Genomic DNA, 72,089 nt, shown 5'->3' with positions numbered 1-72,089 from the left:
GACAATCCATCCATATCCTATCCTTTTCCATCCTATTCTATCCAATTCTATCCTTTCATATTCCACCCTATCTTTTCCTATATCAACCTATTCTTTCATATTTCAACCTATTCTTTTCTATTTAAACCTATTCTTTCATATTTAAACCTATCTTTTCCAACCCATCCTAACCTATCCTAACCTATCCAAACCGTTCCTTTCCTATCTCAGCTTATCCTTCCAACCTTAGATTTTCAACTGGATAAAAAAAAGAAAAAATCAAAATTAGAATGGGAGGGAGGAAGGAGTAGCGATGGAAAAGGAGGTGAGTGGGTAAGGTGAAGAAGAGGCTGGAGAAGATGGAAGTAGAGGGTAAAAAATTTCGTGGATTTTCAAAATTTTAAAAAATTTAATGAAGATCGAATTTTGATGGAGACAAATATTTAAAATTTCAATCATTCATAAACCTTCCCTGGGGTCCCTAGATGTCCCACAAAAAATTTGGGCCCGATCGGTTCAGCCGTTTTGACGTTTATTGGATACAACCAGACAGGCAGACAAGCCAAATTTATATATAGAAGTGGGGGTAGTGGTATGGTACTTGCTGAATGAGTTATTACCAAAAATTTAGTGCTTAGAAACTAAAATATAATAAACTTTATTTAGAACAAGAAAAAAATAAAAGTATTATTTAAAAATAAAATCACAAAACCTGTTTAAACTTTCTAATGGCAGAGGTTAATGTAAGTTTTATAAAAATAAAAATTAAATGTTTTAATTTTTATCAACTCATATTTTGTTTAATGTTTTTATTTTTATCATCTCATATTTTGTTTAATGTTTTCATTTTTATCATCTCATATTTTGTTTAATGTCTTCATTTTTATCATCTCATATTTTGTTTAATGTTTTCATTTTTATTATCTCATATTTTGTTTAATGTTTTCATTTTTATTATCTCATATTTTTTGCCCCCCCCCCTTATTAATAAAAATAAAATCACAAAACCTGTTTAAACTTTCTAATGGCAGAGGTTAATTTAAGTTTTATAAAAATAAAAATTAAATGTTTTCATTTTTACTATCTCATATTTTGTTTAATGTTTTTTTTTATTATCTCATATTTTGTTTAATGTTTTCATTTTTATTATCTCATATTTTGTTTAATGTTTTCATTTTTATTATCTCATATTTTGTTTAATGTTTTCATTTTTATCATCTCATATATTGTTTAATGTTTTCATTTTTATCATCTCATATATTGTTTAATGTTTTTATTTTTATTATCTCATATATAGTTTAATGTTTTCATTTTTATTATCTCATATTTTGTTTAATGTTTTCATTTTTATTATCTCATATTTTGTTTAAGGTTTTCATTTTTATTATCTTATATTTTGTTTAATGTTTTTATTTTTATTATCTCATATATAGTTTAATGTTTTCATTTTTATTATCTCATATTTTGTTTAATGTTTTCATTTTTATTATCATAATTTTTGCGCGCCGCGCGTCAGAGCGCAAAAAAAAAATTTTGCCCCCCCCCCCTTAAAAACATCTTTTTTGAAAAAATAGTGATACCTTTTTTAACTATGTAAAATATATATACACACTTCCATATAACAAGTGCTAAAAAAGTATTTATATAATTTTCTTAAGTGGACTTATCAGACAATACCTCTTAATACTGTGGTGTAAGCTTTTAAAGGTTAAAAAAAGAGATGGAAATGCTTCTTAAAAATATCTATATTTGCATAGAAACTATATATATTGTATAATTATAAATAATGATATAAGTATTTTTGTGGGTTTTATTTAAAAATTTATCTTTTCACGTGCTATTAACAACTTAGTTAGCACGTTTTAATAAAGTTTTTGACGTGCTTTTAACAAAACAGATTTAAGTAAAACCCAGGCGTACATGCTATTAAAAGGTTAGACGTCTCTAATAATAACTCTGATTCCATGAGTTCTATTAAGAAGTATAGAAAAGCACGTTTTAATTATGTCTGTTTTGGATGAAAAAATGCTTTACACTCTGAGGGTTTAAATACTTGTGGTGGAACCGAATTCCATACTCACATACTTACACCCTCAACATCCATAATCTTATACAGGGGGACCCATAAAACTGTGGCTAGACGACATTTTAGCAATTTTTGTGTATTTGATTGCTATGTTTTATGATTGTTGGCCAGAATATTTAAAATCATAATTTGAATCTAACCAAATAGATTACAAATTTTCAATTATTTGAGTCTAATTGTCGTCTTCTTTTTCCATAGTTTTCTGTAGTGTAAAACTTTTGTAACACGCAGACAGCATAAATAAATGTGAAGATGAGTGTCTGCTAAAACTCATTTAAAGTCTGACATGTATTTAAAATGTGCATTTTATAGCATAGTTAGACTAATCTTTCGGAAACCCTCACTCTTTAGTTCTAATTAGGGCTGGACACATTTGGTTTTTTTTCAAGTCCTTCGTAACCATTTGTTAATTAATTAACAACTTTTAGTATTTTCCTTTGTCAAAGAAATTAAAACATGCGTTTTTCCGTTCATTTACATTCGTCAGATTTAAACTAATATTTATTAAAGTAGCGAAGTCCAGGCATAGCCCCCCCCTCGTCCCCCGCATAGTCCTTCCGTCCCCCCCCCCGTCCTTCCGTCCCCCCCTGCCCCCCGCCTAGTGCTTCCGTTTTACCAAATTTTATCAAAGATTTACAAAAGTTGAGTTTCAGATTCATTTGACCTCCAGTTGGAGTAAGATAAAATATACTCATTTGAATTAAACCACATCCCCGGAACCTGGTCCGGAAATTTCAGAATACGAAGTAATCTCAAAGGTTATTTTGCACATAAAGTAATACAAAATTATGGAAAAAGAGCAAAGGGAAATAGGTCTATACTACAAAATCTAATTTTACATTCTCTATATCTTTTCAACCCAATGTCGAAGACCTTAGATATTTCATATTATGAATTCTGTTAGATCAAAAATCTATGTTTGAAATATCAAAGGTTTAAACCATTAAACTTCGAAAATATAGGGACAAAATATTTTTGTGACAAAGACTCAATTTCTTTGTGTAAAAATTCAACTCTAAAAGTAAATGAAAGGTAAAGGTCTGCAATAATGTTTAAAATATAACAATTTGCGAACATTTAAAGATTACTCATAGCTGTAAGAGATTTAGAGATATTAGTGTATTTTAGTATATTTAACAATTACAGAAATTTTAGTATTTTAACTTGTCTAATATATTGATACATAATTTATTACAAAGAATAAACTTTCTCTAACGTTTCAAAGTTATCGACAGTCTTTGTTATTAGTGACCTCTAACGTTTCAAAGTTATCGACAGTCTTTGTTTTGCCTTTATGCAGTCTTTAAATGATTCACTTAATAAAGAAACCAGTTTACAGTCCTGGATAGGGTTTTAACATTTTAAAACAGTTTTCTGTAAGGGTTTACTTTTTTAACTATATCCTTCTAGCAAATATATATAAAGGAAAAAAGAAATATTTTTGGTTCATTTCTCGCAAATATCTTTTTGATATTTGTAAACTTTCGTAGATTTATGAAGCCTTTGAAAAGTCCAAAAAAGGCAAAACGAACTAACCCTCACTAGTTGTAAGAACCAAAATTGTAGGAAAATACCTCTAAAGTCTCATCCTGTACGGTCAACCCTGTATATTTAATTCCCATGAATGGTAAGACCAGACTGATCAATGATCAGGTGCAGTTCAATGTTAATTGGTTTTTATTGAATCAAAGAATTTGCTAATGACAAAAAATGTCCTCCCAATTGGTCTAGACTTGTCAAAGATCGTTTTTTTTATTCATTTTTTCTTGTAAAATAAATTTCTTGTGTTTTCTGGTTTTTCTTCTTTCTTCATAAAAATGAAAATACTATTAAAGAAAAATAATGGACAATTAACTCTAATGTTGGATCTACAGAACTGAAACCATAAAAAAGAAATATATTGTTTTCATGAATATCTAGTTTTACTCCAGGTGTATCACTTGGGTCCAGATTGCCGTGAAAGCTGAACCAAATTTTAAGACCGAGCGACCTATGACTTTACCTCAGTAACTAACATAGTTTTTAGCCATAGACATGTTTATTTTATAACTTTAAAGCACCTAATTTTAGCTTTAGTTTTAAAGAAGTAATTGGCAATCAGAGATTTTCGTGTGAGAGCTTGCAACCTTTGGATGACTGTGTAGTGTATTAAAAACTGTGTACTGTGTTCAAGTATTCAGTTCACGTAGAATAGGATAATCTATCACAGAGAAATTGGTTTTCAAACTTACAAAACTCTTCAATCCTAGGTTTTGGACACGGTTTTAAGGGATAGTACGACCAGAGAGAAACCAGTTAATCTCTACGTCTGCTATACATTTTAGGGGTTTAAGCATAGAGAATAGAATATTATTAGAGGGGAATTTACTAGAAAAAAGTGTAAAACGGCCATTTTGTTGTACTGTTTCCATACTGCAGGTGTACTTCACATATTTATGCTATATAACCTTTTGGGCCCTGGAATATCATTTTATAGAAAATCTAAAATTAATGTTAAAAGAAAACCAAATTATGAAATAGGCTGGTCTCATAATTGACCAATGATCATTTCACACAGACTCTTTGCCTTTCACTTTACAAACGATGATTTTCCGTTATAATTATAAATCAAATGATGGTTTTTATTCACCTAATTCATTATAAATTTTACTTAACAGCTTTAAAAATTTCGAAATTGAAATGAATAGTCCAGGGAACATACTGTATTAATGTACTCTACTGCACATAATTTGTGAACATTTACATGATTTGTACACTTTGAACTCCCTTTCAGGCTGAAAGGGACTGAAAAAATTCATACCGAGAGATTCTTTAAATTCCCCTCTAATATATATTCTATTCTCTATGGGTTTAAGACAGGCGGTTTATATTCTATTTTCTCTCCAAAAACGTAGAGTAGAAAAAAACCATCAATTTAAATCAAAACTTTGTTTCATTTTTACCCTTTTTAATTTTTAGCAAACACTCCCTTAAAATCTTGCTCCTTTGATTTACCTTGAGCTAGAAGTTTGACCGTAATCTCTGTTGTCTGTTTGTCTGGAACTTGTTCTAGTATTTCCTTTTCCCGACAGAGGTCTCTGTAAACCAATAAATTTTTTTTTTAGATTTTAAATTAAGAGAGAGGTTGGAATTTTTGAATGAAACAATTTTTCGGAGTTGCAGGATTAATGTTTTCAATCACGAAAATTCATTTAAAACTATTTTTAACAATGTAAAAAACATAATCAGGCAAAAATGTATGCAGAATATTTTTCAATTGGATTAATTTGATATTTTAAAATGAAATAAGTTCCCTGGGTTCTAAGGGGTTCTTGTTTCAATTAGTTTTATCTCTGCTAGTGCTAACTATATATGCTAGGATAGTATTTCATGCTTTAAACTAAATCTAACTTTCAGAAAAATCCGTGAACTTTGCCAGGATTTTATTTAAAAGCGTGAAACTTAATAGAGTTTATTATGTCCGTGCCTTATTGAAAAAACAAGGAAGATTAGTCAAATTGTGATTGAAAGTCTCAGTTTGCTGAAACAAGGGCCAAACTGTTAAATCTCCGTGGCTACAAACATCACTTCGGGGAATCTTTGACGATAATAATTGCTTATTTTATCATTTGGAACCCAGCATTGTCTGAAATATAAGTTGACCATCTCAACCTGAAATATAAGTTGACCATCTCAACCTGAAATATAAGTTGACCATCTCAACCTGAAATATAAGTTGATTATCTCAACCTGAAATATAAGTTTACCATCTCAACCTGAAATATAAGTTGACCATCTCAACCTGAAATATAAGTTGACCATCTCAACCTGAAATATAAGTTGACCATCTCAACCTGAAATATAAGTTGACCATCTCAACCTGAAATTCTAGAACCAAACAAAGAACATTCCCGATATTCTACCGAGATCGGAGTTACCCGATCAATATTTGAGGCAAACCAGTCGAGGGTTTCAGGAGTTATGACCGGACATACATGCAAAACAAACCGACAAATAGAGATTACTACTTTATGCATATAGAATAGATTACTTGAATATTTCCTAATATATTCCTATATTCATCTAAATATTGTGTTTTTTACAAAAGCTGATCTAAATTAATAATGTAACTCCAGACATGAACCTGGTTTTCAAATCTTAGCTTTTCCTTTTTTCATTTTGCAACTTTTTAATGTACATTGTACATATCAAATAAATGGAAAAGTTCTGGCAAGAAATTTTGACTCTGCAATTGTTTAGAAGACTAGCTTTGCCCATAAAGGCCAACTTAGAATTGGTAAACTAAACCTGGAATAATTTTGTGGTTCTACCAAAATGTGAGGCAAATCGGTGAAGGGGTTCTTGAGTTATGATCCGACATACAACCAAACAAACACCCAAATTAGAATAATACCTTATTGTTATAGATAACTAGCTTTGCCTGGATTTCCCCTATAAAGTCAACTATCTCAGGTTAGAATGTTAAAATCAAGCTAAGAACATGCCCGTCAGTTTCCCGGGTTCCCCAATCAAAATTTGAGGCAAAACGGGGTTCAGGAGTTATGATCAGACATCCAAATAAACAAAAAGACAGACAAACAGAGATTAGAGTTTTATACTTTTCTGAAATAGAGAATAAATATCAATTTCTTATAAATATTTTCAGTCTATTCAGTATACATACATCATTCAAGAAACTTAATGAAAAACTTGAAATAAATAAAAATGCATTAAAAATAATCCCCCTCATACCTCAGAAATAAAAATATTAAAATTAACAACATTTCATAATTTTAAGTAAAAAATTTTAATTACGGTATTTTTTGTAATAAATATTTTCAACTTTTTTTTTAAATTTTACTGTTTTCAACAAAATATACCGAGGCTTAAAGTATTCATTTTCCTTATTTTTTTGCAAAATAATTTTGCGCTCCTCGAAGCATATTATTAGATTGTTTTCAGTATTTAAAATAAAATTTGCAAAATGCAAATAAATTTTGATGAAGGTTAATGCATGTCCTAAAAAATGAATCCTGTCAAGAATTTGAGTTGTTTATTTTGAGATACTTAAACGTAAAATAAATGTTTTGAATCTTCAATTCATTTGTCAGGATGTGATGCTATCCGTAGCTGCAGGGTTTGGGATCTTGAAATGTTTATGTTTTTACTTTCAAACCTGAGCTCTTTTATTCATCAGACCTGGGGCTCTGTAACTCATCAAACCTGCCGCTCTTTAACTCTTCAAACATAGAGCTCTTTCACTCATCAAACCTAGAGCTCTTTAACTCATCAAACCTGGCGCTCTTTCACTCATCAAACCTAGAGCTCTTTAACTCATCAAACCTAGAGCTCTTTAACTCATCAAACCTGGAGCCCTGTAACTCATTATACCTTGAATTCTTTAACTCATCAAACATGCAGCTCTAACTCATAAAACCTGGAGCTCTTTAACTCTTAAAACCTAGAGCTCTTTAACTCATCAAACGTGGAGTTCTTTAACTCATAAAACCTGGAGCTCTGTAACTCACAAACCTGGAACTCTTTAACTCATCAAACCTGGAGCTCTTTAGCTCATCAAACCAGGAACTCTGTAACTCATCAAATCTGGAGCTCTTAAACTCATCAAACATGGAACTCATTAACTCATAAATCGTGGAGCTCTTTAACTCATCAAACCTGGAGCTCTTTAACTCATAAAACCTAGAGCTCTTTAACTCATCAAACCTGGAGCTCTGTAACTCATTAAACCTTGAATTCTTTAACTCATCAAACATGGAGCTCGTTAACTCATAAAACCTGGAGCTCTTTAACTCTTAAAACCTAGAGCTCTTTATTTCATCAAACCTGGAGTTCTTTAACTCATAAAACCTGGAGCTCTGTAACTCACACACCTGGAACTCTTTAACTCATCAAACCCGGAGCTCTTTAGCTCATCAAACCAGGAGCTCTGTAACTCATCAAATCTGGAGCTCTTAAACTCATCAAACATGGAGCTTTTTAACTCATAAAACCTGGAGCTCTTTAACTCATCAAACCTAAAGCTCTTTAACTCATCAAACCTGGAGCTCTTTAACTCATAAAACCTGGAGCTCTTTAACTCATTAAACCCGGAGCTCTTTAACTCATCAAACCCTAAAGCTCTTTAGCTCATAAAACCTGGAGCTCTTTAACTCATCAAACCTAAAGCTCTTTAACTCATCAAACCTGGAGCTCTTTAACTCATAAAACCTGGAGCTCTTTAACTCATTAAACCCGGAGCTCTTTAACTCATCAAACCCTAAAGCTCTTTAGCTCATAAAACCTGGAGCTCTTTAACTCATCAAACCTGGAGCTCTTTCACTCATCAAACCAGGAGCACTTTAACTCATCAAACCCGGAGCTCTTTACCGCATCAAACCTGGAGATCATGAACTCATCAAACCCCGAGCTCTTTAACTTAAGCCCTTTTATTTGTGAAACGTATGTTCCTGAAATATAAAAAAAAACTTTTTAAAAATGGCGGAGTTTTTGCCTTTACAATTATAAAAGATACAGAATCTGTAAGTTTTAGCAACCTCACTTTACACCAATCTTTATGGATTGTAAAATTTCTTTTTTATGTGAAATCTTTTGAGAAAAGTATTCAAGAGCTTAAAATGTGTGTACATGAAACTAGATTCCATAATTTTTATATAAAACTTTAGATGTTCCACTAAGACGTTTTTAAAGTACATGTTTAGGATTACGGCCACGAAGGATGAAGAGAGTTTCCACTAAAAATGTATATTTAGAAACACACATTTGGGATAATTTTTTACATTATTCCAAAATTTAATTTAATTAAATTTAAACATACAAACGTTATCCTTTTTTTCTGCAATCATTTGAAAAATTAAGATCTTTTTTAAAAACATTTCTCTTTTATTTTATAAAACTAGTTTCACATACTAAACTAATTTCTAAGATGGTTGAGTAACAATTCTTTCTAGAATATTCCTTATTCTAAAAATTAATTAATGTGACGTGCACGATTTAAAAAATGTTATCTGAATTTTTGAAAAGATTTAGATTTGGTTTCCTGATATACTGAACACTCTCCTCCTCACACATTCTTATTCAGGTTCAGCACAGATTGGTTAGTTTCTCCAGGTGCTCCTTTATACTTAATTCTCCTTGTACTCTTCAGTACTGGCACTTGTGTTAGATCAGTTCTACTTCTGAATTAAATTGCTCCTCTCTACTGTGTAATAAGTATACTTCTCCAGGTGCTTCTCTATACTGAGGATAGAATGAAACTAAACTAATTATTCCCCGGCCTCCTCCTTCCTCCTACTCCCTGATATAACCCGGAGTAAGCCTCGTGAAACCCCGTATACACATTAGTTCTACTCCGCACCTAGATACCTGACTCTGGTACAACCAGATACAACGGAGTAACTCAACTAGAAGAAAGGAGAAAACTGAGAGGAGAGAGAAAAAGAAAAAAGAACCTTAAGGGACTGTAAAGGTAAGTCAAGTGACCCTCCATCGATATATTGGCCTGTCTGATTCCCGACGGTACCTATAAAAGCTTTGTCTGATCATGTGATCAAGTATGAGTTAGATACAGTTGTGAATCAGACATGCCCCTCTTTTTTTAAAAGGTGTGTCACTTAAAATTACAACGACATTTCCTTTAATAGAAGACGACTTTTACGTATATGATGTTTTATTGAGTTACTAAGCCCAGAACGAAAATAAAGGAAAACTTACAATTGCTCGAGTTTCTTGGCACTCAATTTTCAGAATGAATAAAAAAGGAATTCTCAGTCATGTATGACCAAATAAAAGTTAAAGAGGTACCGCTCTGGTGCAGTATCGTACAGGGTGTCCCACGAAACATGACAGTATGCAGGACGACTTGAATGTCGTCTTAATTTTTGATATAATTTGCTGCGTTTATTTGTCAATCTAATTTTAGAAGTAAATTTCTAGAGATAATAATCACAAAATTTCCCTTGTCCTTCCATTTCCAAAATGTGGTCTACCTTTTTTGTGCTTTCAATATTGCCCGAGATATGAAGAATTTCGTTCAGATTTCGACAATTTTGCTTTTATTTAAAAAAATTGAAATCTGAACCAAACTCTTTATATCTCCGGTAATATTGAAAGCACAAAAAACGCAGACCACTTTTTGGAAATGCCAGGGCTAGGAGAATTATGTGATAATTGTTTCAAGAATCATGCACGTTAAAGTAGATAGAAGACTAAATGTCACAAATAAATTCAAATACCAAAGACGACTTTCAAGTCGTCTTCCTATTGTCATGTTTCGTGGGACACCCTGTACATAATGAGCCACTAGGCTAAGGAAGAAGAACAATTATCTGATTTAAAGCACTGCTCTGCTAAAAATTGAAAATTTTGTAAGAGTACATAAGAATTTCAAGGGACTATCATAATTTTATAGAATATAAAATATTTATTTATTACAGTATAAATATATGTATATTATAACATTCTGGGTTATAGTTTAACATGATATGATAGTCAACCATGGGAACATTATGTTATATGTCTTTTAAAGGGAATACTAACTTAAAATCAATTTATCTCTTAAACTGTGCAGACCTGTTGGCTGTTACATTACACTCATGCAAAGAATGCTGCAAATCTGGACCGTGGTTTATGTGGACTAATGGTTCATCTGGACTATGGTTCATCTGGACTATGATTCATCTGGACTATGATTCATCTGGACTATCATTCATATGGGCTATGATTCGTAAAGACTAATGGGTTTTTCAGGACTATTGTTCATCTGGACTAATGGGTTTATCTGCAGACTATTATTAATTTAGACTGTGGTTTCTTCATCTGGACGTTATGGATCATCCCGACAGGTTCGTCCGGACAATGGGTTCATTTGGACTTTGGCTTAGTTGTACTTAGATGTAACTCTAATTGGATAATGAGATAGAAAGATAGATGTTACCGCCATACTATTTCTATTGGTTCAGAATAGACAAAAAACACATGGCTGAACCCTGATTCGATCAGACGCTAATGGAGTGCAGAGTGATTCAAAGGTTTCAAGCTCTCACGCAAACCCAATGAGAATTTTGCCAATTATTTCTTTAAAACTAAATCTAGCAACAAGTGCTTGAATCGTTCTAAAAGTAAAATGTTTAAAATGTGTAGCAAAACAAAAAAGTATGAATGCGTTATTGGCTTAAAACACGTCCCAACTCCCAGTCTTCAAAATTGATGCAATTTTTGCAGTCATCTGGATCTACGTGGAATGTAATGAATAATGAGTATAAGAAAGAAAAGACTGAAACTACAATGGATACATCGGATGAGACATTGAGACAAATTATATGACAAGTTTAATATATATTGTTTAGGGTGGAACAGAACAAGAACAAGGTTTGAATAAAAAATGCATTATAAATATTTTTTTAATTGAGTGGAAATTCGAGAACAAAAAAGAAAAAAGAATAAACGGATATTGGGGAAAATGAATCATAGAGAATAAATATGAAAAGTGGAAAAAGAACTAAATAAAAAATGAAAAAATAATTGAACTGATCCTTGTTAGAGAGATAAGGTGTGAATATGATATAATATGAGTGACCCTACTTTAACAGAGAGAGCAATCTCGATTAACAACTTCACAGCGATCTGAGCACAAATGATGAAGATTCCCTGACATTCGAATATTAATAATTTTCTATCATGGCTTCTTAATTAAGGTCACTTATGGATTTATACAGCAGAGATAAAAAAGGAAATTGTCAGAATTAATTCCTTTTCTAAATGGAAAAACGACGATATCTTCCTCATTGTTGCTCAGATAAAGGTTTTAAGTTGCCTAGCTACCCTTATCTAGCGAATCCTTAAATTTTAGCAACTTTTGATTAACCCTATACCTGCTGGGGAATGGGGTTAAATTGGGCCCCCCCCCTGTAGTTTAACATAACTCAAAAAGTATTGGTCTGACGTTGCTATGTCGTAGAACATTTTTTATAACCAATTCGTTTGGGATCCAGCAATGATCGCGATCTTATGCACACCTACGGATTAACTTAATTCCTCGTCGATTTCCCGTAGGGATAACTGTAATTGAGGGATCAAGCATGTATCCCCAAAAAATGTGGCCGCATTAGATATCGAGATCAAACGTTCAAGATAAACGAAACTTCACACAAATGTTTCGACCTCTGAAGATTTTATAATTGTATAATGTATTATTACAAATACTTACAAATTACATAATTATTGACGACATTTCTAATTAAAAGAAAGAATGAAGAAAACTATTATGCTACTGTAGGTGTGAATATATAAAGATTCAAAGCAAAACTAGATTTCTTATTTAGCTCAAAAAATCTGAAGAGCAACCATTTTTGTTGTAAATCAATTATTTAATTTCCACCTTCTAGAGCAAAAGCATGCTCCCCCCCCCCATTCCAAAACTGCTGGTTGCGCCGCCGGGTCGTAAAAATCTATTTCACAGATTATGGGTCTCACTGTAGGAAAACATTTAATTTAATTCCTTAGTTTAGTTGTCACATCGACTGCATTTACTCCTTGGAAACATGTTGCTAGTTTCTTGAATTGTCAAAGTTGTGAACTTACTTCTTTAATACACCACTTTTCACATTCTTTTATTGTCCTTTATGTTATCATCTAGAACTTTCATATTTATGATTCTAATTTTAGAAACTCTATTTTTTTCATCATTTAAATTTCGGGAATTCAGATATTAAAATAAAAATGAAATATTTTTATTTAAATAGATGTTCATAAAACTAAGTTTGGGACACCTGAATTCTCTCTCTACGATGCGCATTTGTGTTAATTATAATTTACAATTTAATAATCCTTATATCTTTGAATCCTGAGGTTATAGAATTCTGCCAGATCAAATATCAAAAGTTTAAAGATAAGAATTAGTCAATTAAATTTATATTTGAGTTATTAGTTTCTTTGTCTCACCTATCGCCATATTGTAAATGGCAAAAGTTTTGAGAAGATTTTAAACATTTTCTACTTTTACATGGTTTTCCCATGCTACCATGGTTATCCATATAGAAATTATACTTATCCATATAGAAATTATACTTATCCATATAGAAATTATACTTATCCATATAGAAAAAGGTAAAACTCTTGACAAATAAAGGTTTGTGAATAAAAGCAAGATAAATGTGTTTTTTTTCTCCAAATATCTGGTTCAAAGTCCAAATTGAAATGTTGCAATATTTGTTTTTCTAAAACCAATACTGGGCTGAAACTAGAAAAATTGGAAGAGTGTGCTAAAATAATGCTGCAGTAAGAGAGGGTGTAGCAGGATAGATAACGCAGTAAGAGAGGGTGTAGCAGAATAGATAACGCAGTAAGAGAGGGTGTAGCAGAATAGATAACGCAGTAAGAGAGGGTGTAGCAGGATAGATAACGAAGTAAGCGAGGGTGTAGCAGAATAGATAACGCAATAAGAGAGGGTGTAGCAGAATAGATAACGAAGTAAGCGAGGGTGTAGCAGAATAGATAACGCAGTAAGAGAGGGTGTAGCAGAATAGATAACGCAGTAAGAGAGGGTGTAGCAGAATAGATAACGCAGTAAGCGATGGTGTAGCAGGATAGATAATGCAGCAAGAGAGGGTGTAGCAGGATAGATAACGAAGTTAGCGAGGGCGTAGCAGAATAGATAACGCAGTAAGAGAGCACGTGGATTTAAAGGTTCTGTCAATATTCCAGAAAGCTGTGACTTTTGATCACAATTTGACCCATTAAACATCCTTTTTTCTTAAAATATGCATTTTGAATAAAAATGTATAAAATAAACAAATCCGTAAAGTAAATGATTATTGAATTAAAGACCAAAACACGTTTGATTTCAAATAGAAGAAACCGAATGCTGCTCACTCTGGTTAGTCCGGTGTGAGAGGGTGTATCAGGATAGATAACGCAGTAAGAGAGGGAGTAGCAGGATAGATAACGCAGTAAGCGAGGGTGTAGCAGAATAGATAACGCACTAAGAGAGGGTGTAGCAGAATAGATAACGCAGTAAGAGAGGGTGTAGCAGAATAGATAACGCAGTAAGAGAGGGTGTAGCAGAATAGATAACCCAGACAATACTTCAAATGCCTCCAAATCCGGCCGCTCAGCGAACATCTTACAGATCTTTATATGTTGAATTTTGTGTATAAAATTTTCTACTAAATATTTTAATAAAATTCTAATATGTTGCAGCAAAAATATATAAAACTGGCTTGGCCGCTTGGGAACCCAGCTTTGTCTGAAATATAAGTCAACCAACTCAACTTAAAATTTTCAAACTAGGTTTAGAACATTTGTATGTGGTTCAAACAAGTTTCCCATTCAAAAAATGGCTACTCCATACTCCTTACTTTAAAGAAAAATAATATTATATAAAAATCAGAATTTCATAATAAATCTGACATAATATATAGATATATTTTTATTGAATGATTTAGCAAAATCTCGTTCCTCTTAAAAAAATGTGATGTCGAGATAGAACTGAGAATTATTGTAATTTTGTGCCAAAACTCTAATCCCATGGGATTGCCTGTATTCCCATGTAATCATACTATCTATACTTTCAGAAATATATTCCGGGGTGTTTAATGCATAATCTCAGACCTCACACATGATCAGAAAACCCAATTCAATCTCTCAACTATAGTCCTCATCTTCCAAACTCAAGTGGGGGGGGGGGGGTCAATTTAAAGGGATTGTTAACCTATTTTAAGATATAATACCCCAATATTCGATCTTATACGTAGTTCTACGTGACCCTCTATGCAAAGATGACAATGTCCGATTCACAACGTTACCCTTGAAACCTTTATCTGATCAATAATGTGGAAGATATTGTCGTTTTTATAGGTTTAAAAGTGTTCCAATTCCAATATTCTGTCCCGCAATAGAAATGTGTAGGTCACTTTGGGCGAGAAATCACAATTGAAAATATTTAGTTTTCAAAATTATAAATATTAACATACTTGATATATTTGAGAATCAGGAATTGCCATCTTTCCATGGAGGTTCACTTGAAATTACGCTTACAGTCCCTTTAACATCATAACTAAGACTATTTTACAACTGAAACATGTTCTTAGGGGTTAATTCTAGATGTTTGCAGCTTATCTCTTTAAAACTTGTTAAGTTAATGAATTCTACAGATTTTTTTTGTTTTTTACATTTATATATTACATTTTATGCATTTTACAAACATACTTACATTTCAACATGTACGGAAATGTGTCTTCAATTAGTCTATTTTCTAATTCTGAGCTTTTATGCAAAATGAATTAAGTAAATATGAAACTGAGACAATTGTAGAGAAAGGGAAAAAGAAAATTGAATTCTAAATTTTTGAATTTTCTTGAGTTTTTAATTTTCATAAACAAAGAAACAAAACGTTCAAGGCATTGTTTATTCCTCTTGCTGCTTAATGTTTATATTTACTTTCTCACAGTATAAAAACCTAAGTTTTGAGAGGGCTTTGCGCCTTTTTTCATAGCAACAATTTAGGCGTTTAAATGTTGCTTTACAAGCGGCCTCTCGCTTGTCGTAATTGGAACACAAAATTTTACTTATTTTTCTGTTAACGTTTATTAATTTCTAAAATAAAATAAATATCGACTTTTTTAAGCCAAATCTTTCACCTTTAGCCATCCATAAACCTTCCCTGGAATCTTCTGAGTTGCCACAACAAATGACTTGATCGGTTTAGCTGTTTTGACGTTTTTTTGCATAAAAACAAACTTTGAGTCTTTGCCACAATATCAAATATTCTATATCTTTGAAACCTGATGGCGTAAGCCTTTGATGCTTCAAACGTATGTTATTTGATCTATATGTGTCAGAAAAGTTCAAATATCTAAGGTTTACTTCAATAGGTACTTTATTAGGTTCCAAAGCTAAAGGGAGTAGAAAATCAGAGTTTTTTTTATGGCAAAGACTCAATTCATTAAATAGATATATGATAATGTAGGACAAGTAAAATAACGGACTTAAACAAATTTTAACAACAAAAATGTATTTTTGTTCACAGATTCTCTATATTTCAATTTTTTTTTTAATAAAATGTCTCATTTTGTCGTCTTTTTAAGATTTGGTCAAGATTTGAACTGCTCAATGTTATATAAAACATTTCAAATTTTTTCTATCTAAGATAGGAACACAGCAAAACAAAAATCCAATATTTTGTGATTGACAAGTTCTGAGTAATTTTTTTATTGAGTTTCTCCAAATATTGTATTGGAGGGCCAGGACAAATTGATGTTTATAAAACTTTTTTATAAGTATATTTATTTTTACTTCACAAATACTGGTTTGTAACCCTGTGCATGTAAATAGAACTTAAGATTTATTTATTAAAGAGAGAGAGAGAATATTAATATAAATATTTATTAATTATTATTATAATTAATCAACCCTTTCAGTATTTGTCTTTATATACATATATTTAATTAACTACCTTAATATACATAAAGAAAAAAAGAAAATGGAAAAGTTAGTTGAATCTATGTATTGCATGTACAATGAACAAATTGAAATGAGATTGACGAATGAAAAAGAAAAAAGACAAGATTTCGATGATTTAATATTCTTTAAATCTATATATGAAATACATGTAAACATTTCTCCAAAGGAATTAAGTTTTTTTTCCCGCAAACTCTGATTTTCTAATTCCTAAATATGTCGTAGACCTTAGCTCTTTCAACCTTTGAATTTTGTAATTTTGTTGGATCGAATAAACTAAGTTCAAAATATAAAATGTTTACACCATTAGCTTGGTTGAAATGAATTTGAACATTTAAATTTGTGACAAATTCTCAATTTCTTTAGATAATTTGACCTACCAGATTTCATAGTTCAAAGTCAAAGATCTACTACATCATGTTGCAAAGATATTAGAAAATCTGAGTTTGACAATTATATCACTGTAAAGCCCTCATGCCTCTCCAGTCCAGCACCTTCTCATGCCACCTTTAATTATCGGAATATACATTTAGCTAAACGTTTATAATCTTTGTTTCATTAAACAAATTAGCTTAGTAGGGAAAATTCAATAGGTTCCTCCCGAGTTCCCTGAGCTCCCAAGGCCACATTTTTCCAACAAATAAATCATACATATCTTAAATTAAAATTAAAGTTTCAACTATTTTCAGTTAGTGTATTTTTTTCCAACTTTAGGTCTTAAGAAATCGTTGTTCAATTCACGTTCAATTTCAGCGATTCAAAGCGCAGAATGATAATGAAAATTATCGCCGAAATTAATAAAATTTATAATTGTTTGATTATTGTATGTTAAACCATAAAACTTTCTGGAAAAGACAAAAAACTAATCAAATTCAAATATTTTAAAGAATGTTCTATACTGATTACAGCTTTATTAAAAGCCCTTGTGTTAAATAAAATACAGATTAAATTGTCTAAATCATATCAACATTAAGCGACCTTAAAACATATTGTTTTAATTTACATTACAAAGAATATACAAATGTTGTACGAACAAAAGGTGCATTCAAGGGGTACGGGCCTTCCCTCCCCCCGCCCTGAAATAGTAAGGGGTACAGTACGCGCCTTCCCTCCCCCCGTCCTGAAATAGTAAGGGGTACAGTACGCTTTTTGAGATTTAAAACCCCTGAATTTTAAGATCTTCAAAATGTGGGTTTTAATTGTTTACGTATCACAGTGATCCAAAGGTTGCACGCATTGCTCACGCAAAAAATCGATGAGAACAATTACTTTTTTAAAAACTAAAGCTAAAAACAAGTGCTAATAGTTCTTAAATGTACATGTCTAGGGCTACAAAAAAGTACATGTGAGTGTGTGAGGTATAGTCAAAGGCAAATGTATTGCGTTACGACACTTTAAAGTCTACCAAGTCTTGAAAATTGATGCAACTTTTAATCGCAATCTGGATCTATGTGAAATTTACAACTTAAAATTTTAGAGTAAAATTTCAATTTCAAACCGAAACAAAAGTCGGTTGATTTTCAAAAAAAATGATTTATCAATTTTGCGCCATGTCATTTGGCTTGAATTTGAAAACATATTGCATAAAATTTTTGAAGATATAAATTCAGGGGCGTATTCAGGAATTTGTCCAGGGGGGCTTAAATTTTTTTCTCTTACCAGGGGGGGGGGGCTCAGCACCTGTTGGGGCCTGAAAACCCCCTGAAATCAATAGATTTCACTGGTCCAGGGGGGGGGCCTGAATACGCCTCTGTATAAATTTTTTAAAATTCTAGTACACGTTCAAAACTTGTAATTTTAGCTTGAATTTGATGTTTTCTATCAAACAATTTTTTGATCATTTGTTTTTAAATTTGGTCAGTGGCCAGTGCTGCTTTAAGAAGAATAATATTATTGTAAGAAAAACAATTTTAAAAAATCCCGAGATTTGTAAATCTAATTTTAGTTCCTGGGACATGATGTAAACAACTATTAAATTTTTATGCACATTCCAAACCTTAGAGGACAGTTAGATAGATAGATAGATAGGTAGATAGGTAGATAGGTAGATACAATGAATGTAAGGCAAGGAAAGTCATTTCAGTGGTGTACGAATTTTTTGTACTGCAGTGTACTGTCTTTGGGCTCTAATGTAAACACAAGAGTTAAATTCTCCATTGAACCCCCCTCCTCGAATACTGAACGAACACTGATGCATCTATTATTGTTTACAAATTCCCCCAAAGAGAACTGGTTTCAATTTGTACACAGAGTATACACAACCGCAATTGACTTTCCTTGCCTTTCATTCTTGGGTAGATAGATAGATATATAGATATATAGATAGATAGATAGATAGATAGATAGATAGATAGATAGATAGATAGATAGATAAGTAAGGTCTGCGATATTGGATTGAAAAGATGAAGGGACTAGAAAATCGGCGTTTGTGGCAAAGACTCAATTCCTGTTCAAATCTTTTCAAAATTCTTCGTGAATTTTTACTCCCGTATATCCAATCCAACGATAATATATATATAGATATGCAGACAGGTATAAATTTAGAGGTCTTGAGAAAATGTGCAAAAAGCACCATCTATGTCGTACGCATGGCATTTTATCCTCTGGATTGTTGCTAATTTATCACTTTGTTTATGCGTGATAACACTAAATGCGTACTATAGTATCAACAATGTATACTGCATATTGTACTTAATGAAACAAATTAATCAATGCAAATAGAACTGAGGTAGGAATTTTACTAGACAAAGTTTAAATGTGCAAATTGTACTGAATGGCATACGTAAATTAACGCAATTTAAATAAAAATTATTACTATAAAAGTACATCAAATCTAGGACAAAGTACAACTGATCTGATCATAACATAAACAAAACGCGTACTGTATGTTTGTGTTACCTTGAAATTTAATTTTATTGGTCAAACAGGTCCAGATAGCAACACTTGAACTATACAGGATGCAATACGCGTACTGTATGTTTATATAACACAAATGCGTATTTCCTACAGATAGCAGAAAGGGGAGAAAGGAATATAGAAAGTAATCAATTTGCTATAGATGTCTCTTTTTGCACATTTTCTCAGAGGTTCAAAAATTAGTTGTCTGCTACAGGCAATTTAGGAAGGAGGTTTCTACCTGCCTGCATATCTATATATATATTATCTTTGATCCAATCTTACTCGAACAAAGTGTGTATCTGGACCAAAACACCTTAATCTCTAGATTTAAGCAAACCTGCCTTCAAATGCAGAGCAAGTATGGATTGTATCATATACGATACATAATTAAGCCGAATTTAGCTTTAAAAATTGGTTTTTCCAAATAATCTTTAAAAATTCTTGGGTAAAACGCCTTTTTTAAAGTCTAAACTGCAAAACAAAAATTAAATCAAATTGTCTAAAAGTAAAAAAGGACTCCACAGCGATTTCTAAAAATATAAATGCTATTTCTTAACTATTTTTACTTTAAAAATCTCAGACTTATAGGAACAAAATTATGTTCTCTTTTGTTTTTTTAATGTTCTACAAGAAAGAAAAGAAAAAAATTGCAAAAAGTGTAGCTAGCCATTAAATTATATTTATCTGGTATCTGAAACTATATATTCTCCTACTGGGAGACAATATGCCAGACACAGTTGGTTTTCTTCTCTTCCTTCTACACCTCATTAATCCAGGAGTAACTAGAGTAGGTATATATACTCAGGGGTAACTAGAGTAGGTATATATACTCAGGGGTAACTAGAGTAGGTATATATACTCAGGAGTAAGTAGAGTAGGTATATATACTCAGGGGTAACTAGAGTAGGTATATATACTCAGGGGTAACTAGAGTAGGTATATATACTCAGGAGTAACTAGAGTAGGTATATATACTCAGGGGTAACTAGAGTAGGTATATATACTCAGGAGTAACTAGAGTAGGTATATATACTCAGGAGTAACTAGAGTAGGTATATATACTCAGAGGTAACTAGAGTAGGTATATATACTCAGGGGTAACTAGAGTAGGTATATATACTCAGGACTAACTAGAGTAGGTATATATACTCAGGGGTAACTAGAGTAGGTATATATACTCAGGAGTAACTAGAGTAGGTATATATACTCAGGAGTAACTAGAGTAGGTATTTACTCAGAGGTAACTAGAGTAGGGCAACTAATATAGTCATTTTTGTAATTCTTCTTATGTCAATTAACAGTCTTGTAAAATATAATTTTCCCTCTAAAATCAACATAAAAACCATGCGAAGACATAAGTACGCTTCTTTCATCAAAGATTTCTAAAAATAACAGTATTTTATATTCTCAATAAAATGCATCTCTTCGGACCGAATCATCTGATATAAATCAAACAATTGTGTGAAAGACTATACCATTTTTCTCTACTTTACTCTACTCTGTCTACTTAAACGTATAAATGAAGAGGAATTAAAGGGACTGTCAACTTAAACGTATAAATGAAGAAGAGTTATAGGGACTGTCTACTTAAACGTAAAAATGAAAACGAATTAAAGTGACTGTCAACTTAAACGTATAAATGAAAAGGAATTAAAGGGACTGTATACTTAAACGTAAAAATGTAGAGGAATTAAAGGGACTGTATACTTAAACGTAAAAATGAAAACGAATTAAAGTGACTGTCAACTTAAACGTATAAATGAAGAGGAATTAAAGGGACTGTATACTTAAACGTAAAAATGAAGAGGAATTAAAGGGACTGTCAACTTACACGTATAAATGACGAGTAATTAAAGGGACTGTCTACTTACACGTATAAATGACGAGTAATTAAAGGGACTGTCAACTTAAACGTATAAATAAAGAGGGATTAAAGGGACTGTCTACTTAAACGTATAAATAACGAGGAATTAAAGGGACTTCTACTTAAGTACAAATAAAATAAATGAAGAGGAATTAAAGGGACTGTCTACTTAAACGTATAAATGAAGAGGAATTAAAGGGACTGTCAACGTAACTTCAAGTGACCCCCTATTTTAGAAGTTGCATGACCTTTTGATAATCCATATGTAACATTGAGAAAGATATTGTAGTTTTTCTATCCTTATGAGTGTCATATTTTGCCAATTTCCTTCTTCTTTTCTGATGTATAAATCCAAAGGTCATTATCAATTTTAAAATATAAAAACAAGAATATCGTCATATGTGAATCCAGCATGCCTTTCCCCTTAAATTGAGGGTCACATGAAATTACGACTACAGTCCCTTTAATATTATAATAAGGAATTTCTTTAAAATTCGGTGATGGTGATGAACCAAACCTCTGCAGAGTAAATAAAGTAGATGTTAGTTCCACATTTATTGAAAATATATTTCGGTCTGGGTTGACCCTCGTCAGTTCTAACGATATAATAACCATCAAAATCGATAAAAAAGAATAAAAAAAATTGTAAAAAAACCCAAGAAATAAACAAACAAAAAAGATTATTCAAAATAAAAATTTGGGCTGTCAAATGGACATAAGGGAAACTAACTCAGATTATGAGATGGAAAAAAGATAATTTGCCAATATTCACTTTTTAAAGAATTTTTAAGATTGAGATTGTTTCTGTCACAAAGATTAAAAACAAACTGTTTAGATGTATGTGTATAGAGTGGTTCTTTTCTCCTAAACAATTATCACTTTGAGTAAAAGATGGTTCTTCATACATTTACCTATTATTACAAATATTGACAAACATTGTATCATTAATATGATTCCATTGTTAGAGTTTATTATTATTTATTGTAAACCTATACATAGGATCCATGGGATGAATAGGAGTAGAGATAGATATACTTAGACAATAAATATATTCGGTATATTCAAGAGAAAAGATCACCCCCCACCCCCAAAAAAAATTTAAAAAAAACATAATTTTTTCCTCCATTTCAAGGCATTCTTTAAAGGGACTGTTAGCATAATTTTATGTGATATCCATTCTAAGAGGTGCATGCCCTGTTCCCAACGTGAACCTGAACTGATTGGGTTACATTTTGTTTAAAATAAATTCCGAAAAATGTACGGCATTATGTCTATGATCGTTCTGCAGATCTGCACATCCAGAGTCAGTGACAAAAACCTTAACAAGTCACATTATAACTTTGTTTCCAGGTTTTTAATTCTCAGTTTCTTTAAAGTATTCGAGAAAGAATTTACGACAAAAAATTTAACAATTTAATTGAACATTGGTTTTCCTTGTGCATTTTATTTTCTAATTCAATAACTATTAAAAAATTAATTTTTGATAACTTCAAAATACTAAAACCAAATAAGACCACAAAAAATCAAATAAAACTCTAACCTAAAACATGCATAAAATTTTTAATTTTTAAATTTCAAAGAAATGTTTATGAAATTGAAAATTTTTCCTCAGGAACAATTTAAATTTAAATATTTTGGAAATCCATCAATGGAAACCGAAAAAATGGAGGTTTGAAAGGAAGCGACATAAAAGCCTAATTTAATTACATAACGAGTGCATTTTATCTAATCCTTCATTATTCTTAATTTTTCAATACAGAAAATACACGTGTATGTCTGGTGCCTGTGTCACCAGATTTACTAATAATACTCATGGTTAATGGTAACTCACACTTTTAAAATTCAAACAGTATTTATTCAAACTTAGTTTGAACTTTGCAACAAGAAAACCCCCACGGAAAATAATAAAAATGTTTTGAAAATATTTTTCATATCATTTTATTTCATTGTAAAGCTCGTCTTTAAATGATATATTTATTTAGTTGGCAAAGATAAAAACATCGTGTTTCTGCAGACTTCTCAAGTCTTACCCTTGTGGGTTTATTTTAGATTGAATTGACTATAAGAACTAGCCCCCCCCCCCTAAATGTTTATATTTGTTTACTATCCCTCGAACATTTTGTTTGGCTTTACACAGCATTAAGCCTTGAATAATTTAGTATTTGAAACAATTGGGTAGATTTCCCTTCTCCCCTCACTCCAGCTGAATTCATCCTCAGATATAATAATTCATATGTTTAACTGAACTCCAGCAGCCCGGTGTCACGTTAAATAAGGCCCGGGCGTTATATTTGGTCCGGGTGAGTGTTACATGTGAAATCCATGTACAAAATTGATAGGAGGGGGAAGGGGTCAAAAAATCGTATATTAGGAAATTACAAAATTGATAGAACGGGGTCCAAAAATTGTTTACTTTGACGGACCCAAAGCATGCATATTAATTATCATTGTTATTGAAATTGTTACAATTTTTTGTTTCCCCCCCGTTCTATCAATTTTGTACATAACCAGCGGTAATTTCCAAATATACGATTATTTGACCCCCCCCCCCCCTATCAATTTTGTACATGGATTTCACATGTAACACAAATATATCGCCCGGTCTGGATATAACGCTACACCTGGGCTAAAAATATCCTACTTCATCTAATAACATTTGAACAGTTCATTGAATCTAAAAAGTTATTCGTCAAATTTTTAGACAACCTCAACTTTTATGCATTGCAACGCCTTGGACTTTGGGTTTGCGTGGGAGTTTGGATTACAGTGGTTGAACGGAAATCGATGTATTGTATAATTTGTGATACATAGCTAGATATTTTTATTGTACTGTAACATTTTAAAACAAATACCAATTTTTTTCTTTAATCAATAAGAAACTTACTGCATGTATACAGCCAATGTAGAGATAAATATGTAAGCTGCACACGCCTTTGTGCACTTTCAGAGTTTCAGTAATTAGGCAAACTGTCTTTCCTTCAACAATATGCGTTATAATAAGTTATTTTAAACTATCAATGTTTTTCTCACCATCCTCTAAAAGTCGAAAGCCCTCTTGAAGCTTTGTGTAACATCATATTATTAAAATGACTCGGAAATGTTTTGTATTTTTAATTCGAAATCAGTTCAAAATTGATATGTTAGGACACGTTTTTCCATAGATAAATTGATAGATTGGGCATAAGACGACATTTTTTATCTTGAAAGATATAAATGTACAGACTACAGAGATGTTTTAAAGATATTCCTATTATATAGATTACCTAGGGCGGTTGTGAACATTGGCTGTTCTTATGTCATTGAGTGAGGTCAATTTCTTAATCATTTAACCATAGGTACAACTATAGGTCGTATCTATCTATCTACACTGCTCTGGTAAAGCGTAACCATAGTCTGACTATGGTTCTGCCTATGGTAGAACCTCTAAGAAATTGGCCAGTGGTGTACATGAGTTCTGTAGAGAGAACTTTAAGTTAGTTTAGTCCTTCTCATGTCCTTCTTCAGTTCTCGTCAATATGATAATTTGATAATTTGATATTCTCAAAAAAAAATTCACTCCTGAATGGTTTAATAATTTTGAAATCCATTAAAACACCAAACCACCCCGCTTATCATTGAAGTACACTTTGACCCTTAGAACTATGAGTTCGCGGACTGTACAATTCTTGGTGATTTTGCGTACATAAGCTATCTATGTTTATTAATTTATCTATGCGTTTTTCAGCTGGATTTTTGTACGAAAATATTGAAATTATTAAGAATTTTTTAAAACTTTTTTTACTGTGTTTTTATTAGGAATTTTAAACTGATTTAGAACTTGTAATTAGTTCAAACTTATTTTAAAAGTAGTTTTTAATTGAAGTTTAGTAAAAAGTTTTTTTTAAAGTGAACTTGGAATTTTTATGGAAGGGTTAAATTCAAGTTTAGTTCCGAAAATAATATATTTTTTTCAGTATAAGACTGTAAAAACACAAAGAAAACCAAAGCTAACCAGGATACTAATGTCAAATAATTCTCGAGAAACTCCAGGATGGCAATTCTAGGTTTTAATGTCTTTGTGTTTCTTCAGAAATCAACTGAATGAAAGTATAAATAATTCTGAAAAAATTATAATATCACTGACAAGGGAATGATCTTGGACAAAATGTCTTTGATGCATGAGGGTTAATAGACTCCACACTTAACATTTGAATAAATAATTATAGCTATTAAATGTTTAGGTTTGTTTTTTACTGTGGCTCTATGAGACTTCCGTGACGCTTGGCACCCCTTTTTAGTTACAATTTTTCCTTTTAGATGTTCAATAGCGGATTTCGAAAATTTTTAATAATCGTCCTTTTTTATTTTAACTGGCTGTACTGGGTCCTTTTAAGATCATATTAAAATTGAAACCGGTATTGGTTGGGTACAAACATACAAATATGAATGAAAAGAGACAGTTGGGTGTCCCATTCTACGGCGTTTACTTAAGTTCTATAAACAGGGGATATTTCTGTTTTCCCGCCATAGTTTACAGTATATTTGTAGAAACCAAGTTTTAAAATGTCTCAGACATATGTTAATACTCTCAACTGTTTAAGGGACTGAAGACGAAATTTTAAGTGATCCTCCAATAATTAACTATCATGTCCGATTCACATCCTTGGCCTGTGAATCCAGCCGTATTACGCGAAACATGATACCTTTAAGAAATGTTAGAAGTTTATTAAAGATCAATGAATTGATTACATCATTGTGCATTATAGTCACCGAGACAAATTGTTTGAGTAGGCCAAAGAATAAGAAGAGAAAAATCACGATATTAACGGTCATTACGCGAGCGTTACAGATTTCTCATTAAATAGTGAACATTTTCGGTATGGGAGAAATTTGAACTTAAAACGAGTATGTTATGGTGCATAATCTTTAATGTTCACGTTTTCAAAAATAAGCATTTTAAGGAAAGGTTAAATTTATTTTTGGGAAAAAATAGGGTTAGCAGTTTACATTAAAAGGGATTATACTTATTTCAGTTGAAAACTAAAATATAAATAAATATAAATCTTTAAATATATTTTTCATGAAATTACTGGATTTTTGAAAATCCCAATTTCAATTCACTAAATTTACCATTTTTTAACGTAATAACCGCCAGAAGACTCGAATGCTTATAGATACCGGAAGACAAAACAGCTAATATGTGGCATGGAAGGGGAAAATGGTGTGGCTTATGGCCGCCTGCTTTCCCTCGCTCTCCTTGATGACTTATGCAGTAGAGACAACAAACTCAGGTAAAAGTTAACATAGGTCTTGTTGCAAATCGGACATGCCACTTTTTACTTTTTTAAATTGAAAAGTCAATTAACACGTTTAAAGTTCCTTTAAAGCTTAGAAGAGTAATAGTTTATACATAAAACATTAATAACGATAAAGCTCTTTTATTTATTTATTTAACAAAAGTATTTTGATTTCCCTTTTCCTTTTCATCATTATGAATCCATACTTCTTCAATTCAGAAACTTTTTTTGCCAACTATCCGGGATTTAAATACAAATTGAGGTGTACACCTAGTGTCGAATCCTGGATTAAAACAAACAGATTTTTATCATTGCTGCTTTATCGAAAACTTGTCTTGGTCACAAATGTATCTAGGCTAAACAAATTATTTTGTAGATTCAAAAAGAGGTTTCCTCGCTTTAAATATGAACCCCCTGTAAGATACCTATTCCTTCTCTATCACCAAAATTATTAAATATGAACCCCCTTTAAGATATCTATACCTTCTCCATTACCAAAATTATTAAATATGAACCCCCTGTAAGATATCTATTCCTTCTCTATTACCAAAATTATTAAATATGAACCCCCTGCAAGATATCTATTCCTTCTCTATTACCAAAATTATTAAATATGAACCCCCTGCAAGATATCTATTCCTTCTCTATTACCAAAATTATTAAATATGAACCCCCTGTAAGATATCTATTCCTTCTCTATTACCAAAATTACTAACTAATACATATTTCAGATTTCCAATTTTTCTAATTATCATAACTTACAGAGGGAGAGGGTCTGCAGAATATAGATAGGTAGCAGAGCATGATATGGTGTACCAAACTCTTCAAAATAAATCCTCACGAGTTTCTAGTAAAACCTTTAACAATCTTAAAATAATCAACTTGACAAAAAAACGTTTTTCTTCTTGAAGTTAAAGTTATCTCCTAGGTTAGGGTTAGGGGACAAATATAGGTTGAATTTCTAGTAATAACAGGGCTTTTAATGGATAATATATATATATTATTATATTATATAATATATATTATTTGTATATATCTTTGCAAGCTGATTGTGTAATCCTTTGATAGTTACAACTATTTAATCTAGCAGAAATATAAAAACGGTCTACGACTTGCGTAGGTAAAAATTAAAAATACGAAGCTTAAAAAAAAGACCACCATTTAAAGATATATTGATTACAAAAAAAATGCAAATATGAAACTATATTTGGTCAACTCAAGGTACTCTCTCTACTCATCCTTCTCCTCCGTCTCCATCCCCTCCTCTGGTTCAACAAACACCTTCTCCAGGGCGGCTGCAGCCTTGTTCTCCGCGGAAACCATCTTATCCTCCTTCTCCAGCTCGTTCTCAATCTCCTTGAGCACAACCTTGTCCTCGTCGTCGCTGTCGTCATCCCCTGGATGCTGCCTGGTCGCCCCTGTCTTTAGAACCGGTTTTATTTCGCCGGGCTTCGGGGCCATTCGCGCCTGGATCATCTTCAGCTGCTTAACCTTGTCCTGGTAGAAGTCCACGACGAACTTGGACATCATTGGCATGTCGTAAACGATAACGGGGTTCGGAGCAGTCACGTTCGCCATTCTCTTGGAGGGGAACAGTTCGTTAGGACAGAGATGAAGCTGAAGAGGACGTTTCATCAGGATATTGAACGCCGGTTGAAGCTCGAAACAATTCTTGAATAAACTGACACGGGCAAACACGTATAAACCCAACCTGGCTCTAGACATAGCGACCACTAGACGACGCACATCCCTCAGATGTCCAACGTTGTAGGTTCTTACCAAAGAGAGAAGAATGTAATCGTTCTGCTGACCTTGATATTTATCTACAGTAGCGATCTTATGCGGCATTCCTATAATAGGATTGCTGGCACACCGGGCAGCACAAACATCACGGATCAAAGCCTTTTGTCCGTTATATGTTGTGAGGATTGAGATCTTGTGTGCTGGGAACCCGATTAATCTCATGTACATGTATACAGCTACAACATACTCAGCCTCGGCCAGGTTCTGGTAAAAGAACGGACTGGGTTGACTCTCTCCGATACCGTTGAAGTCTGGTACATTAATGAGTTGGTAGTCGAAACTAAAACCGGAGTTTGCAACCTTGTAATCAGGATGGTTGAGAACGTGCGGCAGGTTGCCTAAGGCTCTGTATCTCCAGTTATACAGAGAGCATATACTAGGTCTAGACCTACCCTGAGCGTCCAGTTCTATGGTTGGAATACCCAGTCGGACAAACCGCGTAAAAAGAGACTGCTCCATGTTCGAAAACTTTTCAAATGCCATGTTCTTGACGACCGGAGGAAGCTGGTGGTGGTCTCCGATCATAATCCATCGTTTCAACCGGTTCATCCCGTCCTGTGGGGTTTGCAGCAGGAGAGGGATAAAGGTTTCGATCTCTAGGATCTGTGCTGACTCCTCCATGAGAATATTATCATACTTGAACCCAAGCTGGACCAATTCCTGTCTCTTGAGAGCAGCATGGGTACAGGTCATAGCAATAATCTTGGCTTCCTTGACACAAAGATATCTTGTTCTGTCTAAACCTGATCTGAGAAGCTCGAATGCCCAGAACTCGTCTAACTGTGTAAATATATCAGATATGTATCTCCAGCAGCACATAGCGCACTCAAAATAATCCTTATAACTGCTCCCATGGAACAGAGGTTTCGGGGCGTTGGAGAAGAAAACGTGGAAGGGAAAGAGATCATCCAGTTTCTCCTTCTCAATCTTCTCATAGAAGTTCGGTCCGCTAACCTTAGAGAGATATTCCTCCCACCTGGAGAGAACCTGGTACAGGTAGAAATACCTGAAATAAGAAATATCAGATACAAATTCAATGTAAATATATATTTGGAGAGCCTGTAATGGGTCTGATCCGAGGAAAATATACATTATATTTTCATATTCTCGTTTTCACCTCTGCATTCCAGAATTTAATAAAATGCAAATATGTCTGATAAATTCATCCATCTTTCATACTCAGGATAGACAAGGAATCTTGCTCTAGACTTTGACAATAGTAAATAATTGATCCATGTTTTCCAAATTAAAAACAAAAACAAAAAGCCAATTATTTTGCGTACCTTTTCTGCTTTTGTTTTGTTTACAGTTTAAGTATTGGTCATCCTAGCATGCACAAGACTTTCTTTACAACATTTAAGGTTTTGGTTTAGTATAATCCAATCTGTTATTCTCTTGGAGTTTACATTTATTACATAATACAGAATGTTGCTACTAACAAAAAATATAAGCCTGCACGTAGCAAAAACAATGAAACTATTGGAAAAAATCTATCAAAGCCAACAATTTGTACTGTGTAACCAAATCTAACTTTGTATTTAGATTTCAGAACATACAATTGAAACATAATAAACTTGAGCTTTCTGAACGCCAGAAAAAAAAACTTTAAAAAACGGATTAAAATCAATGCAAGTTGATGATTACCTTGCAGTTTCACAAGTATATGCTACATCTCCAGATACGCCCAGACTCTTCTGCAACCTGCTCACCTCCTCCAACAGCTCCAGCCTCTTCGCTAACACGTAGTTGACTCTACCATACCTGGAGAAATCCTTCTCCGTCTCTAGTGCTTCCTCTCCGTGTCCAAGACGAAGAAGATGACGCTCATCGACATCAAGAGCAATAATCTTCTCAAACAGCTGATTCAACGCCTGGTTAGAGTGTGTGACAATCAGTGTTCTCTGTTCTGGGAAGTTATGGTAGAGATTTGAGATAATCTGGACTGCAACATCAGTCTTACCAGTACCTGGAGGTCCTACAACCATGGTTAATCCAGGATTAGTTCCTGCTCGGATAGCTTCAACCTGGGTCGGAGTAAACCTCACAGCATTCTTCTTAGGAACGTTCTTTGGATATGGTCCTCTGTTCTGTTGGGTGAATGGTTTAACAGTGAGTACACGGGGTACACTTACTTTATCATCTCCCGGTTCATCTCTCTTCCCAGACTCAAGCTTCTTCTTCTCTACTACATCAAGGAAGGTTACCTTGAAGGGAGGAAGGATCTTCTCCGGCTCAACTCCTTCCTCGACACGAACCTCGTAGTTTGGGAAGGATTCCCTCAAATGCTGGAAATCAATGAAAGTATCGTTAAAGTTGAGAGTAGGAATATTGTTCGGCATATTAGAGTAGTGAGCAGAGGCAGGGTCTCCGTATCCGAGGATAATATCGTGCAACCAGTCCGGGACAACACAAGTGGTGTTCATCAACTCCCTGATAGTCTCAAGCACTGCCTTAAAATTGTTCTCCTTTGGCTTACGTCTCATGAGAACATTAAAGGACGCGTATACGTCCTCTGCCCCCTGGCTGGTCTGGTCCATGTCCTCTCTGTACTGATTACAATCCAGACGAACCCGGAAGGTTCGATCTCCGGAGCTAAATTTGGGTTTCGGCTCGGATCCAAACTCTTCAATGACTCGCCCGTTCTCGTCCAGCATGCCTTCGATCTCGCAACCTCGGACGTACATGACCCCAGTTGTCTCTAGATACTCAGAAGCAGGGATATCAAAATAGTTAATATCCGTCGCGGTCTGAGGAGGACGAATAGTCAACAGAAAGCACACATCATGTCTTCGTAGATTTTCCCATTCACACTTGATCTGGTCTCTCACACTTAGATGTACAGACACGTCTGCCCTGACTCTACTAGGCTGACGCTCTCCTATGTTAGGTTTGGCGACCTCAACGATAGTAAAGGCCTGGAGCGGTAGAGCCATCCTTGCCCAACCATTAAATATGATACTATCATCCTCAGCTCTCCAGGGTCGCAACCTGCTCACCACATCTTCAATATCCTGCCTAATCTCGTAGGTTGATTCAAGCTGGAACAGTTTAAAGTTACGGAGCAGGTAGTCGTGTAGGGTGAGAAACTGTAGGTTAAGTTTGGGAAGAGCAAGAGGGTTCTCTCCTTGATAATATTCTCCGGGTACTAAACCTTCGTCCCAGATAAACTCCTGAACAAAATACTTGTTTAATCCTATTGAGGAGTCTGGAGAAAAGCCTCTTTAGCACTTTATTTCTATCAGGTTTTGAATAGAATACATCAAGGGATGAACAATAGAAAGAATAATATTAGATTGTATATTTGAATACCTCGGTTGGATAGAGAGGCATTTCATTCAACTCTTGTAGTTGAGAATCCCTCTTCTCGTGTCGGGATATAACTAGTTCAGCCAGGAATTCCTAGATATAGACATACTCTTATTCTACACTATTCACGGGTTCAATGTTAAAATTAAGAAGCAAAGCAGCGTCTATGGGGGGGGGGGAGGATAAAGATCCTAGGTCAACTAAGAAAGAAAATTATCAATAAATTCCGTAGAAATTTAAGGTTCTGTCTACGTAATTTCAAGTGAGCTTCCATATAAAGAGTTGTATGTATGATTCACATTTGTGCCCATTAGACCTTTCTCAGTGCAATGAGGGTTCTCTATAAAGGTTCCTTGTGGATTATAGCAACAGAGCAAATGAAGGGAAATTAAGAGATGATAAATTTTTAAACACGGAATAACGACAATATTTTAACCATTTCAAATTGACTTAGGGGCTTAAAGAAACCGCTGTGAATCGGCCATGTAACGATTTTAAATCAAGGGTACCTTTAAACAAGGATTAGTACTTTAATAAAAGTTAACCTGGCTATATTCATTCTCTGAGTCCTCAGCACTCCCCTTGGGTGGGACCAGGTGTAGGTACTCACAGATATCATAGAGTGTATCCCGTCCTAACCTCTGGAAATATTTTACCAACTGATCACGGTCCTCTATACTAGCTGAACCAAGATAATAATTTTACAAATGAATAAAAGCAAGTCTTAAGAAGGAATAAAGATTAGTATAATGAACAAACAAAGGAATTAAGATGAACATATTGTACAAAAGAAGGAATGAAGATGAGCATGATGAAGATAAGAAGGAATGAAGACTAGTATAATGAAGATGAGTATAATGAAGATAAGAAGAAAGGAAGATGAGTGAGTATGGTGAAGATGAGAAAGACAAACTAATATGATCCCAACAATCTTGAAACTAAATTAAACTATAACTGTAGTTAACAGATCAAAGTGTTCTTAGTTCAACATTCAACAGATTAATCTCTCAACACACAGATAATTCAATCCTTTCCCTTCTTTGATTCATCTTAATTCAATTCGGAGCAAACTCATTTAATAACGTTTAAATCACAGCTCAGGTTTATTTCACAGTAAGGTCCCATTGAATATTCTTTTCTATCTTTATAAAGAAATTTTTTTGATAATGTTTATTATAAAAACATTCATCATAACTCTCAAATACACTTTTTACGTTGCACCATGAACAAAAAAGAAAACCTATATATAAAGTTGTTAAAATTTAAAATTGGACAATTATGGATATAAAAATAATCATATTTTGAATAAACACATGTCTCTAATCCCCCTAGCTTCCCCTTCCCAATCTGTTCTAAAAACTGGATTCAGATTTGATCCGGTCAAAAAATAATTACTTTAGTTTTTATATTTAAATTTTGTAATCCCTTCTCAGTATCCAAATCCAATAAAATCTGATTCAGGGTCATTATTTGTCTGTTGGAGGAGTTTGTATGAATAATGTTTGTTTAAAAGTTTTCAACTAATTCTAGTAGGATATAAGTATCTTATACCTTGATGGAACATCATTAAAGAGATAGTTGAGGGATTTTTTATAAAGAACTACACATATAGTAATCCCGACACGGGAAGTGTGTGGACAAAGATTCAAAATCAGCGAACTAACTAGTTCAACTACTTCTTTAGTACCCTTGAGATCAAGTTTGATTAGAAAAACAAGAATATCTTAATCTCTTTAAATGAAGGGTCACTTAAACTCCTGTTAACAGTCCCTTTAAAGTCTATGAACAAACCCCCCATCTGAATTACAGATCCTGGTTTATATTTAACAGTTTGGTAAACTCTTCAATCAATTATTTATCTTTCCTATTGTAGCGAGGGATAGTTTCCTTAGTTCAGGATACTTGACGAACACAGCTCGTTGCAGATCTAAATAGTTCAGTAACTACAGGGTTACCCACAAAGTCTAATAAGGATAAATATAATGATTTGACAAAGAAGAAACAGGTTTACAGTTGCAGAGAATCATGAATATAAGAAAACAAGTTCCGTACTGTAGTCTCTAAAGTCTCATCCTTTATGGGCAACCCGGTACCTTCAAANATATCAAAGGGCACAGTCCTCTCTTAGTTATTTTGCCATTCACACTATTTTTTGACTAAAAAGTAAAAAGATGAAAAATGGCAAAATAATTTTACACAAGTTTTTGCAATAGTATTTTAGGGGGGGGGGCATCAGTATGATAAAAAATTACTACTAATGACAAAAAAAATGAAAAGCATTATTTAACAAAATTTCTCAAACACTACCTCCGATTCTCTGGTAGTGAAGACTCATCATATCCTTCTCTGAGAGAGATTCTCCGGTCTGATCGTTGATCTCAAACCTTGTATAGAACCGAACCTGAAACAGATTAGAACCAATTAACATCTGACTGAAAATAATGTAACGAGGTGGAGAACCTCCGGCTAAAACTTTGGTCGGGAGAGCGTCGAGAAATCGACTGAAATCGAAATTGAAAGAGAAAATTTTAATTCCGAGTATCTACGGAAATATTACAAATTAAGAAGGAAAATCTAAAAAATAGTTGACGACGCCTTAGTCGTGCATTTTCCTCTCAAATTGTGTAATTTAAGCTCAAGAGAAGCATATAGAATTGAGATTTAAGCGCTAGAAGTGCATCTAGATTTAATGAAAAGCCTAGAAGTGAATCTAGAATATTTAGACACGAGTAGCATACATCTAGAACCATGATTTTAACTCTAAAAGTGCCAATAGAATTGTGATTTAAGATCACTAAGTGAATCTTCAGAACTGTGATTTAAGATCAAAGATGCATCTTCAGAACTGTGATATGTTGAAGCGTGAATGTTTAAAAAGCTTCCATTCTCTTTTCTCCTCTTGTTTAAAGTTAACGAACTTGTTTAGCTGGATCTTGTCTGCATTGCGGTGTGATCTTATCCAACAATCATTACTTAAACTCCACTCATTAAGCATTGAAATCTGCTAGGATATACTTTCTATGAAGGGAGAGGGCCCCCCCCCTCTCCCCGGGGTAGAGAAGATGTTGGAATATCAAATTTCAACTATAATAGGAATTGACTTTTGACACAAACTCAAACTTTCTAATCCATATTTCTTTATATAAGACTTAGACTTTTGATCTAACAAAAGAAATATAAAAGGTTTACGACTTTAAGAAGCAAAGATAAAGAGAAAACCAGAGTTTGTGGCAACAACTCAATTCCTTTGGTTTGAAAAGGTTTCCAGATATAATCAATAAAACGAACAAAATAAAAAAAATAAAAATTCATAAAAAATTTGGAATGAAGCAATCAGTCATTTTTTGATCACAGATCTCTCAAATCATGGAAAAAGCACTGTAGATCAAATTATGCACGCTCTTTCGCGAAAATCGATCAGGATTTTGCCAATTACTCTATCTAAACTGAAGCTAGAAACAAGGACGACACGATAAAAAAAATTTATATATCGAGAAAACTACGTCATGTCAAGTGGATTGGTGCGGTAAAAACAAAGGTGCGTTCGACACTTCAAAGTCGACCCGGTCTTAAAATTAGATGTACAAATTTTCTAGTTGTCTGGATGTCTGTGAATGGGATATTAGTAAAAACAAAACAAAACTATGTATTTAACTCTGTCAGAAGATAATCACTGAAACACCACCTTGTCAAAATATCAATATTTGAGAGAGTTTGCACAACATGTTCTCAGTCAAATAGCCGACATTTATTTAAAATATTGGAAGCAATCTAAACTTTGAATTGATGTGAAATGTCAAACATTAAACCTAGTTCTCCAAGGAGACGAAGTCTTTAAACTTTTAATCAAAGAATTGTTGGGAGTGGAACCATGTGATGGTAATAGTAATATTTAAAACATGTTCACAAGGGATAAATACAGGTTTACTAAAATATTCCCCCNTAAAAAATAAAAGATTTTTAGAAAAAAAATATATTTTCCAGTAAAAAAGATTTGAAGGGGGGTGGGGGGGAAAACTTGAATTTTTATAATTTTGTTATAAATCTTGAATTTTTGTGGAAAGAAAAAGATAAATGGAAGGGGAAAAAAGGTCTGGAATAGAGAACGCTTTTTGGACCTGTAGATGACTTCCTATCTATCCTGTAAATGACTTCCTATTTATCCTGTAAATGATTCCCTACTTATCCTCTAAATGATTCTCTATCTATCCTCTAAATGATTCCCTACCTATCCTGTAAATGATTCCCTACTTATTCTCTACTTATCCTCTAAATGACTCCCTACCTATCCTCTAAATGACTCCCTACCTATCCTCTAAATGACTCCCTACCTATCCTCTAAATGACTCCCTACCTATCCCATAAATGTTTCCTAATTCTATTAAGAACTCTTCATCTCCTTCTTTAAATGTATCTTTTCTTCCTCCAATACAATGACTCTATCTATCCTATAAATGATTCAATAAAGAACTCCTCACTTCCTCCTACAAACACTCCCTTCCAACCTAACTTAAAAATGACTCCCCCCTACTCCTTAAAGTGACTCCCTACCTGTTCAAGAAGCTGAGCGAATAACCGTCCCTCAGGTCTACGTGTCAGAGGAGCTAGAGATGATCGAACTACAAGATGACTGTCATCCAACACAGTGTTGAAAAACCTGGAATACATATTATTAAAATATGGTTGGTTTGCGCAATTCTCTTTTAAGACTTGCTTAAAAAGCAGATTTCTTTCTTAGAATTCCCAAAAAATTATTTACTAAACTTAAGTCAAAGTTGATTTTCATGTGACAATTTTCCATTTAGCTAAACAAAATCTTTTTTAGTTTTGTTTTGTAAACCTCAGCTCATTAATATTTCATTTAGGACGAAGAGAGTATTAAACTTTTTTCCAGTGCTTAGGATCAGGATCCGTAAGATTTTTTCTTCCTGGTTCCGGATCCGAAAAAATATGCGGATCCATGGATCCGGATCCAAGGGGCAAAATATCAACAAAAAACCGCAAAAAAAATTTTCTTTCAAAACCTAAAATTTGAACTATTGAAAAAGAGCGATCATACAAATTTCCTGATTTCTCATGGTTCAAGTTTTAGCATAAAAATAAGCCAAAAAAAAAAAAAATTTTTTTTTGAAAATTATGCTTTGTTAAAAAAAGTTAGTGAATTTTATAGAAATAACCTGGATCCGGATCCATTTTTCCAGCGCGGATCCAGGATCCGGATCAGCATCAAAATGAAATGGATCCTAAGCACTGCTTTTTTCATCAACGAGGCTGCAGTATTTCTCGGAAGATTTTTTCGGTCAATTATTTAATTTTTTCTAGGCAGCATTTCATTTTGATGCAGATGCATATCCGGATCCGGATCCTGGATCCGTATCAAGGTCATGAACATTTCTTTAAGATTGAATGATATTTTGAACAAACGAAGAGTTTTCAAATTAGTTTTCTTCTTTCTTTCGCTTATCTTTAAGCTTTAAGCCTTGATGAACCATTAAAAATAAAGTTCTCAGTCTATCTAATATAAACCATGTTAACTAAACAAAACTAAAAGTGACACTCCCTAGTCCCTAAATAGTGTATAATCACCCGCTCTTTATCCTACTCAAAATATTGTCACTTAAGACTGTGTGCACAGAAACACGATTTTGAGGAGTTTTCAGAATTAAATCTTTGTATTTTCTTTCTTTTTTAATTTGTTGAAGGCACAAAGAAACCGTGAAAAATAACTAACTACCCCGATTTTGGTTTTGGGGCTATTTACATCTATAGCGTAAGACCAGGGTTAGAATAACATCTAATATAACTCTAGACTCTAGCTTGCAAATTTTCCCAGGTATCTAATATCTGGTGCAGTTAACCCCGCAGTCCCCTGGGCTCATCATATATAGGGATGGGCAGCAATATTAGGGTAATTTTTAGCCATTCAAGGTTTTTAGACTTAAACGCTTCATGAGAATCTGAGATTTTTTTTCCATATTCAAGAATTGTATGTTCAAAGATATTATGAACCAAAATGATTTTTTAATTATTATAATTTTCATCAAAATAAAAATTTCGCAAAATGCAAAAAAAAGTTAAATTAGAGACTAACATAAAAGATTCCCATCTCTACTCATATACCTAATGTTAGTATATTTGAAACAAGAGAGCTCTGAATCCAGGGACCAAACAATAGAAAACTAGGGAGATATTTTCAACTAAAAATATAATCTCTTAAAATTAATAATTCACGTGGCTACTTTTGTTTCAATTTTGTTCATCAATTAATTCGTCAAAGGAACTAAGCACTCGTAACATACTCTGATTTTCATATTCATTTATTTTTGCAATTTTATGATAAGCCTTCGATTAAAATTTCTTAGTTTGAAATATAAAAGGTTTACGACATCAAATAACACCAGATTTACTAAAGAGCAAAAAGAAGTTGAACCGCTTCAACCTGGTCAAATTTAATAGTAAACGAAAAATAGTTGAAATAGGTACAGATTAAGGAGAATAGGTTCAACTAAGTCTACGTAGTTCAACTATTCATTGTATCTGGCCCCGGGCCCCAGGTTGCAAATAAATGGGAATAACGATATTAAGAGTGATTAGTTATTTTCTATGAAAAATAAAAGCAAGGCTAACAAAAAAGTCAGACCCCCTCCCCCACCCCCATTAGCTAAAGCGTACACCCCTGGGAGAAAATAAATTTAAGTTTTGAACCAGTCTCCCCCGGGACACATAGACATAATTTCTAATGTCTTATAACAAGATAACACATCCTAATTAATTCAAGGAAACTAAATTTAGATTACATTTAATACCCTCCAGTAGATTAAATACAAGGAGGGGGAGAATGGGACCCTTGCCGTACTCTAGCTGAGCACTACTGAATTCGACCCGTGCCGTGCTTTAATTTACCCCTGCCGTGGAATATGTGACTCTAGCTGTACTGTATTTAAGTATTACTGTATTTGACCCCTGCCGCGGAATATTTGAATACTGCCGGACTGTATTGTATTTGATTCATAAGTGAAACTGTCATTGGGGTCTATGCGTTTACTATTCTAAAAGTTGTTTGTATTTTATAGTGAGACTACATATTCATTCTCCATAGTGGTTGAAAAAATCATTTTTTTAAATTAGTAGTTTTTACCCTTAATTGCACAATGTACACGGATGCCCACAAAGGATGATACTTCAGGAGACGACCACACAGAATTCTTAGCGTTTCTTTCCTTATATTTATAAATACCTGCAACTAAAAACTGGTTTCTTTCTTTGCCAAGTAGTTAAATTCATATTTGCACTGTTTACTCCTGATAGGTTGTGCACCATACACTATGATACCGGTTTATACTCTACCGGCTGCAAGGAAAAGATTGCGGCAGACGAGGCTGAATTCTGAAGCACTGTGTCCGAGATGAACTTACAAGGATCAAGAATTCTTTTGTCAAAAGTATCCACTCCTAGCCTAACCTTTCTTGTCCTATTTGGAATTCTGATAATGGCAATCCTCAGAGTTTTCAAACCCCCCTTAGTGACTTTTATTTTTCCAACCTGTAAGAATATTAAGGAAACTGTGTTTGAAGCTACCTATAACAGTTGTTGATTCAAACATTACCGAAAACACCAAATACATCTAACATCTCAAACAGTAATTTTCCATTATATTTAATTTGATATTTCTGGCGCCAAGATATCCAATTAAAGAATAGTATGAATCAGAAATATGTCAAAATGCATTTTTCCCTTGTCTACAAGAGAGAAGAATGCACAGATCTAATAGAGAAGAACAGAAAACAGATTCATATCAGATAAAAAGAAGATAAAACGATCAGAGAAAAAAAAATCACTGCTCTTTTTCAATTTTGTTTAAAAAAAATTTGGATTCGAAAATAAATTGTTTTTTTTTTTTGCATGGTTTTATCCTTTGTGGGTAACCCTGTAAACATATTTATCTAATTGAAATTTAATTATGGTTTTTGCACAGCTCATGCCAACAATTCAATTGTTTGTTAAATATCATGTCAAATATGATAAACCTAATAGAACAATTAATTTCGCTAATGATTTCATGACATATTTCAAATACGTTCATACTTTTTAAACGATTTTAAAATCTAAACATTGCGCTATTTTAATAAAACTAATGCCCTACATGACCTTGTAGAAAATATCTTTTCAAACCTGTGGCTTCAAGAAGTGAACAAAATTTACTCTTTAAAATAAGTGTAATTTGTGAACTTTATGAACAGTCTCTTTAAAGAGTACATGTATTGTTTACAAATATGAATCATTGTTGTTTGAGAAAAGTAGATTTTTAATATTGAAATATTTCGCATCTGGCATCTCATGAATATTTCTTCCATTACATCGTTGTAAAAAGGGAGGGTTAAACTTAAAACAAAATGTTTTTTTTTCTTTCTCACTGGTCAGTTTGATCCAATTTTACAGTGATTAATAGGTAAGGGAGGGGTGGGGGGACTTTTAAAACTCTTATATTCTCACTCGGAACGGAAAAACATTAAGAAAAGACTTTTTTCAAATTAAAATTGTTACGCAGAACATGGGTACAAAAGAAACCCGTTATTTTTGTCCTGAATCAAACAATTTTTAGTTTCATGAAAAAACAGTTTTCAGCAGTTTCGACGCATCTTTAGTTGAAAAAAAAAACAAATATTTTAACTAGGTACTTATTTTAACTAGCAACTTCTTTTACTCTCCCTCATTCACCATACAACTTTAGTCATGACAATGTTGATTTCAGAGAAATTTTCTCTCTCTCGAAGTTGTTCGGATTGGTAATACCCAACAATCCAATACAAGTTAATACAATTGAGATTTAAATAAAATGTAAAACTCCAACCCATTTATGATTGGCGTTGATAAGAAAAATCTAGAAAGAAGGCACGATATTTCTTCGCTGAAAAAACTAGTATCTAATAATTCGGAGAACTGGGAGTGGGGGGGAGGAGGACTAACCCCTACCCTCTATATTATGTATTTATGTACTCCCAAACTAGATGTGTGGCTGAATCTCCAGGGAGGCTTCATATAGATTTCATATTTCAACTCGGGGAAACTTTTCTGAAAACTGCAATACACTCAATATACTTTCACGAGACGAGGAGAATAGAAAAAAAAAGTTTGTATGTGGGGAACAGATTGAGCATGCAGACACAACTTTTTTATCATAACAGTCAGGGGGGAGGGCCTAAACTTTCTACCCGTCATCATCTTGTTTCTAACTAAATGATACAATGTCATGTTTAGGTTTGGCTTGTAATCATTAAGGTTCATTGATAGATAGTAGATTTGTTGAAACTTTAAACGTCTTATTGGGACTGTTATCTGAAATTGAAGTGACCCTCCAAAGCAAAGATGGCAATGCCAGATTCACAATGATACCCTAGAAACCTTTACCTGATGAATTATGTGGAATATATTGTTGGTTTTCTAGGTTTATAAATGTTTAATTCTGATAATTTCTATGTTTTCCTGCAGTAGAAATGCTTATGTTGAGAACCCACAGTAGAAAATAATCAGATTTTGTAAATTTTAAACATAGATATCTATAGTTTATACTTGATCAGACATAGCTGTAAGCATACCGTTGTAAATCAGGCTTTATCATCTTTGCATGGATGGTCACTAGAAACTAAGCTTACAGGCCCTTTATTTTTTTATGTATGTCTGGGTAATAATAATTATATACCCCTTTATGTGCGCCCTCAAATGCGCCTCTTCAATAGGCAGGGGTAAATATAATTTCATCTTATACGATCCCAACTGTTGATTGATTGATTGATATTCGGGGCAGAAATTAACCGTTGTTATTACTAACAGCTGAAAGTATGATGTTAAGTTGTAGAAAAAATTCTTAACTGCAGAATGTTTACCATATACTGTAACTTATAATTTAACTCTTTTACTGATTACTGATATTCACATCTTTTAACACCCCAAATGCAGTACACATTTCAAAAGTGTAGTACACGTACACAAAAAACTTACCAAAGCTGTTCACAATGACACAGAAAGTGTATTGTAATGCCCCTAAATGTACTTCCAACCCTGATCCCATTTGGGATCAGAAATGGAATCATATGGACACCTTGCCAGAGCGTATCAGTAATTTGTCCAGCGGAGCTTTTACTTTTTGAACATTCCAGGGGTTAAATTTAAATCCCAATTATAATCCATATTCGTTTTATAATAATTTTCTCAACCTCATCCATATCTAACTAGCTTAAAATAACCCATTGTGTAATAAAATACGCATAGCTTATATAAAGATTTTAATTTCTATTCTAAATTACCGGGTGTCCCCAAACAACATAGGAAACTATTATTTTAAGACATAACTTGAGTTTATTGGTCGTCTTTCTGTTCTAGAGTTTTCTGGTTCTCACTTTTTGTTTATGTTGGATGCTAAAAATTCCATACTAAGCTAAAATTTGAAGGCATTTGCTTACTTTGCTTAAAAGTCATTTACGAAGACGATCTCGAAATAAATTGGCATATTTATCGGGACACCCTATAACTGAAGATCGTGTCGACCAAAGGCAGGATGAAAGGCGTGATGTGTGGCAGGAGAAAAGTTTACCTCACTTCTCTCAACATAATTAGGAAAGTTTATATATAAAATTAGAAATGCGGGGCCCCCCAGATCCTAGACATCTCGTTAAGAAACATCAACAAGAAAAAACTGAACTTACAAAACAAAAATTGGAAACATTTCTTTAAACAGTAATTAGGGGGAAATATGTTGCCATGAAATAACTAAGTAAGAAATAAAATAAAAAAGCAAAAAAGTTTAAAAATAAGTACAATTAAATTTGGCTTTCTGTCTGCTTGTTCTATAAAAATCTAAGGGACTGTAGATGTAATTAAGAGACTCTCCATTTTTAGAGATGTTTTGTATTAGACTTGCGGATTTCTGCCATAAAAACAATGGAGGAACTAGTCAGAAATACATAGTACCTTTACCTAACTTTTTAATGTGAAATAAAGGCTTTTTTAAAAGGAAAATAATAATTTACTTCCCTGTAGAATTAATGAAAAATACATCAAGATTGACGAACTAAAATTTAAACCCTTTAGGTTTTAAATATTTAGTTTTTTTGTTTTGCTTTTTCATTGTCAATAGAACTTTCAAGACCAATATCCTTTATCAAAATTTTACATCCAATTTATATATAAAAAAGATGTAATTAATCAACTCTTATCAGAAGTTTTATTTTGTATAAAATATCTAAAAACTTCTATTTTGAATATATTTCATACAACTTTAATGGATATGTCCTTTTGACTTTGAAAATAGGAGGATGGGTACCGAACATGGCACTCTAAAAATATAGGTTCACTTATAATAGCGCCTCCTGTCCCTTTAAATAAATATAAGACGTCCTCACCTCCTGGTGGGCAGTAGAGCTTCAAGATCAATGATTAGAATTAAGAATCTTTCAACATATTCAACATTCTCCTCAGGACACTCCTTCTCCTAGACAACAATAATATAGATTAGAATCAAGAATCTTTCAACATATTCAACATTATCTTTAGAACACTCCTTCTCCTAGACAACAATGATATTATTAGGATCAAGAATCTTTTAACATATTTAATAATTTCCTATACAAAAATAATTTAGATTTATCTGTGTATTTGCTTGGGAACCCGGATTTGCCTGAAAATCTGAACTTTCACTTTAAAAGACAACCAACTTAATTTAAAATCTTTAAACCAAGCTCAAGTGCCACAAAAATATATTTGAAACAGTTAAGCCAAGGGGTTCGTGAGTAATGATTGGACAAACAGAGATTACATAATCATATATATATAGAAGATGTTAATACAGCTGTACGTATGCATGTTAGTAGTGATGTGCATTAAGTTGGTTCGTTATTGGTCTATATTTTTTTCAGGGTCAAAAAAGTGTAAGAATCTAGCAAAATTAAAACTAACCAAATTGTTGATCAGAAGAAGTCTTTAAGAATATTGCTGTAAATCGTTCATGCCTCTCTCTTTTACTTGAAATGACAAGAACAGTGTTTTTATTTTTATTATGGAACCCCCAGTATAAAAAAGACTTTTCTCTGACCTGTATAGCGTACAGGATGGTGTAGTACTTGTTTATCAAGTTCCTGAGAAACCTTCTCTCAAACTGTAGTTTATCCTTAGTTTCGTCATCCTCCTTACTGTCCTTCTTCTGCAGTAACTTCCAGTACTTCTTCCATTTAGGGATTGCCTAGAAAGGGATTGAATTTAATTTTCATAATTTCAAGTGATGGCAATACCCGATTTACAGTAGTACCCTTAAAAGCGTTGTCGGATTAAGAATGAATTAGATATCCATATTTTTGTTTCTTTAAACTGTTTATTTTTATTTGCAGGTTGTCTACTTAAGTTACTTGATATGCCTTGGTAAGCAAAACGACGGTATCAGGGTTAAACAAACTTGCAACATATAAAAAGGATTTTTTTGAACTATGATTTTATTGTTAAACTTAAATGCAGCTTCAAATTGTATTTTAAATCATTTAAACACCTATTTATTTCACACTAACATGAACATGAAGAATTTTCGACAGTATTACTTAATTCTAACAACATGGCAGATAGAGAAATCAGTTTTAATCAAACTTTTAGAATTTTTTCTATAATATTATTTGTCAAAATATGAAAAACCAGATTCTTTCAAGATGGAATGGAAAAACTACATGTTATTTCTCACTTCCCCACCAGTACTTATTACTTATTCTAATTGTTACCTTGAGTTCTGCTTCTCGTCTTGAATCCAGGAGACAAATCCACATTGGTAGAGAAACCAACCTTTGTACTTGAACTCTCACCAGATCCACCTCCATACTCGTGAAACAGTGGTCCAGGAATATGAGGAGTTTAGTTTGCTCCAGAATTGAGATTTGATCGGGAGGAGCAACCGTCCACTTCAGCACTGCATGGAAGAACCCGGAGAACTCGTCCGGTCTGTATTGGAACGCTGTCCAGGCAGGAACTCTCTCACGGAACTTCTCGTTCACAATAACGATGATCGACATGATGTGCGCCAGGGTCGAGGTTTCAGCCTTGAAGTTCGGCCAGAGATAGTTTTCCAGGAACTGTGAGAACTCGAGCATCATAATCCTCTTGATTGCGAACCCGGGGCCCTTGATGTCGTTTTTATAAATCTCTTCTACCACATCGGGGTTATAATCAACATGGTTCTTGGAGGTATGCGGAGCCCAGTACGTTTTTGCCAGCGCTGTCAGATTATCCGCCTAAAAATACAGGGATAGAATCAAGGTAAAGTAAGTCTAATAAGGAATTTCTAGTTCAGTGGTAGGCGATTATATCAATACAATGAAGACAAATTTTTATTTAAGTTATGATCGTTGATAAGTTTTTTTAACTACAAGTTTACAAGTAATCAAATAGCTTTTTTAAGTAACAGCTTCTGTTAACTTCAATTTTTAACAGCTTGATTTTAATCAAAATTGAAAGTTGTCTTCATGTTATTGATAAAGTCGCCTACCCCTGTAGAATACACCAAATTCTGTAATACACAATAAACTCAGTTTCGGTGTGTACAAATATATTATGGTTGTTTCTAAAAAACGAAGCCCAAGCTGGATTGAACAATACATGAAATTGAACCCAGTATTCAAATCTTATTCGCAGTCCAGAGCTACATTTACAGCATTGATGCATGTATAAAATAAAAGAAAACGAGGTAATTAATAATAAAAAAAAACATTGAAACTGTAAATTTTTTTTTCAACATAAGCCTAATTAAATTGAATTTTTATTTTAATTGAAGTTTTAGCCGACTGAAATCGAGTTCATTGTGTATTACATAATTTGGTGTTTTCCTAGAGTAGAGCCCAACCTATTTGCTTAGGTTCATTATATTTTGTTTACACATCATCATACGATTTGCATAAATTAGTTGGTTCAAACCCTTTTATTAAACGAAAAGAAACCCTAGAAATGAATATCTTTTAAATCTCATGTTTTGACCTTTAATATTTTAAACTGTAAATTCTGCTAAGTCAAAATAGCTAAAATATTAATAAATAAATTAAAATATCTATAAGGTTTCTCTTTTCTTGAGTAAGATAAAGAAATGTATACCTGTATTTGATCCACTGTAGGTTCAGGTGCTCTAGACCGCTTGAAATCTGGTTTGGGAGCTCCTCTCTTCATATACTTGGTCAGATCTGCACCATGAGGATTAGACAGAGCAGCCTTAAATCCTCCTCGTCCCCCACGTCGTGGCATAGCCCAACTATCCGCTCCTTTGTGACCGAACCCTCGGCCTCGACCTCGTCCTCCACCACCATCACCTCCTCCTTGACTCATGATTGACTTCAAGAAGATTTATCTCTGAAACGTGAGACGAGTTCTTTGGTTTGATTTCATAAATAAGTATTAGTTTAAAAAAGTGTATCGACTGGTGCAGAGAAGGGTAGGTTTAAAAATAATACAAGTTATGTTAAAAAAAATAATTAAATAATAATAAATATGAAAAACAATACGTTTGAACATGACTCAATCGGGACTAGAATACGAATTTGGACAGAAATTTTCGATTTTCTTTTATTCCTAGATAAAAGACGAAGGGGGGGGTAAATTAAGACTTTTGGGAGAGTGGAGGGGGAGAGTAAGAATTGTCGGTAGATTCGAGGGGGAGAGTAAGGAGTGTCGGTAGAGTCGATTGGGTGATAAAAGACTACATGGAGAGGGAAGGGGGAGAGAAAGGATCGCTGGGAGAGGGGAAGAGAAAGAATCGCTGGGAGAGTAGAATGGAGAGAAAGACTGCTGGGAGAGACGAAGGGGAGAAAAAGGATCGCTGGTAGAGGGAGAGAAAGGTTGCTGAGGAATGCAAATACTGGAAAGGTGCTAGTAATACAAAACACACAGGGATTCATAAACATACATTACAAACAATATTCAACAGAAAACAAGGGTGTAAATTTAAAATACATAAAACATCATTAAAAGATTAAGTTACAGTGCAGCATAACAAAGTTGGAAATCCGAAAAATATTTTGAGTGACAAAAGATTACTGTTGGGAGAATTATTTGAGCATTTAACGAGAGAGAGAGTATTGGAATCATTTTCAAGCACGAGCCGAGATTCACATTTACAAGGTTGGCGTTTTATCACATTTTCGGTTCTTTTCTCATAATGCCCGGTCAATCCTTCTATCAGAGTCATAACATTATTTTACAAGACTAAACTGTGGAAAACAGTGACAGAGTGAAACATGAACATGATTTAGCATTTCTACGCCATTCGGATACTTTGAATAATTTGAAATATTGCTGATCCACAAACTACAAAGATGAATAGAGCCAGGAGCCAGGGACCAACCTACAAAATAATATGGGTAAATTTAAGTGACCCTCTATGCAAAGATGGCAAATTCCCGATTCAGAACAGTATGTTTGACATCTTTATCTGATGAATGACGTTGAAGATCTAATTGTTTAAACAGGGTTTAAGAAGTGTTGACTTGTGATAATTCCTATATGTTTTCCTGCATGTAGAGAACCATTAGAGAAAATAATCAGTTTTCAAAATTATAAACAGTAAAATCTAATTCATACTTGATCAGAAAAAGCTTTTAAGGGTATCGTTGTAAATGGGGCATTGCTATCCTTACATGAAGGGTCACTAAAAATCAAGCTTAAAAACTTAAACCCCATGATAAAAAAAATTTAGTGCAAACTACTTATCTAGAGAAATTCAATATTTTCAAGATTTAAGGCACTGCCCGTGAAACTTTAAACTAGCACGTTTTTAGCTCTGATCAGATACAAATAGTTCTGACCTATTGATAAAAGTGAGAAACTTTTAGAGTAATTATTATAATTATAAATAGGAGGGGTGAATATGGTCCTAAAAAATCATTTTCCCACCAGAAGCTTAAGATGTTTGCGCGGAGCGGAAATTTTTTCAAAGGTTTTTTCCCCCGCTGAGTTGGGGAAAATAAATGATTTTTTGGGCAAAAAGTAACAAAAACAATTGAAAAAACTGGCCTTTTGATGTCCCATTTTCATTCCCCCCCCCATTCATCAAAAATGTGTAATTTGAAAAATATACACCCCTGATATATGGTCAACAAACATTCCGTAGACCATATAAATCCATCAAAATATGAGCTAACATTAAATAAACATTTGACAAAGTTGAGAGTGGGTGTGACGTGTTTGAACGAATTATTTCTAATATATTTTTATAATGAAAAAATGTGAATATCTTACTGGATATTTCTCCTGTTCAGTTTTACTACTTTTCTGTACATTTCCTCTGTGAGTCACATTCTTCATAGCTTTCTCATTCGCTATTCTCATTCTCTGCTGCGCAGTTGCCGACATCTTGTCTGAAAATAAAAACATCTTTGATGTAAATTTGTAAAAATAATCACAGATCTAATCAACTCTTCTCCCCCTTAACTCCAGGATTGATCCCAAGGGTGTTAAAGAGCGAGGATGCAGGACCGGAGAATCCCAGCTCTGCGGAGTAGGACGCTAGAAGATTTGAGAGCACGTTAGTATCAACCTCTAGAGGTTTATCCTGGTCCGGTAGGTCCTCCCGACCCTTGAGCCCGGATACCTCAGCATCCAACCTGTTCATGTAATCAATGATCACAGGATCTTCTTCATCATCATCACTTTCATCAGAATCCTCATCACTGAAGGTATGATCGTCAGGTTCACCGAGTAGTTTCTTCATAGAACTGATCAGATTGTTTGGATCCAGGTCTACTGAATCCTGGTCTCCTACTCCAGCCATATCTGATATCTTACTCAGAAAACTGTTCAGTTCAGACGGAATATTCTCCTCTCCACCCTGGGCAACTCCGAACCTAGCTGCCAGCATTCGATCCAAAGACTCCGGAGTAACTTCCATCCATGATTCATCCCCGTCTTGTCCCCCGGGGCGCAACCAACCTGAGCTGGGTTCTTTCAGATCCCCGTTCTCAAACCTCTCAACAGTCTTGACAATATTATCTACCCGGGAATGATGGGAACCCTCCTTGGAACATTTCATAAATTCCTGAGCTTGCTCCGCTAAATGTTTGTACTTCACCGAACCTTGCATCTCTCCTAAACCAAGAAATTATTTTACAATTTTCTAAATTATATGAAATCACATTTTAAGATTTCAATTTCAACATTTTTTTTGCTGTATAAATATTTTCTGTTCCTTGAAAGTATCCGACATCTTCAAGCTTCTCCCTGAACCTCTCCCAGCTCTGTTCTCCAACTGAATACAAATATTCTAAACTTTTATTTTAATTACAGATGTTTATTGTTCACATATATTTTGAAGAATTAACACACATTGTCGAACGGGGTGGGGGTTGTGTTGGGTTTCTAAGATTTGATAAAACATGAAAAATTGGACGTTAACTGGTTAGCATTTCCGCCTTTTCTGATACTTTTCTTTTTTAACCCTCAAGCTCATTTACATATTTTCCATAATTCAGTGATATAAAATACAAAGACACAACTGGGGGGAAAATGCTTTAAAGAGAGAAAAAATTACTTGTGTGCTTCAAATTATGCGAATCCCCTGATTTTTTGTTGTTTATTATTTACAAGAATAAAACAGAGAATCTATACAACCTGATTCCTCTTCCCCGCGCCTATGTCTGGATAAAAGTATCTCCAGTCCTAAACTCAACTGATATCCGAGTACTTCCGGTTTACTCCGCTCTTCAATCTTCCAACCGGAACTTCTGCAAACAATATTTTTATAAACAACGAGACAACATGTCTATTGTCTGAGAAGAAGAAAAACTCTCTTATTTTACAATATTTAATCTGAAAACTAGCGTGGGAACCCGGCTGTGCATGGAAGCTAAAACATGTCATCAACATAACTATGAATGTTAAAATAAAGTTAAAAACATTCCTGTGATTCAACCGAGTTCCCCAATCAAAATTTAGGCAAATCGGTCAAGATGTAAAGTGTATACAAGTTATGATCGGGCATACAAACAAACACAGTCGAACAGAGATTACTTCTTGATATAAATTGATAAATATAATATAGATGAATCGACCTGTGTGGTTTAACTTTAATGCTTGAGAGTAGAGCGTAGAGACAGCGAGGGAAGGTTAGCGAATACTGCTTTTGGTTTTCAGGACGGATTCGTGGCATACTTCGGGTCTTTCTTGCATCAATGTGATCTCGATCTTTCAGAGCGTGAACTATATCAGACACCTAAAATAATATTTTCGCTCATTACTTCTATACTTTCCGTAGATTAGACTGACGGAGAGAGAAAGTACATAAATGTTTCATTAAGCTTTATAAAGCATAACTACGAGTTTATTTTTTGATAATTCTGGACCTCAGAAACATATTTGTACGGTAAGATAAACAAAGATGTGTTTCTAATATCCCTTCTTCCTACCGTTTGTTTGTGTGTATGCAGAAGAGCAGCAAGGATCCCTGGAAGTAAAACTGTGGTAATGTGTTTATTGTCAGACCATTCCTTAGGATATCTACCAATCCTGCTGGTTATTACCTAGAAAAAAAAGATTTAACATTTTTATAATTTTTTTGACAACATGAAATTTTTGTTCTACAATTTCTTCTATTTGATCAAATCAAGCCAAACATTAACTCAAAAATTAATAAATTAATAAATTCAATTTTTTTTTTTTTTTTTTGGGGGGGGGCGGTCAAAACTGCTGAATATTTGTTAGATTTTTAGTTTTAGCTAGATGACAGGTTTGTTACTAAAATAACAAAACATTTCGATTGATATCGAACATGTCAACCAGCTTCTAGAACAATTGTGAGGGTGTTCCAATAAACATTGAAAGGAGGCATTGCATCAATGACATTTTTCAATATCTCAGTAAATAATGGTGTTAGCCGGTTCTTTATCCCAGTAATTTCAAAATGCGGTCTATCTGTTTTGTACCTTATAAGAGACAAAAAAACAGTCTACAGACCTCATGTTGGAAAGCTCAGATGGCACACATAATTATGTCAATATATCATGAAAACTTTATTCTTAACAAGATTGGATTTGACTTAAATGTCATTTAATTTCCATGTTTTTTGTTTAATGAGATTTGATTTTGATGTTCTTTATGCTATCATTTAAAATAAATTGTTATTTTTATCTTTTGTTAATTTTAAAACCTATCACAACGGACACCCGACATTCTACCAAATTACCAGTCTCAGCTTATAACCATTAGTTAGTATGTTTACTTAACTAATGCTAGGTTACAATCATTTACACCTTTTGAACTGAAGTGTCTGCTCTGGTAAGATGAGGATATGTTGCGATGAATCTTGAAGCAGAGAACGGGTTCGGAGAACCGTGGGGGAACGGAGTAACATCTCCGGGTGTCTGACATACTGGGATTAAGTGAACCTAGACAATTCATAATTTAGAAAAAATATTATAATAATTTTATTGAGCTGAAAAGTTAGTTTAAGAAATACGTTTTTCTTATCTTTTATTATTATTGTTGTTACAGAACGGATGTTCTAATTTATCTAAAAGAAGAATACCTCTCCGGAGTAAAGAAAAACCCGTCCTTCCGCCAGAGCAGGTTCTCCGGCCCACCTGGAGTAAAATAATAGAATAAATACTCACAATGGTTACCGTAATTCCTTAACCCCTTTTACCATAAAATCATGATAAAAATATCTTCGCTTCCTTTTTGAAGGTTGACACTCTGATCTTTAGAATACGTCTCGTGGATTTTTCATCTACACGAGGGAAAAAAATGTGGCTGATTTTTTTTCGACGGAAAAACAACAGCCTGGTAAAACTTGTGTTATTGGGGAAGCATAATAGATAGATAGATAGATCAATGGATGACAAGACAAGACAAGCGAATTGAATGACAGAAGCAACGTCACTATAATCTGTACCAAAGCTGACCGAACTAAAGCAAATTTTGACCAATATAAAAAAACTGAAAAGGCCTGCACAAAAATTCGTTAGATCAGTTCAACGAAAATTTGAGCAGAACATTACAAAAACGGGAATAAACGACCATAAAGAGTAAAACCGAATCTAAAGTTAATATTTGTCCTTTAAAAGGCCCTCTGCAGATTACCATACAAGTAAACAGTAAGTAAACGACGAATTCTAGGCCACAGCATTTTTATATTGTGAGTTGAACGGGTATTAATTTAATAGTTAACTTCGATCTTTACTAACTCCAAGCTCCCCTAAAATTACAACCACTTAAAATTGAATTGATCAAATTATAAATAAGTATGTAATGCACTAGTCAAACTAATTATATTATAGAGTCCAGAATTAAGCTCCCATTCACCCCTTTGATATTAAATTAATGGGAAATATAAAGAACATTTTGTGTGTGAAAAAAGCCTAGGTTTAACCTAGTCCCCCCCCCCATTTCTGTTTAAATGAAGGGGGGGGAGACAGGGGCGACAAAAAGCAAAAAAAATACAATTTTGAGTAAAATAAGGTATGGATACTAAACTTTCACGCGACCCTTTTCATAATTGGACATTGCAGACTTTTTAATAATTTTACCTTGGAACTTGATCTGCGGCTTCTATTAATATTATTTCTCCATCTGAATCCAGTACTCTAGCAGATATCTCATGTAGCTCACTTAACAATTAATATTATCTCTGCTGAATCCAGTACTCTAATTGATATCTCATGAAGCTCACTTAACAATTAATATTATCTCATCTGAATCCAGTACTCTAGCAGATATCTCATGTAGCTCACTTAACAATTAATATTATCTCTGCTGAATCCAGTACTCTAATTGATATCTCATGAAGCTCACTTAACAATTAATATTATCTCATCTGAATCCAGTACTCTAGCAGATATCTCATGTAGCTCACTTAACAATTAATATTATCTCTGCTGAATCCAGTACTCGAGCAGATATCTCATGTAGCTCACTTGACAATTAATACTATCTCTGCTGAATCCAGTACTCTAGCAGATATCCAGAATAGAATAGATCCCAGAAAACAATGCGGATACCAGTGACTCCCTATCATTTAATACTGATATGGATATGTCGAAATATAATTACTGAAAAGTGGTCTTTATCGTTTATTTTCAATCTCAAGTGTTTCAACTTTTTATCAACTATAAACTGCGATTAATTACCTTGTAATATATTTGAGTAGAGCAACTACCATCCATTCATCCTCGACACTATCTCCGTATACAACACCCCCCTGGAGACACCAACCATCTAATCAAATATCGGGTTCAAACTAAACTATCCAAAATATGATTTTTAAAGTATATTTTTAATATTAGCAAACAACCCATCATTCAATGTAATCCTCGCCACCTTAGTTTATCCATATACATACGCACAATTATGTAAGTTTAAAAAAGAACATTTGGATTTAATGATTATTATCCACCTTTTTCCTCGACTAGCTTGAGATTGAAGAGTTCTTGATGCCAAAGATAAGTTTGAACAGATTTCTCCACAAGGTTCCAAACCTTCGCCAGGACGGAGAAACCATCCAACCCAGACTCTACGCAGACCGAACATTATTCAGGATTTCGGAATTAGAATTGAAAATTTGCAGATTTCAGTACAATAAAATTAATAAGCTCTAAAATCGTTAAAACTATTTAAATTGATTCTTCCAGATCTCAAGAAATGCATTATGCTTAAAATTTACTTGGTTTGATTTAAACTTGAAAGCTTGAAAGCAAATCTGTGTTCGACATAAATGAAAAGCAAGAAGTAGTTGAACTGGGTACGATAATCTAACTACTTCTCAGAAACTCCCAACTCTGGTGTATGATCTAGTTCCTGTTGGATAAAGCCAGTATTCCACCTTGTCTTCTTCCATCCTGCCAGCCATATTCTCTCTATATCTGGAAATCAAGGCATTAAATTAATCTGTATTGATTGAACAAGGTCTAGAGGAGTGAATAGTGAAATGAAGAACTGTGCCTCGAACCAAGTTCATTTAAAGTCCCTGGAAGCACGAACTACATCAAGAAACAGAATTGATGACAAGAATCCTTAGATTTCACTTTTTAGTTTATTCAAAACTCACTTAGCTAGATTGTTAGATTGAGTTTACAGCAGTTGTTACATACAGCACTTTTCCTCATTGTTGACAAAATTTGCATGCATGACGCAAAATTTCCTCATTGTTGACAAAATTTGCATGTATGACGCAAAATTTCCTCATTGTTGACAAAATTTTCATTTTTGATGCAAATAGAAAAATAAAGCCCAGTGAGAATTAATAAAAAATTTATTTGGAGAAATCTCCGTTCGTTAAATTTTTAAATCATGAATATAAATGAAATTATAATTTTCCTTAATTCAGAAACAAAACGAAAAAAAGCCATTTTTGATATTATCAAAATCTAATCATTTTCATAAATTTTCCCAATTTAATTCCCGGCCCCCCCCCCCCCCCCACTTTCGAGAATCATTAAGAACGTTTGACATCAGTCTGATGTAAATATAATTACATATATTCAGACCTTTTATCCACCTGGGATAATTGGGATTATTAAAAACTAACGAGGACAATCATTAGATGAAGAGAAAGAAAAGAAAAAAGTTGACCTTAATAACAAGTTTGGTTTGTATCGGGTTTCTTGGAGAGGTAAAGAGGAAGGCAGGGATGGGCAGGAATGGGGGGGGGGGTCACTAATTAATTATCAGGTTTTAGGATTTATTTCTTTAAATGATAATTGTTAAAATTAACAATGTGAGAAGATTTTTTGTACAATTTGATAAATCAAAAACCAGACATTTGAGTAGTGCCAGGGAAACAAGAAGGAAAAGAGGCAGGGGGGATTCTGGAACTATGCAGAACGGAAAATATGAGGGGAAGGGGGTCTGTATAAACGGAAAAGAGGGAGGAGGGATTCTGGAACTGTACAGAACGGAAAAGATGAGGGGGAGGGGGGCTGTATAAACGGAAAAGAGGTAAGGGGGATTCTGGANGAACTGTACAGAACGGAAAAGATGAGGGGGAGGGGGGCTGTATAAACGGAAAATAGGTAAGAGGGATTCTGGAACTGTACAGAACGGAAAAGATGAGGAGGAGGGGGACTGTATACATCGGAAAAGAGGTAGGAGGGACAGGAACTATGTAGGTCGGAAAAGATCTGTTTCTAACTTAGAACAAAACCAATGTATTTAGAGGAGGGATTAGAGACAATGCGAGTAGTTCTACAGTTTGTACGATCAATGTAATGTAAAACCTTTTAATCTGTACTCTAAAAAAAAGAATTGCACTAAACCATGGTATGGGGATTAAAGGCATATTGACATATGAGTGACTTGTTACAAGGTTCATTATTAATATTAGATTTTTGATTTGGTGTACAAAGTGAAAAACCAACGGACAATTATTTAATCATAATGTTTATCTGTCATATTCCAACATTACTTAGAAACTATCAATATTTGAACATTTCGACAAGAAGATAAAATATCTAAAATGATATAATTTAAAAAGAAATTTGTTTGCTCAGAGGAGAGATTGTTCCGTAGAATCTGATCGTTTGAGTTGACTAGGAGCAATATATCCTGAGTACTGCTGGTTACTAGGTACAGAGAACAGGGGGAAGAGAAGAGTGGTCCGTAGTTCCTCGTTATGCTCCTAAACAACGTTCTAAAAGGGTCTGAAGCCGTAATTTCAAGAGAATCTTTTTACCAAGTGGTAAGTCCGATTCGCAACAGTATTTATTCAAACTTTATCCGAGAAAAATATTTTCAGTTTTCTATTTTACACACTTCTGCAAATTTTCCATCTTTGCCTCTAATGAATCAATACGTAATGAATTTAAAAAGAGTTATTAAACTTGTAAATTGGACATGTATCGTTGAAGCCGGTTTTATACAGGATTGATCTGTGAAACCAGTTTACACTGTACAGTGTACACTTTACACTGTACACCAAATACAACCACAAAAAAAAAACCAATTAATACAAATTAAATATAAAAAATCTGCCTCAATTAGTAGCATAAAATCATTTGTATCTTAGTAAACAAAATCTACTACAAAATGAGAACTTACACATGCTACAAAATCTGTAGATGAACCCCTCTGCATTGAAGCTAACCGGTCTGATAAGTTTAATTTAAAAAAAAAACTGATTTACCAGTTGTGAAAAAAAAATATATCAGTACCTGCTGTTTGTCATAATTAATGAAAATAAGTAAGGTGTTACCTCCAAACTATTGACGGCGTAATGAAGCACTAAATCATCAAGGGTTGGGTAGATATTGTACGGTTCAGCAAATCCATATCCATCCTTACCCCTAAGAAAATAACATCCAAATAACGTAAACTAACCAAAAATAACGTTATTCTAACATGTAAACGTTTTTATTGTCTTGTCTGCTACAGATAAAAATTAAGCAAAGGATCGCTTTTTTAATATTAAGAAAAGGCACTTACAGGCTTAAAATGAATTCCAATAATTTCAATAGAACAAACAACGATCAAATGGACGGAGTAAGTAAATCTCATTTTATCCTCGTACAAAGATTAAACGATGAAATTAGTAGATTTTAGACAGAGAAATATAAATATAATCAATTCAGTACATTCAGATACTCCAATCTTTGATTTTAAACGATAAAAAGTTGCTAAGGATAGAACAAAGTCCGATATCTCCATGAGAATAAATATCTGAGGATAGGACAGTGTCTAATATCTCCATGAAAGAAAATAACTGAGGATAGGACAGTGTCCGATCTCTCCATGAGAATATATACCTGAGGATAGGACAGTGTCCGATCTCTCCATGAGTGTAAATACCTGAGAATAAGAAAGTGTCCGATCTCTCCAAGAGAATAAATACCTGAGGATAGGACAGTGTCCGATATCTCCATGAGTGTTAATACCTGAGAATGAGACAATGTCCGATCTCTCCATGAGAATGAACAATAGAGAGAGCGTACTGTCCGTTACTGGATTGACGAATGAGAAAGGTTCCATCTTCCTTATTTCTTAGCAAATTAACAGCCTACATACAACAGAAAATAAAATCTACTAATGTAGGATACTTTATCCAGAACCGTTTTCATCAAAGTTTTTTTTTACAAATTATTTTGGTGAATAACAAAAAAATGTTAAAATTATAATAATAATTTAATAATAAAATATTTTAAAAGGCAGTATAGATTTTTACTCTAAAATTGATTGTAAAATAGGCCGTATATTTTTGACATAATCTTATACCCAGTGTTTCGGATCCGTATCATTTTGATGCGGATCCGGATCCGCGGATCCGGATCCTGACTCTGATACGGATCCGGATCAGAGGTAACTTTTGATTCTGTGTATCGGATTTTCCCTTTTATATGTTATGCAAGGTTATAATTTATAAACTATATTTATTATATATTCCGAAATGTAACAAAAAATATAGACTTTTTGGAGTAATCCTTTGGAAATTTTCGTCATGTAAATAATACATTTACGAACCATTTTGACTTATTTATTCCATGGTTTTGGTTAATTTTTGGCGCTACCCGGATCCATATCAACGTTTCATGATACGGTCGGATCCGTATCATTTGGTCAGATCCGAAACACTGCTTATACCTTAGGTCTATCACAGTTTAGCAGAAGCCAATTACTTTGCTTATAATGGGATAAATCCTGCGTCTCCATCTCAGCAGTCCCAAAATCCTAGAATATGTACACAGTTAAAGGGACAGACATTGAAATTTCAAAGGACCCTCCAAAATCCTAGAATATGTACAGAGTTAAAGGGACAGACATTGAAATTTCAAAGGACCCTCCAAAATCCTAGAATATGTACAGAGTTAAAGGGATTGAAATTTCAAAGGACCCTCCAAAATCCTAGAATATGTACAGAGTTAAAGGGACAGACGTTGAAATTTTTAAGGACCCTCCAAAAAAAAAGAGGGCACCAGGGATACCAGATTCAATAGGTAAACTTTAAATCTCTTTAAACAATGAAGAAAAATGATAAATTCTGACAATTTTCTCCATTTTTTCTCGAGCAAAAAATCTTTTAAAGTCTTCCTACAATCCCTTTAATTATCAAATTATGCAAAAAACTTATTGAAGTGCGAAAAATTTGTATTTTCTATCCTGTTTCTAGAGCAAGGAAATCTTCAGTTTACCTATAAGAATCCCACCAGTATAATCAGTCTTGAAAATTATCAAATTATGCAAAAAAAACTTATTGAAGTGCGAAAAATTTGTATTTTCTATCCTGTTTCTAGAGCAAGGAAAGCTTCAGTTTACCTATAAGAATCCCACCAGTATAATCAGTCTTGAAAATTATCAAATTATGCAAAAAACCTATGTTCTCCATTATTTTTAGATCATGAAAACTGTCTAACAGTCCCCTTTAATAATCCCAGCAGTACAATCAGCCTTGCAAATTATCAAATAATGCCGAGAAACTTGTTGAAGAAGGGAAAATCCGTAAAAGCGTAAAAAACCTAACTAAACTGCAGAATAAAAACTAGAGTATGTAATACTTGATTTAAAGAACCTAAAAACTATTTAATTTTAATTATGCCTTGCCACGTGTTTAACATATTTACTGAAAGTTCTAATGCGAATTTAGATTTTTTATTTGTTCAGGATAAAAGAACACAACTGTTCGATAGTTTCACCTCTTTATCCAAGGAGAAAATCAAGGTTTAAACGGTTCTCAAACAAATTGTAGTGAATCGTTTATGGATAGCAGTTCAGAAAGTGTCAATTGTCCATTCATTAAAAAAGAACCCTACCTGAGAACTTTCGAATAGAATTTTATGAATATGTTCTGAACGCATCCCGTGCGAGAGAAGCCAGGTTTGATGCTGCTCTCTCTGCTTGTAAAGATGGATAATCTCCGGCTTCAAGGAGTTCATGTCACGGTCCAGCTGCCTGTTCCTAGAGTTTACCTACAATATTATTAAAGTCAAGGTTCACCGATTTAAAACTAATTTCATATTCAAAATAATAATAAAAAAGATAAAATAAAAAATAAAAATAAAAATAAGAATCTGAAAATGAAAAGAAAAATGTCATTTTGATTTGTGTAAAGCATATGTTTAGGTCTCAGTGAGCTTGTCATACTTTATATCAGCTCCCAATAACCCCAAGCAGCGCTTAGGATCCGTAAAAATTTCGGACCCCGTTCCTTTTTGGAACAGGATTCAGGATTCATTCATTTTCAGGACAGATCCTGGATCCAGATCCAGATTAAGATAGCGCTTAAGCACCGAGTCCGCAAAAATACAAAACTAATATAAATCTTTGGAATTAAATGACTACCTCTCGTAGATCCTGTGACGTTTGTTCCCTCTGTTCCCGATAATAAGATATTCGTTGCTTTACGATATTGTTGTTGTCCAAAAACCTGGGCACAGGGGTTTAGCTACAGATTTTGTGGCGGGCATTGAACTTCACTATCTTTTAGACTTAAATTCTGTGATTATTTTATGGACTTCGATAAAATACGTGACAGATTTTATGGACTTGGATTTTACTTGTGACAGATTTGATGAACTCGTATATTATTACTTCCGGGCTAATCCCAATTAATCAAAGCTGAACCCCTGCCTTGGCATCTCATGCGGGAACACTGAGTCTTGGTGCTCCTTCTGTGTGGTGAGCTGCTCCTCGAATACACGGATCAGTTCGTTGAACGCGTCCAGAGCTTGCCGTTTATCCAGAATCTTCTGTACAGCAGTCTGATATTGTTCATAGAACTGATCGTATTGTTTAGATTTCTCGTGATAATTTTTGTTTATTTCTTTCAACTTAAGAATAATTTTCTCATGATCCGCTCCTCCGCCAACATCAACATCTTGCTGATATCTAAAAAATTAGTTTGATGATAATAGATCATCATCTATTAAAAAAAATCATTAATTTAATTAGGCATCCCAGTGAACTTAATTAAGATTATTTGAAGACTTTTTAATATTAATAGAATTACCTTGAAACTGCAAAAATCAATCTTGTATCCAATGTTTTGTTGTAATCTTTCAAACTAGTTTTCTAAAATATAAATTAAATTAAGTTTTACTAGTTTTCCTCCTTCATTTTACAGCATCCCTCCCTTGTTTTACTAAGTCTTTTAAAAACCAATCGGTTTATCGAGAAATTGTGTTTCAAAATTGTATACAGCATGGAATACTGCTATTAGAATTATTTTTAATGTACCTAGAGATACGCATAGGTACTTGATTGAAAGTATTTCACAATGTTTACATGTAAAATCTGTGTTAGCTAGCAGATGTGTGTCTTTCTATGAGACTATTGAAGCAAGTTCTAAGCTTTGCATTAGACTTCTTTCTAATTTATGTAAAAATGACCTTAACACAGTTCTTGGCAGAAATTTATTTTCTATTGCAAATGATTGTTCTGTAAATCCTTCTGATGTTAGTAAATGTTAGTTAAGAAACAGTAAAAATATTTTGATGTCCCATTGGAACATGAATGGAAAGTTCCGGTTTTACAAGAACTTTTAAATACAAGAATGAATGATTTATATGTTGAAGGATTCGGTGATTACGTAATAACTGAAATGATAAATATGTTATGTAGTGAGTAAAAATCAATGTTTTCTATTTGTGCATAATTTTGCATATTTTTTCTCTTTTCTTTTGGAAACCTGTATTTTCAAAAAAATTTATTTAAACAAATTTAAACTACACCATTTATATATGTATTTTTATCTTTGTGTGTGAATAAATCTTCATAATAATAATAATAATAATTTTAGTTAAGGATCATGCATTTATTCTGAAAAAGTACCAACTTTAGATATCGAGATCAAGAGTTCTAGATTAACAATATCAACACAACAGTTCCGATCTAAGTGTCATTAAAATAGCCGAGCAACTCATGATTAAGGTTTAACAAACTGATTTTTTAGAAGACAAAGAAATATTAATGAAAGGTCAACGAAATATGTTTAAGCCCAGAAATCTTTAGAATACAAATTAGAATTAACTAGACATTAAAATAACCCAGAAAACCATAATTAAGGCCCAACAAATTGATTATTAAGAAGACGGAGAAAGAAATATAAATGAAAGGCCCCAAAAATTAGCAAACAGATAATTTTAAAAAATGAGTTGTAATAAAAAAAAATTCACCTGATAATAAGCTACAAGATCTACAACACTTTTAAAATTATACGGAGAAGAAAACCCATATTTCCCCTTCTCGTAACATATCTTCACAAGCTTGTTAAATTGCAAAAACTCGAAAAAAAACATGAAATAAAAAACATTTTGAATGTAAGTAGTTAAAAACAAGAAAGAATTAATTTACAATTTTAACAAAAATATATTTCTAATATGACCAACATCTAAATATAATGTGTGAGGATGTAAAAAAAAACTCTCCATTCAAATAATTGCAACCAACGATTTAGTTCTTTAGATTAATTTAGATTATAAATTAAAAACCCCGTTTTGCCACTTCTGGCAAGAAATTGGACGATATTGGTCATAATCCAGTAATACAAACAACGATTTTTTAATATTTATTTTTGAATATTAGTTTTAACAAATTTTACTACAAAATTGTATAAATAGCAGTATGATAGCAGCTGCTGTTTTTTTGATGTCTTAATTTTTCTTAAAATCTCCATTAAATTGTTCTTGTTTTGCATCATTGACCAATACCATATGTTGGCTGATTTTGAAAAAAAAAGATTTGTTTGTTTGTTTTGACTTCCCTGCAGACCTTACATTTTACAGGTTTCAGAACTATTCCTTGTTGACCTTGCGTTCTCATCTTTTCTGATTCAGCAACTAAACTCGAACACATATTCCTGATCCATTCTATATTCTAGGTAGATTGAGGACATCTCCCAGTCCCAAAAACTGTAAAGGGGTTTTCCAATGGAGTCTCCATTTGCTAATGGGTTAAAGGTTGATAGTTTAGAACTTATCATCAGAGAGTTCCTTTCCAGTTTTCATGTTCAATTTCCTTTTTTCTTCTTGTTTCTTGTTAGTTTCTCACTTTCAATTATCTAAGAGTACCTTTCTTCTGGAACTTTGGGTAATAGAAAGTTGAGGATGAAAAGGTGTTTCCCATTGGAGTTGCAACTCACTACAAGATGGAGAGTTGTGACATTTTCAACAGTAGTCTGTTCTTCAGTCGGCCGAGTAGCGCACCTGGCAGAGTAAAAAACTGGCATTATTGTGCATGGTTACCAACCTCTCGTGGTTCTTCTTTCTATGTTTCTATTTTTCTTGTTTCTGACGAGAGAGAGGGGAAGAAATGGCAGACCCCAAACTCTGCAATGTTTGATTTTGCACAGTGCTCCCTGGCTGTGTATGGGACTCCAGCTAGTTAAAGCGGAGCACTGAAGTCTTCGTCCGAACCGTCCTGTTGCTAGCACACAACTGACAAAAGACAATTTATATACTTAGTTCTTTGAAAAAGGTTTTATGAGCTACATTATTGTTAAATAGCTACAATACCAATCCGCTACTAATCAAACTTACATGTAAGGGTTAATTCTATTCTCCCCCCCTGGATGATGCATCACGAACTAGAAAGGTTCCATCAGGAGTATCTTTTAGTTTCTCATTCACCTCCTCCCTAGTAATATCTTTTGTTACGTTTACGCGTGACAAATTATATTTTTGATTATCGAATATTTATGAAGTATATATTTCTTAGAAAAATCACCCCTCCGGTATATCAAAAGTATAATAAAAGTATATAAAATAGTTACCCAACTTTTTCAAGCTTTTATCACTGAACTTGGTTTAGGGAAAATAAGGTAAATTTCGAATAAGAACTATCCAAAATAACTCAGATTATATCCCCTTCCACAATCTTTGAAAATAGTTAAGGCTACTTCAAAAGCATCATTTCCCTCTGTTTTTTTGTACACTATATTATTGACAGAAACTTCTATATGAAATTAGTGCATGGTTCAAATAGAAATATCGTCTGTTAATCCCATTTCATTTCGTAAATTATCCCTTTAAGTAAAAAAAAATTAATTATCCTTAAATTAAAAAAAAGGTAATTCCAAAACATGCCTCGTAATATCTCCCCAGTACCATTCTGCATCACACAGGGGATCCGCAATCAATCCCCCTTTCCTCTCAGGGTCACCCCGGATACCAGCATCAACGCCGCCCCTGAGCAATTCAAGCTCAGGGGCGGCAAGACCAACATTGAGTTGTGCCTAGAATAAAGAAATATTGAATATTTGATCTAAAAACAAGCATCCATCATATCATGGCCCATGGAAACTTATGTAGTTCCTTTTTGTTCTTGTAAAGCAAGTATAAAGTAAAAGACCTAATGGAATGGTTATGAGTGTTTAAAGATTAAAAACTTTGCTCGGAAAAAATGAAAACATAAGTCATTCTTGAACATGCGCAAATTTAATAAGAAGAAAAAGCAAAATACAATTTACAAGGAAGGCAGCAAAAAGCAATGTTGTTACTTGAAGAGGGGTGCGAAGCGCCCTGAAAGCGTAGGAGTTAAAAAAAATGGGTCGGACATTTGATTGTTCAACCAGCACTCAATCAATTGATAAGTCTGGGCACCTGAGAGAGTCTATCTGATATCTCGGCTGGGGTCGGACTTATCATTTTCTCCCGTCTCGTCTCATCTATATTATTCCGTTAGAACCATTTTATCACTCCCCAGAACCCCGTCCCACTCAATCTGGAAAAGTTTACAGATTCTGGTTAAATGTTCTAGAAAAAACTTAGGGCTAGGTATATATTTGGGGCAATTAAAAACTGAATAAAATGCTCAGGGGTTTAGCGCTTGCTCTTCTTCGGGGACTTGTGGTGACCGGAGCCGGATCTTTCCCTTTTCCTCTTTCCGTCCCTATCCCTGTCCCTGTCGTGGCTCTTGTGCTTCTTCTCTGGACTCCTGTGGCTGGATTTCTTTTCCGGAGTCCTGTGGCTTGATTTTTTCTTACTGGAGGAGGACGTTCTTGAACTTTTCTCATCCCTGTCTCTCCTACTCTTCCCACTCTTCCCAGGCTTAAGTTTCCTAGATCCATCCTCCTCAGGCTCAGACCTGAAAAATTATAAAAACTAGCAAGTGTTCGAAAATAATGTCAATTGTATTTATTTATCATAACCCCCCCACCCCCTCTCCATCAGATTTGGTTCATATCGGGATTTATTATTTTAACTTCGATGTGGAACCAGATCCTGAATTCACATAGATTGAGATCAATCTGGTGTCACCTAGAAAAGACTGCATTTTAGAGAACACAATTCTTTTGAATCTGATGATACAGGGTGTCCCAATAAACATGGGAATTCAGTGACGAATTCGATATCGTCTTTTTAAATAATTCTTTGAATTAGTATAGTGATACCTACTGAGAAAGCTGTAATCTGTAAGATTTTCGTCTGCTATGTTTACAATTTGTTTGTTTATGTTTTGACTACATACGGATGTACTTAGTAAAACAAGAAAATTGCAGTATACTAACAGAGTAAACTTGTCCGTCTTCACTGTTCATCTTGCGGATACATTATTGACACATCTTTACAGTCTTTTACCCTTTTCATAAAATAAACTCTAGCAGACATAATAATATTATAGCTTTTGAAATTAGGTATTACAATGCTAATTCATAACAAAGACGATATCGAATTCGTCACTGAATTCCCATGTTTTTCGGGACACCCTGTAGAAACAAATCTCAGGAAAAAAGAGGGTCAACCCAGAACAAAATATTTATATTTTTAATGTGGAACTAACACCTTTACCTACTCAATGAGGTTTACCAAATTTGAAGACTTAACTTTATCAATCCGTGGATCCCGAGGATCCTGTTCTAACCTGTTCTCGTCACTTTCAGCAGCCTCGGCCTCGAGGTCAGACCAATCCTTGCCGGAGCTCTCATCCGAGTCCAGCTCCTCGCTATAGTTCTCCTCGTCAGATATATTACTGTCCTCACTGTTAACACAAACAAATATTTATTCTTAAATTCATCTTCATTCTTCACAAAGTGTTGTGGTTCGTTTATGGTTCATTTTCCCCATTTATCTTTCTCTAGGTCAAAATTTGGCATAGTCTTAGAAAAGCAAACGTTTTTTAAAATTGTTTATTCTAAACATCTTCTTTTCTACTACTGCCTGACCCTGGCAGAAGATAAATACAAAATATAAACCAAAAACTTTTCATTTTTTGAGACAAACATAATACAAAGTTTATAAAAAGCAAACTTCAGCAGAGTAAAGTTTTGAAATGTTGAAAGTTTTATTTAAAGTTTTTAAAAAACGAACCAAAACGATTAAGAAAACTATCTTAGAGGAGGAGGGTCAGAATATAAAATTGACAAATAAACAAATTGACCCTAATCGTCGTATCCTTAGTTTAGATTTAAAGATGGAAAGGTTATTAGAATTAATATTATTCCTGAAATCATCATCTGATTCGCTGTATTCGCTTCCCTCCTCTCCACTTCCCTCGAAGTTTTCATCTTCGTCGTCAGTATCATCGTCCTCCTCTCCATCACTCTCGGGATCAAGGAAACTCCAACCGCCGGATTCGAAGAATCCCTCGGGATCGTCGACGATTGTTTTCATGATCTTCGTCCAGTTTAGGGACTGTATACCCTCCGTATACTTGATATCGCAAGAATTCAACCATTCCTGCATTACAGTTAGGATAAGAATTTTCTTTATTACATTTTTGTTGATTCCCCCGTATGTTATAAAAATGGATTACTTCCGTGATTTTCTACAAAAGTAGAAAAAAATATTACGGCATTTGATTTAATTTTACCTTCACGTGATCCAACATAGTCATAGGTACAGATGTAACCATAGCGACCTTCTTGTTGTAATCCTTGAAGATGAAGACCATGTCGAAGTTCTTAAGACTGAGCTGAACTCTCTCGAAGTGAACCAGCTCGACATCCTCCAAGGTACAGGTGAATGGAGGCCAGGAGGTGAGGTTTACCAGACAGCTGGAGGTCGGCTGTAGAAGGACGGTCTCACGATGAGGAACTCCCTAAAAATAAAATGAAATTTTAAAAAAATAATAAAATAGCCTAAGTGTTGACATTGCTTGCCCATGGAATTTCAAAAATCTTCCAGACGAAAGTCTACATCGAACAGGTAATGTTAGGAATATGCAATTTTTTTATATTTTACCCATCGGGCCTAGAACATTTTTGCATTTATGTTACATTTCTCTAAGAGTTTAACACATACAACAATATATTCCGCAGCTCTACATTTTATCTAGAACTGTAAGCAAAAAAAATATATCTAACCTGAAATCCCAATTCCCTGAAGGGAGAGTCAAACTCTAGAATTCCTTTAGTTACGAGTTCCACCTTTTCACAGAACCCCTTGAACCCCTGCTTGAGCTTATGTCGGAGTTCACGCTCTGCTTGTTCAGCGGCCAGATCATCCCTGGAATAGTTACANAAATATAAAGTTTAAACTGGAGAGTTTCTTTAACATGTTCAGCAGCAGAATCCGACGTTAAAACTTTCCGAACTAAATAGAAGCATGAAGCAAATGACAATTTCTGTGAAGTTTCTCCTTTAATTGGTTGATTAAGCAACAATTATTTGTTTGTTTACATATTCGAAACATAATGAATTTAAATTGAAATCAACAGAACAAAACAGGTGAGTCAAACAATTTTGCTTTTCATTATATCCAATTCTTGAGACCGATCTTAAAGAATTTGAGCTGCGTAGCTGAACTACCCACTACCGATTCAAATTTTATATCACTGATGCAAATTTAATAATTTAGGAAGGACTTAAATCGGTGGTTCAAATTTGAACCAGCGGTAGGCAGTTGAGCCAAGTCTAGACCTACCTCCATTTCTTTAAATTCGGCCTTTAAAAATTAGATCTATTCCGGGTGTATTCTGTACACTGTACAGAATAATCTTAAACCTACCTGTCATGCATGTGTTGATGCTTCCCTAGATCTGTTGTTATTTCTCCAACCTCAGTATAGAACTGAACATCTTGCTGCTTCTTCTTACCTAAACGTTAAAAATACTTAAAAGGACTATAGACATTATTTCGAGTGACACTCAAAAATGAAGAGTTACATTCAGGATTCCCTATGTTACCTTTTAGCCAGTGCTTAGGATCCATTTAATTTTGTTGCGGATCTGGATCCTGAATCCGCACTGGAAAAAATGGATCCGGATCCAAATCCGGATCATTTCTTTAAGATTCACTGAATTTTTAGCAAACAATTATTTTTTAATTTTTTGTTTTTTTTTCCGTTTATTTTTATCCTAACACTTGATTGAACCATTAAGAAATGAGGAAATTTTTATAATCCCTCTTTTTTCAAAAGTTAAGATTTGGGTTTTAGGAGTAAAAAAGTTTTTTTTTGCAGTTTTTGGTTGATTTTGTACGCCTTGGATCCGGATCCGTGGATCCGCATTTTTTTGAGGATCCGGATTCAGGAAGCCAAAATCTTTCGGATCCAACGGATCCGGATCCTAGTCACTGCTTTTAGCTTTACATGAATAAAAACGCCTCAAAATATTTAATTTATCCCCCTAAAATAATTTCTCCCCCCCCCCCCTCTCAGTAGTTCCCCTTTAAGTTTCACTTACCGAACATAATTGGATTCTTGAGATGAAAGTGCAGAAGTATAATCATCTCTCCGTCACAGGGTTGGAAAAGAGCGTGCTTGATATTGTTGTACATGATGTCCACCTTGTCCCCTCTGATACTGGTGTACCTGAACCCGTTGGTGTGTGCCTCTAGGATACCAGACAACCGCTTCTGCACAATGTTGGGACGAATATACAGATCCTTGAGTCTAGGGTTTCCTTTACCACTGGAGATAACTAGATTATCCTGGTCTACAAGATCAGCTTTCTCCTTCTCCTCAGCTTCACGGGCCTTGTAGGTCTTCTGAATATCCTTGATAAGCTTAAAAGCGGTATCAAGGTTAGCGCTGGGAGCTGTTAACTCTCCGGGTTCCTTGATATTAGTGCTCCGGTATGTAACCTCCTTGAGAAAGGTAGCTTCAGGGTTTGTGTACCGAGGTTCATCTCTGCCTATACTTGCTCCAGGATGGAAGAAGTTAATCCTCAGGTAAGTATAGTCTCCCTCCTTGCTAGAAGATATATTCTTGATGGTGGCTATATGAAATGGAACTGGAACACCGAATATCGGCATTATAATGGTTTCGTATTTCTTGTCAACGTAAATCTTAAGTTCTTTTACTTCTCCTTCCTTGGGAAGAAGACCTGGAGTCTTATAGCTGACCGGAGCCTTTCTCACCTTTACCTTGTCATCCCCCTTCTTCCCCTCCAGCAACCTCTTCAGGGCCGCATCGTTCATCTTCTCCAGTAGATCCCTCTGATGCTGTTTCCTTTTGGTCTCCGTTGTATGATCTGTTCTAAGCTTCTGATCAAGAACAGCAGACCTCTTCCCTCTTCCAAACACTGTTGGATCTATCTCCTGGTTGTTATCCTTGTTCTCCTTCTCATCCTCAGAGTCGTCATCCTTCAAGAAGATTGCGATGTTCTTTACTTTCTTCTTGGTTGGAGTAAGAATGTTTCCAGGTTCTCCACTCTTTACTTCGATAGTATCTCCAAGGAACAGAGCAACGTTCTTTCCCTTGCTATCCTTAGCTTCCTTGTTGGTGATTCCAGTCACTCCAACGTTTATGTTGAACACCATTCCCTTCTTGGCTTTGAAATCGCAATTTGGTCCGATGATCAAACCTGCCTCCCTGAACTCTATACCCATGGCAAACCCAAAGTTTTTATTGATTTTATCAGCAATCTCCGGCTTCTCCTTCTTCACATTCTCCATAGCTGCATTGTAAACCTCGCTGAGCTTAACTCCGTCCTGGAGCTTGTTAATGATGAGCTCCTCTAAGGAAATAAGGTAAGTGTATATATCCTGGACCTGCTGGGAAGGATCAACCAACATGGTTCGGACAATGTTGCTGCAATAGGACTTGTATCGAATACCCAGAGAGCAGACGATTGCGCCAAAATGAATATTATCTTTGTCAGATACAACGCTGAACTTGAGCTTATAGTTCCCACCGGACTGGATAATCGGCGGGTAGCACATGTCTATCGACGATTTATCCATGTTGGCGAGGAGCTTGTTGTCCTTGTTCTGAATCTGATCTTCAATATCCTTGCAGAGCTTACTGTGGCTCTTTTTCTTGTCCCCGTCGATAATATCCATGATCTGTTCCTTTAGATACTTGCTGAAGATGTCTGAGCTAAGTCCGGCAGCCTTCTTGATAATGCTTAACTCAGCATCGTCCTTAGGTGCCATCAAGTATCCAAAAGCGGTTGTAAGATCAACGTTTTCAAACCCTTCCTTCTTAATGGTTTCCCTCCAAAGATCCATGAAGGGACCTGGAAACTTATCCTTGGCAAATACACCAAGGGTCTTTCCCTTCTTAGACCCCTTGATGCTCTCGACAAGCTTGCTGAAGTTCTTTTTGTCCTTGTCATCTTTGTCTCGGACGAGTAGTTTGATACTGGGAACAGTCCCTGATGTGTCCAGGTTGGTTTCCAAGGGACGAAGGAACTCAATCTTCTTTTTACTTGCCAAGCATGTGATGGCATCCTAGAAAACAGTTTGCTGGTAAATATCTTATTTTCCAATACAAACAAATTAGAAGTGAAAATTCAATTTTATGTGTAAATTTATTTTACACATAAAATTATTTTACATTGTGACAAAAATTTATCAAGTTCCAATTGTAACAGGGTGTTTCTAGAAACCCCACCCCCTTTGCAGGTTCTTTTGGGATAAATTGGGATTTTTATGAAAATGTAAAGGGTGGGAGGGGGAGGGGGGGGGGCATGTTTAACATTGTTTGATTATTCAATTGCAGTAAAGGGTTCATTGCGCATAAAAGGAAGTTTAAACAACATGGTAAAAATCCCACCTCGCCAAAGAGTATGATGGTATCTGTTAACTCGTATCCGAGGAGCCAGGACTGAAGAGCGGTAGATTTCGAGTAAACAATATCCTCGTCCACCCCTACACTGCACACCAGGCAGTCAGCTTTACCCCAGTCACCGTCACCATCCTTTATCAGGATTAATATCAACATTTATATAAATATATTTGGTTTGTCAGATTGTTAATATGTGTCCAGTACACGTTCAAACTGCGAAATCAATCGAGACCAAGAACCTAACATTAACCCTAGTCAACATTTTTAAAAGTTGCATGCATGCATACAATACAAATTATTAAAAATTTCGATACAAACGGAAAAATCTTCAAATATTTGTTTTCTAAAAAATTAGGAAAAAATAGTTGAATGAGAAACAACATTTTATATTTGTATGCATAAATATCTTATATTTAATATATATCACAGACAATGCAAAATACAAAAATTGCGTTCCTTGTAAATTGTAAATAAAGAAATACAGTAACACAGTTTATCTATAAGCAATCACTTCAAGTTTTCATCATGATTTCAATGGATGACTTCGGTCAATAAACATTTTTACCTTGATTGCCGTGTAAAGAATCTTCACACGTTTATAAAACGCATCTTTATCAACTTTCATAGACATTTTTAACAAAGGATCACTAACATCGATTTACAAAAGACACAGAGTCAATTCTGAAACAACAACATAAGCTATAATAACTTAGATTGAGAAATAAAATTGATTAATATAATGACATTGTTTTATGGGTTATTTCCTAGAGCACGAATTTTGAACCTACCCCCTCCATTCAATTTGGTACATGGATATAATAGCTAACCCAGTCCCCTAGCCTGTCCTAGCCGCAGCGCTCGGCCCCTAGCCTGTCCTAGCTGCAGCGCTCGGCCCTAAAATTGTCTTAACCTACCCCTAAATATATACCAACTTTGATGAAAATTGTTGAAATTGAAGATGAATCCTGTTTGCAGCACATAGCTCCCTGGCTTGTCCTCGCCACAGCGCTCGGCCCAGAAATTGTCCTAACCTGACATAACCCTGAAATAATTCAAATGGTAATTTCCTAGAGAACGTTTTTTGGACCCCCCCTCCCTACTATCAATTTTGTACATGGATCTTAAATGTGGCCGCAGTGCTCGGCCCCCTAGCCTGTCCTAGCCGCAGCGCTCGGCCCAGAGAGCGTTTTAACTTCACCTAACCCGTGGCCGCAGCGCTTGTCCCCCTAGCCTGTCCTAGCCACAGCGCTCGGCCCAGAAAGTGTCTTAACCTGACCCTAAATAAATCTTAATCTAGAGCAGACCCCAAATAATCGAAACAGAAGATACAACCGCTCACCAAGGGTGCTAAACGGCTACTACTAACTTGTAAATAATAATCTAGGCTTTTTAAGTGTAAAAGCGTTGCGAAATTAAACCTTAAGTAGTACAATATCGAGTGACAAAGGACGCAAATTTACGTGAAATAAGGCAAAAATAACTGTTTTCATTTTTTTTTAAAAAGAACAAATCAAACTTTTTCATTTGAATTATAAAAAAAAATTGGAAAATTTAAAGATTAGAAGCGAAAATAACCATAATATCGCCGGCGCGCGAAAACGATCGCCACTCTCAACTTAGATTGGGTTGGCGGCATTGTACATTCTCAATCCTGTTTTATAAAAATGTTTTAAAAAGTCGTCTTTGGTATGTTGGAATTCATTGTGGTAATATTACGGTACCCGCGGTGGATCCGCATTTGAACTACTGCCGTTTGAACTATGGTACGTTTGAACTATTAGGACTACTGTCTCCCCTAGGTACACCACTGTGCCTGACCTGAGGAAGGGAAATGCAAGCAGATGTAATATTAAAAGAGCCTCCCCCATGGATGCCCCCCATCAGCCTCTCAGGGGGGGCACCCGTAGAGGGGGGCGGGGCCCCCCTGCCCCCCCCTCGTACGCCCCTGGAATTAGGTCGATCTAGGTCGGGCAACCTAAAACGTCCTTAAAATGACCTTAGGAGACCTTAATCTTAGGTCATTTTTGGTCGAGGTAGGTCGAAGGACCCAAACCGACCTTAGGCGACCTTAGTCTAAGGTTATTTTTGGTCAGGTTAGGTCATTTTAGGTCTCACCCTTTTTTAGGTCTATTATAGGTTATGTGAGGTCGAGGCCGGGTCCTTTTGCACTGCAGGCTTTTATAAATGAGCTGTCAAATTTTCGGTACCCGCTCATTGAACCTAGAGGAAATGAACCTAACGTTTTTCTGACCTAACGTTTTTCTGACCCAACGTTTTTCCGACCTAAAAATCTGTAGGTTCGATTAGCGAAATGTCCCAAACTGACCTAAAGATTGGAAATATATTTAGGTCGGTTATTGATATATTTTAGGTCAGTTGGGAATATGTTTTAGGTTGGTTAAAGCAACAATTTTAGGTTAGACAAGCATTCATTTTAGGTCGGTTGAGCAATATTTTTTAGGTAGGTTGAGCAATATTTTTAGGTCAGATGAGCAATGTTTTTAGGGCGGATGAGCAATATTTTTAGGTCGGTTGAGCAATATTTTTTG

General features: G+C 34.2%; 5 protein-coding genes across 5 annotated transcripts in view; all 5 read right to left on the bottom strand.

Annotated features, from left to right (window-relative positions):
* LOC111697021 (KH domain-containing, RNA-binding, signal transduction-associated protein 2) overlaps positions 1–9,470 on the bottom strand; it is a 29,421-nt gene extending 19,951 nt beyond the window's left edge. Inside the window, exons 1-2 of the mRNA XM_023466888.1 lie at positions 9,102–9,470; positions 5,060–5,142 (exon numbers count right to left, since the gene is read on the bottom strand). Of these exons, the coding sequence (XP_023322656.1) occupies positions 5,060–5,142; positions 9,102–9,133 (115 nt within the window). The 5' untranslated portion in view covers positions 9,134–9,470. The remainder of the gene's footprint in view (positions 1–5,059; positions 5,143–9,101) is intronic.
* An 18,229-nt stretch (positions 9,471–27,699) lies between these two features.
* Positions 27,700–46,278, bottom strand: LOC111697012 (intron-binding protein aquarius). Its single transcript, XM_023466868.1, has 11 exons — positions 45,785–46,278; positions 44,425–44,931; positions 43,755–43,901; positions 43,066–43,154; positions 36,218–36,323; positions 33,974–34,067; positions 33,531–33,593; positions 32,212–32,348; positions 31,670–31,759; positions 30,005–31,530; positions 27,700–29,366 (listed from the first exon to the last, which is right to left on the bottom strand). The coding sequence occupies exons 1-11, from the start codon at positions 46,010–46,012 to the stop codon at positions 27,788–27,790; spliced, it is 4,566 nt and encodes a 1,521-aa protein (XP_023322636.1). The 5' UTR covers positions 46,013–46,278; the 3' UTR covers positions 27,700–27,787.
* A 1,760-nt stretch (positions 46,279–48,038) lies between these two features.
* Positions 48,039–53,934, bottom strand: LOC111697014 (protein ecdysoneless homolog). The gene is made up of 11 exons (XM_023466870.1): positions 53,468–53,934; positions 53,067–53,183; positions 52,801–52,888; positions 52,201–52,281; positions 51,201–51,255; positions 50,926–51,060; positions 50,083–50,196; positions 49,729–49,889; positions 49,289–49,401; positions 48,867–48,926; positions 48,039–48,766 (listed from the first exon to the last, which is right to left on the bottom strand). The coding sequence occupies exons 1-11, from the start codon at positions 53,517–53,519 to the stop codon at positions 48,093–48,095; spliced, it is 1,650 nt and encodes a 549-aa protein (XP_023322638.1). The 5' UTR covers positions 53,520–53,934; the 3' UTR covers positions 48,039–48,092.
* A 940-nt stretch (positions 53,935–54,874) lies between these two features.
* Positions 54,875–63,285, bottom strand: LOC111697024 (phosphatidylinositol 3-kinase regulatory subunit alpha). Its single transcript, XM_023466889.1, has 12 exons — positions 63,193–63,285; positions 62,677–62,825; positions 62,152–62,227; positions 60,769–60,876; positions 59,604–59,665; positions 59,225–59,482; positions 58,937–59,021; positions 58,408–58,563; positions 57,242–57,328; positions 56,539–56,660; positions 55,860–55,950; positions 54,875–55,286 (listed from the first exon to the last, which is right to left on the bottom strand). Exons 1-12 carry the CDS (start codon positions 63,235–63,237, stop codon positions 55,155–55,157), a joined length of 1,371 nt encoding a protein of 456 aa, XP_023322657.1. The 5' UTR covers positions 63,238–63,285; the 3' UTR covers positions 54,875–55,154.
* Positions 63,286–63,312: 27 nt separating this feature from the next.
* Positions 63,313–70,549, bottom strand: LOC111697013 (FACT complex subunit SPT16). Its single transcript, XM_023466869.1, has 10 exons — positions 70,473–70,549; positions 70,106–70,221; positions 69,529–69,672; positions 67,214–69,203; positions 66,538–66,625; positions 65,895–66,036; positions 65,402–65,629; positions 65,033–65,268; positions 64,454–64,570; positions 63,313–63,676 (listed from the first exon to the last, which is right to left on the bottom strand). The coding sequence occupies exons 2-10, from the start codon at positions 70,169–70,171 to the stop codon at positions 63,412–63,414; spliced, it is 3,276 nt and encodes a 1,091-aa protein (XP_023322637.1). The 5' UTR covers positions 70,172–70,221; positions 70,473–70,549; the 3' UTR covers positions 63,313–63,411.
* Positions 70,550–72,089: the final 1,540 nt, after the last annotated feature.

The sequence above is a fragment of the Eurytemora carolleeae genome, unplaced genomic scaffold, assembly GCF_000591075.1.
Source record: "Eurytemora carolleeae unplaced genomic scaffold, Eaff_2.0 scaffold276, whole genome shotgun sequence".
Classification (NCBI taxonomy): Eukaryota; Metazoa; Arthropoda; class Copepoda; order Calanoida; family Temoridae; genus Eurytemora; species Eurytemora carolleeae.
Note: the sequence above shows the minus strand (reverse complement) of the source record. Positions and strands in the feature narration are given on the sequence as shown.

What these genes read in the sequence shown, in the direction of transcription:
- LOC111697012 (XM_023466868.1), bottom strand. Translation starts at nt 46,012, where the DNA reads ATGAGTCAAGGAGGAGGTGATGGTGGTGGAGGACGAGGTCGAGGCCGA. An exon ending in GCTCTACTGCCCACCAGGAG is followed by an intron (nt 36,324 to 43,065) that starts GTGAGGACGTCT and finishes TATGTATTCCAG; the next exon opens with GTTTTTCAACACTGTGTTGG. An exon ending in CAGAGAATGAATATAGCCAG is followed by an intron (nt 31,760 to 32,211) that starts GTTAACTTTTAT and finishes GTCTATATCTAG; the next exon opens with GAATTCCTGGCTGAACTAGT.
- LOC111697014 (XM_023466870.1), bottom strand. Translation starts at nt 53,519, where the DNA reads ATGGCTGGCAGGATGGAAGAAGACAAGGTGGAATACTGGCTTTATCCA. An exon ending in CAAGCTAGTCGAGGAAAAAG is followed by an intron (nt 52,889 to 53,066) that starts GTGGATAATAAT and finishes ATATTTGATTAG; the next exon opens with ATGGTTGGTGTCTCCAGGGG. An exon ending in TGCATACACACAAACAAACG is followed by an intron (nt 49,890 to 50,082) that starts GTAGGAAGAAGG and finishes ATATTATTTTAG; the next exon opens with GTGTCTGATATAGTTCACGC.
- LOC111697024 (XM_023466889.1), bottom strand. Translation starts at nt 63,237, where the DNA reads ATGATAAGTCCGACCCCAGCCGAGATATCAGATAGACTCTCTCAG. An exon ending in ATCTTGTAGCTTATTATCAG is followed by an intron (nt 59,666 to 60,768) that starts GTGAATTTTTTT and finishes TTTATATTTTAG; the next exon opens with AAAACTAGTTTGAAAGATTA. An exon ending in TTCCCGCATGAGATGCCAAG is followed by an intron (nt 59,022 to 59,224) that starts GCAGGGGTTCAG and finishes CCCTGTGCCCAG; the next exon opens with GTTTTTGGACAACAACAATA.
- LOC111697013 (XM_023466869.1), bottom strand. Translation starts at nt 70,171, where the DNA reads ATGTCTATGAAAGTTGATAAAGATGCGTTTTATAAACGTGTGAAGATT. An exon ending in CCATCATACTCTTTGGCGAG is followed by an intron (nt 69,204 to 69,528) that starts GTGGGATTTTTA and finishes ACTGTTTTCTAG; the next exon opens with GATGCCATCACATGCTTGGC. An exon ending in TCAGGGAATTGGGATTTCAG is followed by an intron (nt 65,630 to 65,894) that starts GTTAGATATATT and finishes TTTTATTTTTAG; the next exon opens with GGAGTTCCTCATCGTGAGAC.